General features: G+C 40.4%; 1 pseudogene; it reads left to right on the top strand.

Annotated features, from left to right (window-relative positions):
- Positions 1 to 36254: 36254 nt before the first annotated feature.
- Positions 36255 to 39070, top strand: LOC149750192 (leucine-rich repeat-containing protein 37A3 pseudogene; annotated as a pseudogene).
- Positions 39071 to 72089: the final 33019 nt, after the last annotated feature.

Below are 72089 nucleotides of genomic sequence, written 5' to 3'. Positions count from 1 at the left end.
TGATTAATGATATCCTTTCCCATATTAGGGAAGTTTTCAACTATTATCACTTCAAATATTTTCTCAGTCTCTTTCTTTTTCTCTTCTACTTCTGGGACCCCTATATTCTAATGTTGGTGTGTTTAATGTCCCAGAGGTGTCTCAGATTGTCCTCAATTCTTTTCATTCTTTTTTCTTTATTCTGCTCTGCAGTAGTTTTTTCTACTATTTTGTCTTCCAGGTCATTTATCCATTCTTCTGCCTCAGTTATTCTGCTATTGTTTCCTTCTAGAGCATTTTAAGTTCCATTTATTGTGTTGTTCATCATTGTTTCTTTGCTCTTTAGTTCTTCTAGGTCCTTGTTAAACGTTTCTTGTATATTTTCCATTCCAGTTCTAAGATTTGGGATCATCTTTACTATCATTACTCTGAACTCTTTTTCTGGTAGACTGCCTGTGTCCTCTACATTTATTTGTTCTGGTGGGATCTTACCTTGCTCCTTCATCTGCTGTGTGTTTCTCTGTCTTAATTGGCTTTGGGGACTGTATTTGGGGTCCCCTTTTCGCAGGCTGCAGATTCGTAGTTCCCGTTGTTTTTGGTGTCTGCCCCTAGTGGCTAAGGTTGGTTCAGTGGGTTGTGTAGGCTTTCTGGTGGAGGAGACTGGTGCCTGTGTTCTGGTGGGTGTGTCTGGATCTTGTCTTTCTGGTTGACAGGTCTGCATATGGTGGTGTGTTTGGGGGTGTCTGTGGCCTTATTATGATTTTAGGCATCCTCTCTGCTAATGGGTAGGCCTGCATTCCTGTCTTGCTAGTTGTTTGGCATGGGATATCCAGCACTGGACCTTGCTGGTCTCTGAGTGGAGCTGGGTCTTAGCATTGAGACTGATATCTCTGGGAGGCATTCGCCATATGATATTGCAAGGTGCCGGATGTCTCTGGTAGATCAATGTCCTGAACTCGGCTCTCCCAACTCAGAGGCACAGGCCTGAAACCCGGCCGGAGAACCAAGACCCTGTCAGCCACACAGCTGGGGGTGAGAGCAAGAGGTAGCTTTGGTACATCTCAAAGACCACCAATGAGATTCACCGACCATTTTCTCTCCAGAAGTGAAGAAAACAAAATTCAGTCTTTGGCTAGTCAGCCACTTTGGTAGCCGGCCTCCAAGATGGCCCTAATTATCACCTGATTATCTCCCAGTCTTCATGTACCTGTGTGGCTCCTCGCACTTGAAAAGGGCTGACTGTTTAACTAATAAGAAATTGCAGAAATGACAAAGTGCAGCTTCCAAAGTTATGAAAGACATTGCAGCTTCTGCTTTGGTTCCTGCTAGATCACTCATCCTGGGGTAAGCCTGCTGCCATGTCATTAGGACACTCAAGCAGCCCTAAGGAGAGATCCATGTGGCAAGGAACCGAGGCCTCTTATCTACAGCCACGTGAGTGAGTCATCTCAGAAGTCAAAAGATTTAATTTTATTTATTTTTGGTTGTGTTGGGTCTTTGTTGCTGCACAAGGTTTCTCTAGTTGTGTCAAGCAGGGGTTACTCATTGTTGTGGCACACGGGCTTCTCCTTGAGGTCATTTCTCTTGTGGTGGAGTATGGGCTCTAGGTGCATGGGCTTCAGTAGTTGTGTCATGCAGGCTCAATAGTTGTTGCTTGCTGGCTCTAGAGTGCAGGCTCAGTAGTTGTGGCGCACGGGCTTAGTTGCTGTGCAGCATGTGGGATCTTCCCAGACCAGGGATTGAACCTCTGTCCCCTGCATTGGCAGGCAAATACTTACCCACTGTGCCACCAGGGAAGTCCAGTGTGCTCTTTTTTAAACCTAGTCTGTTTTCATTATTTTCTGTCTTAACAATTCTGTATTAATTAAAAAATTAATACTCCTTTCTACCCCTCCTGTTTGAGGATTATATATGAAGAAGTATGTCTTATTTATTAATCTCAAATTTTCACCTTTTAAGAAGTAATCACAATGTCAAGTATTTAATACCTTTCAGTTCCACCTTGAAAAGCATGGATATTAAAGTGCTAGTATAATTACCTTCCCTAGTCTATCATTTTTTTCTTTTTGTTATGTATAAAAAACAACTAAAAACATGCATGGTTTGTAAGGAAATGACAAATTTCAGAAAATTCAGAATCTGAATACACTCTATACATAGCTTCTAGATAAAGACACAGAAAATTGCCAGATACTCAGAGGCCCCCTGGTCCCATTCTAGTGACTCCCCTTAAGGTTTAATATTGTTCTTGTATCTAACAAAAAGATCATGTTACCTGTATTTTGTAGTTTATATAAATGTTATGGCACAGTAAAATCACTTTTGGATTGGGCTTTTTTATTTTATGTTGCTAGTGAATATGCCTGTATGGTTTCCTGTTATTGTGATCATGCGTTGCCACTGTTGCATAGGATTCCATAGTGTAAATGTTTAACTATTAATTAATTTATTCCAATGTGTATTACAATATGAATGATTTTCAGTTTGTGTCTTTTGAGAATAGCACTGGTATATAAATTCTAGAACTTGAGCTTTGGTGGTGTGTGTATAAATTATTGTTCAGTATACATGTAGTAGTAAAATTTTTGAGTCATAGCTTTCATGTGTTTATCTTTTTAGATATTTCTAAATATTTTCAAAACATGTGCATGATTTTTCTTTTTGTTTTTTTTTACATCTTTATTGGAGTATAATTGCTTCACAATGGTGTGTTAGTTTCTGATTTATAAGAAAGCAAATCAGTTATACATATACATATGTTCTCATATCTCTTCCCTCTTGCATCTCCCTCCCTCTCACCCTCCCCATCCCACCCCTCTAGGTGGTCACAAAGCACCGAGCTGATCTCCCTGTGCTATGCGGCTGCTTCCCACTAGCTATCTATTTTACGTTTGGTAGTGTATATATGTCCATGCCACTCTGTCGCTTTGTCACAGCTTACCCTTCCTCCTCCCCATATCCTCAAGTCCATTTTCTAGTAGGTCTGTGTCTTTATTCCTGTCTTACCCCAGGTTCTTCATGACAGTTTTTTTTCTTAAATTCCATATATATGTGTTATCATACGGTATTTGTCTTTCTCTTTCTGACTTACTTCACTCATTTGTATGATTTTTCATCTTTAGCAGCAGTGAATGAGATTCAAGGATTATACACATTCTTGTCAAACTTGGTAATACCTGTCACTTTCATTTGAACTTTCTGGTTGGTGAATGATAATTAAAAGTATCACTTTTTTGCATTTAACTGACTACTAAGAAGCCAAGCATCTTTTGGCATGTTTACTTAACATTCTGTACTATCTTTTCTGAAATATCTTTTGGTATATTTTTCCCATTTTCGCTATTACATTATCTTCTTATTGAAGACTTCTTTTTTTTTTAACATCTGAAGACTTCTTATTTAGGAGTTTTTAATATATGCTTGATATGAGTTCTCTCTTTCTGTCTCTCCTTCTCTTTCTTTAGATGAGTGTCAGTTGTTTTTTTTTTTTTTGAGTGTCAGTTTTTAATAACATCTGATTTGTTATTTTCCTATTTATTTATTTATTTAGTCTTATTTCTATTTATGCAGTCTTCTTATCTGTAGCGGAACACATTATTTATTCTAAAGCACAAATATATTTTTGTTTCTTCAATAAATCTAATTATTAATATTTAAGTTAACTTTCTAAACTACGTATGTTGTATCATAGTGAGTATTAATTTTTCTATGACAGCTGAAAGGTTACATTTATTCAGAAAATGTTGTATTCAGCTTTCTTTTCACTTGCTCCTACTTCTCATTGATTCACAGAGGTAAACATCACTTCATCCATGGGTCTGACTTTTCTCTGATTTCTCATGGTCATTCTTACGAATTCGTCTGGCCTCCTGAAATCTTTAGCAATCCCATTATTCTACAGAAGCAAAAACCTTCCTTGGGCCTTTTTCCTCAGAAGATTGATTATTCCCACATTTTAAATGGGAGATTGCAATAAGTTAGGAGAAAATGCCACAAGGACCTCTCATTTTTTTTCACATCTTGTATCAGCCTCTGCTTGCACTCTGTGTTCAAAGATTTTTGTACAACACATTGATGGAAGATGCCAGTTGTTTCTCACCTTGGGGCAAAAGACAGATTAATTACCTGATAAATAAAATAAAGACAGTGTCTTGCTCTGCCCAAATGTTGGACAGGATTGCTTGCATCCTAATTAAAAAGTTTCAGGTGACTGAAGCTTAAGATTCCTAAGCTTTAATCCATACTTGCACCATGCACAGCACCCAACAGGACTGCTTTACATAACCCCATGAGACATTGGTGTGCAAGTGGAACAGATAAAAATATAAAACTATTGCTGTCATTTTGTATCATAAAAATGATTTTTTGTCTCATTTAAAATATTTTTTTCTAAAATCCAGAAACCTGTCAGGCTAAAATATAGGAATTTCAAATATGGTAAATCTAAGACCCTTCAAATTTCTTTCCAGTTTTGTTGATGATGGGATGCCATCAGAGCTATGACTTCATTAAACACAATAGGTAAGATTCCTTCATAGGCCTGATTTGGGAATATGAAAATAATCCCTGGAAAAATCTGGACATTTTCTAGTTCTCAAGTATTGGTTAAGATGGTAGAAAGGGCCCTTCATTGTCCTCTATGTGAATGCAGATCAATTGAGAGAGGTGGGGATAAAACAAGCAGCCTAATTATCCTTTATGTTTGTTGTACTACTAGTAGAAAGAGGAAGGCTCAACATGTCACCATGGTTGATATAGCACATAAGCTGCTTGAAACTACACAGAAATATACCTGCTTGTATTTTCTGTGCAGTTACCCTCTCTTTTGGTGTGCCCTGATACCTCCCTCAACTTATGTACCAACTCCAGCAGCATTAAGCAGAAATCCAAAGAAATCTATTCTTTGGAATTATGAGGAAGGGAAGAGTCGAAAATTTTATAGCATGCTCTATACAAGTATACACGTCACCATCCTTATCTATGTCATGCCATGCATGGAGGGTCAGTAGGTTCAGGGGATTCTGGAATCACCAAGGTCTGTGGGGTTAATCACAGCTGCATTCATGGGCAATAAAAGAGAAGGGCCTTATCTTGGTTACTTTCCCAATGCTAGTAGCTACAAAAAGAAGAGGACAGCAGACATCTTAGGGAGAAGGGCCAACATTAAATGAAATGTCCTAATTACTCTAGGCAACCTCTCATGATAGCCTCCCATAACTCCTCGAATCCCTACATACTTGCACAAGGGATAGTGTAATATTAATGGAGCGTGTGACTGCATATTAACATTATTTTTGTTGGAAAAAATGAAAGTAGGTTCAAGTGATAGGGTTTGAAAAGGGTTCACAGTGCGAGGGAAACTACTGTAACAATGTGGACAGGACCCTTTGGATGGATTCATCATGTTTTTGTTTTTGTTTTTTTGCTGCTTCAGAATCTGTAGTAGAGATTGGTGTGTTCCATGATGCATTCCCGCTTCTTATAAGTTTTAGATGGAATACCCCATTAGGAAGAAGTGCACATAAGGAAGATTAGTGAGTCAAACTCCTCTGCTCTCTGTCAGCAGTGGGTGTAAAGGGATTTAGACCAAGTGCTTTCATCCTTTGACATGCAAAGTTTTCACTATATAAATGATGTTTTGTTTGTTTGCAGGTCAGGAGCCTTGGTCTCAATATCCCTGTTTAAAAAGTGTTATCACATGTCTGACGGAAAGAATTGCTGATGATACTGGAAAAAATTGAGAGTTATCCTTAACAATTACGGGTTTTGTGGCAACATGGATGGACCTAGAGATTGTTATACTGAGTGAAGCAAGTCAGACACAGAAAGACAGATATCATTTGATATTGCTTATATCAGGAATCTAAAAAAGAAAGGTACAAATGAACTAATTTACACAACAGAAATAGAGTCATGGATATAGAAAAGAAACTTATGGTTACCAGGGGATAAGTGGGGAAGGGATAAATTGGGAGATTGGGACTGACCTATATACACTAGTATATATAAAATAGATAAGTATTGATAAGGACCTGCTTTATAGCACAGGGAACTCTACTCAATGTTGTGTACTGGCATATATGGGAAAAGAATCTTAAAAACAACAACAAGGGTTTTGGGATAATATAATAAATATAAATGTGCAAACATTTAACATGAAAGGAAAAATCAGTTAACTCTGTGGTCCCTGTTATGGTGTAAACATTTTGTACCTCTAATTTTAAAATTTTGAAACCCAGCTCCCATGTTGATGGTATTAGGAGGTGGGGCTTTTGGGAGGTGATTAGGTCATGAGGCCAGAGACCTCAAACATGGGATTAGTGACCTAATAAATGTAGCACACAGATCTCATGCCCATCACATGATTTCATTGCCGAGCGAGAAGACCCACATTATGAACCAGATATTGGTCCCTCACCAGACACTAAGTCAGCTGGCAACTTGTTCTTTTTTTAAAAATTAATTAATTAATTAATTTTTTGGCTGTGTTGGGTCTTTGTTGCAGTGTGCCAGCTTCTCATTGGGTGGCTTCTCTTGTGGAGCACAGGCTCTAGGCATGCGGGTTTCAGTAGTTGTGACACACGGGCTCAGTAGTTGTGGCCTGTGGGCTCTAGAGTACCGGCTCAGTATTTGTAGTGCACAGGCTTAGTTCTTCCATGGCATGTGGGATCTTCCCGGACCAGGGCTCGAACCCGTGTCTGCTTTATTGGTAGGCAGATTCTTTACCATTGCACCACCAGGGAAGCCCCTGGTAACTTGTTCTTGAACTTTTCAGCCTGAACAATTATGAGAAAACACAAATATTCTGTTGTTTATAAAATACCAAGTCAATCGTATTTTGTTTTAGCAGTCAAAGAGCTGGCTGAGGAGAAATATCTGTGAGCTTGAAGACGTATCAAGAGAAACCTTTAACTCTCAAAAGAAAAGAGAAAATGGGCAGGAAAGAAATCAACAGAACAGAGTAATCAATAATTGTGGAACAATGAAAATGCTGTGACCTATACATAATGGGTATAGCAGGAGGAGAATAAAGATAACAAAGAACAGAAAATAGTTTTTAAAAATGACTGAGAATCTCCCCAAATGAATGTCTGGCACTAAATCCACAACATCCAAACTTAGAGGAACATATGAATAGTAAAGAAAACTGACCAATATCTCTCAGGAACATCAGTGCAAAAATCCTCAACAAAATATTAACAAATCGAATCCAACAATATTTTGAGAGAATTTTATATCATGAATGAGAGGGAATAATCCCAGGTATGCAAGGCTGGTTCAACATTCTAAGATCAAATAATTATATGCATCATATCAACACCCTAAAGACAATCATTAGCATATCAATAGATTCAGAAGACCTTTGAAAATAATCTAACACCCATTCTTCATAAAAACTCTCAGTTAAAGAAATAGACTGGAGCTTTCTCAAGTTGATAACAAAGATCTACAGGAAACTTTTATCTTACATCATGCTTAATGGTCAAAAACATGAAGCTTTTCTACTAAGTTCAGGTAAAAGCAAGGATGTTCCCTTTCATGACTCCTTTTCCATATTTTACTCCAAGTCCTTGCTAATGCAATAAGGCATGAAAATAAATAAAACAAATACAGGTTGGGTAGAAAAAAATGAAAGCAGCCTAAATAAAATGTAGACCAATATACTTTACGGACACCTCACCAAAGAAAATAGACACTATGCATATAAGTATACAGAAGAATAATTCAGATTACATGCTGCCATCAAAAAGCAAATTAACAATACAATTACATACGATTTTAGCCATTAGAATGGCGAAAATGTGAACAATGACAAGAACAAATTCTGTAGGGGATGTGGAACAATAGGAAATGTCATTTGTTATTGGTGGAAATGAAAAATAATACAGCTACTTTGGTAGTCTGATTGACACTTGCTATAATATTGAACATTCCCTTACTGTACAATCTGGCAAGTGTTCTCATGGATATTTACTGAAAGTAGTTTAAAACATACTTCCAGACGAAAACCTGCATATGGATATTTATAGCACCTAATTCAATATTGCCAAAATGTGAATGAAACTAAGGTGTCCTCCAATAGGTGAGTGAAATTATATAGTATTAATATATTCTGGGAATGGGATAATATTGAGCACTACAAAAGTAAGCTATCAAGCCATAAAAATTTGTGGGAATTCTTTCTTTCTTTTGAAATATAGGTGATTTTCTTTATTTTGTAATTTAAAGTTTCTTGGAGTATAGTTGATTTACAATGTTGTGTTCATTTCAGCTGCACAGCAAGTGATTCAGTTACACATATGCATATATTCATTCTTTTTCAGATTCTTTTTTGATAAAGGTATTCCCAGAATATTGAGTAGAGTTCCCTGTGCTATACAGTAGGTCCCTGTTGCTTATCTATGTTATATATAGTAGTATTCGTATGTTTCCCCCAAGTTCCTGATTTATCCCTACCCCCCACATTTCCCCTTTGGTAACCATAAGTTTGTTTTCCAAGTCTGTGAGTCTGCCTCTGTTTTGTAAGTTAGTTCATTTGTATCAATTTTTAGGTTCCACCTAGAAGTGACATTATACAATATTTGTCTCACTGTGTCTGACTTACTTCACTTAGTACAATCATCTCTAGGTCCATCCATGTTACTGCAATTGGCATTTTCTTCTATTTTATGGCTGAGTCATGTTCCATTATATATATGTATCACATATTCTTTACCTCTATTCATATGTTGATGGACATTTTGGTTGCTTCCATGTCTTCGCTATTGTAAAGAGTGTTGCAGTGGACATTGGGGAAGATGTGTCTTTTCGATCTATGCTTTCCTCCAGATATGTGCACAGGAGTGAACTTGCTGGATCATCTGGCAGCTCTATTTTATTTTATTTTATTTCATTTCATTTCAATTTTTTTGGAGTGTAGTTGATTTACGATGTTGTTTTACTTTCTGCTGCACAGCAGAGTGAAGCAGTTATACATATATCCAATCCTTTTTGGAATCCTTTCCCATACAGGTCATTACAGAGTATTGAGTAGAGTTCCCTGTGCTATACCGTAGGCCCTTATTTGTTATCTCTTTTATATATAGTGGTGTGTATATGTCAATCCCAATTTCCAGTTTATCCCTCCCGCCTCCCCTTACTCTGGTAACCTCCATTCTGTGCCCCATAGTGGCTGTTACCAATTGGCATTGCCACCAGTAATGTAGTATTGGTGGCACAGTGGTTAAGAATCCGCCTGCCAGTGCAGGGGACACAGGTTCGAGCCCTGGCCCAGGAAGATCCCACACGCCACAGAGCAACTAAGCCCGTGTGCCACAACTACTGAGTCTGCGCTCTAGAGCCCACAAGCCACAACTACTGAGCTCACGTGCCACAACAACAGAAGCCTGTGTGCCTAGAGCCTGTGCTCCACAACAAGAGAAACCACCGTAAACAGAAGGCTGCGTACCACAACGATGAGTAACCCCCGCTTGCTGCAACTATAGAAAAGCCGCATGCAGCAACGAACACCCAATGCAGATTAAAAAAACAATAATAATAAGTAGTAGGTTTCTCTTTTTTCCACACCCTCTGAAGCATTTCTTGTTTCTAGACATTGTGAGGATGGCTATTCTGAGTGGTTCCAGGTGATACTTCTTTGTACATCTGATTTGCATTTGTCTAACATAAAGCAATGTTGAGCATCTTCATATGTGCTTTTTTTTTGAACAGTGTGAGTAAAGTTTACCCCTTGAAAAAGAGTTATTGAAATGTTGCCTTGTTTTGAAGTCTATTTCGATTACCTACCCCAAGGTATTTCTTGAGGGCTGTTGTCATTTACAGCTCCCCAGGCATTGTGAATATGAAGTGCCTATAAGGTCCAGTTTTAGAATTGTTGTTATGGGAAACAGAAGGCGGCAGGATTTCTACTGTCCCCCTCTGGTTACTGACACAACCTTAGATGTAGGGAAAGTCCTGTTCCTGGGTTTTAAATTAGAGTGGAATGTGCCTGACCAAACATATAAGGGCTTCTGTCCCATTCCTTCTTCCCCTTACCCTTCATCCCCCGAACAAGTATAAACCCCTGCAAAATCACCTGTTGAGGGTGCTGTCTTGTAGAGTGGGATGACCCTAAAGAAGGAGTCGGGAGGTGGGAACCCAAACACCAGGATATGTTGAGACCAGGTGATTTTCCAAATGTCAAACAGCCCAGAGAGTCCACCATCTTTTGGGTGTCAGAGGGTTGGTTTAGTAGTATGAGGGCACACTTAGGTCTGGAGATTGTGATCCCATGCAGAGAGGACCAGGTACTACATGTTCAAGGGGTCGAATTAGCTTGCATATCCTCCCGAGGTCCTCAGGCCCACAACAGTCCAGCTTTGGGACAAAACTGTGTCTGTGTCCAGGGATGTGACACTAGCACGTTAACTGAGACTAAATGAATTTAGTGATCATTTTTCTTTTCTATAATTCAATTTTAAATTTATAATGGAATATAGTTGATTTACCATGTTGTGTTCGTTTTTGATATACACCAACATGATTCACTTATACAGAGATGACTATATATTCTTTCTGGAATTATTTTCCCATTGAGGTTACTAAAGGGTGTTGAGAAGAGTTCCAAGTGCTCTACAGCAGGTCCATGTTGATTACAAGTTTTCTCTCTGTAAATATGTATATACTAACTCCAACCTCATGATTTATGCCTCCAACACACCTTTCCAGTTTGGTAACCATAAGTTTGTGTTCTAAGTCTGGGACTCTGTTTCTGTGTTGTAAGATAGTATCTTTGTATCAATTGTTAGATTCCACCGATAAGTAATATCATATGATATTTATCATTGTCTGATTTATGGCACTTAGTATGAATGTATCTGTGTCCTTCCGAGTGGCTGCAAATGGCCTTATTCCATTCACTTCATGGCTGAGTAATATTCCATTGTACATATCTACCATAATTTCTTCATCCAGTCTTCCTTCCAAGGACGTTTAGGTAGCTTCCAAGTAGAGGCTCTTTTAAACAGGGCTGCATAAATTTTGGAATGCCTGGGTCCTGTCAATTTACGTTTTTTCCAAGATACAGGCCCAGGAGTGGAAGCGCCATATGCTCTGAAGCTCTGTTTTTGAGAATTTTAAGGAATCACCACCCACTTCTCCACAGTGGCTGTTAGCAATTTGCATTCCCACCATCAGCTTGTCAGGGTTCCCTTTTCTCCACGCCCTGTCCTGCATTTCAGGTTTTACATTTTGTGAGCTTGGCCATTCTGACTGGTGTGAAGTGATACCTCTTTGTAGTATTAATTTACATTGCCCGCCTGTTTTGTTGGCCAAAAATGGAGTAAGGGTTTTTCCTGAATATATTAAGGAATAACGCATATGGCCTTTTTGGCAAACTGCATCATTGGCGATGTTCAGCAGCTTTGCATGTGCTTTAATGGCGAGTGCAAAGTACCTCTTGAAATCCCTTTCCTGCAATTCTGCCTTGCTTACAAGGCCTTTACTAATACTTGGCTCAAGAAATGACTCCATTAGAGGTGTCAATTACAACCCTGCATGTTTGTGAATTGCAGTGCCCCTGAGCACCAGTTTTCAACTTGTTGTTTAGGGAAGCAGCCACAAAGGGGCAGGATTTCTACAGACCCATTCCGGTTACTGGGGCACCTGAAGGATAGGGAAATTCTTCTTCCAGATTAGGAAACTAGAGTGGCATATGCCTGTCCAAACATCTAGGGTTTGTGTCTCATTCCATCCCCCCATTCCCCTTCTTCACACGGAAAATTCCAAGCTGTGCAAAACCGGCTGCTGAGTGTGCTGCCTTCCCAAAGTGGGGAGACTCTAAACAAAGGAACTGGGGAACCCGAATACCAGGAGAAGTGGAGATGAGGTGACTTTCCCAAACTTTCCCGAACAGACGGTGTACCATCCTCTGGATGTCCCATTCATGTTTTAGCTGTAGGAAGGGTCCCCTGCACCTGGAGATATGGGACCCATGGAATGGGGGCCAGGCAGTATTACTCTAAAAGTGCTGCATTTGCTGTCCCATCCTCACCAAGCCTCTCAGACCCACAAGTGTAGAGCCTTACGTCCCATCCAGCTGTGTGTCTAGATGTGTTCCGTCCAGGTTGCATCACAGCCCTTGAACAAATTTTGTAAGAATTTCTTTCTCTCTCACTGTCTTTTTTTTTGTTCTTGTTATTGAATTTTAAAATGGGGTATAGCTGATTTTCAATAATGTCTTTCTTCCTGCTCTACATCTATCCACTTGATTCATTTAAAGAGAGACATCAATAAATTCTTTTACAGATTCTTACCAGTCTTCTATGTCCTTTTCCTGTACAACAGTGTGCTGAGTCCAACTCTTTGAGATATACAATAGGTCCTGTCGATTACCTGTTTTGTTTATGGAACTGTATCTATGCTAATTCCAACCTCCTCGTTTATGCATCACCCCACCCCACCATTCTACTTTAGCAGCCATAAGTGTGTTTTCTAAATGTGTGACTCTGTTTCTGTTTTGTAATTGAGTTCATGTGTAGCCATTTTTAGATACCATCTATAAGTGATACCTTATGATAAGTCTCTTTTTATGTCTGACTTGTGTCACATAGAATGATCGTACCTCAGACTCCACGAGTTGCTGCAACTGGCCTTATTTCACTGATTTAATTGCTCAGTAATATTCCATTGTACATAAGTACCACATCTTCTTTATCCATTTTTTACTTCCAAGGACATGTAAGTTGTACCCAAGTCGAGGCATTTGTAAACAGAGCAACATTAAACATAGCAGTGCCTGTGTCCTGTCAATTTTTGGTTTTCCCAAGATATACGCCAAAGAGGGTAAGTGCCGTATGCTCTCTAGCTCTGCGTTTTAGATGTTTCAGGAAACACCATACACTTCTCCAGAGAGGCCTTGGCTATTTACATCTCCCCCATCAGCTTAACAAGGCTCCCTTTTGCCCATGGCCTGTGCTGCATTTCTGGTTTTACAATGTTCCAGGATGGCCCTTTTGACGAATGCGAAGTGAGTTATCTTTGTAGTGCTGATTTGCATTTGGAGCTTCTTTGGATGGCCAAAAAGGGCGGATGTGTTTTTCCTGAATATATTACCTTTTATGATGGGGTTTAGCTGACTTCCACTGTTGTGTTTATGCCGTGTTACACCTACTTGATTCACTTACAGAGAGATATCAATACATAGGTTATAAGATTCTTCCTAGTCAGAAATATTCCTCTGCGGTGAATAGGGAATGCTGAGTCCAGTTCATTGAGCAAAGGGTAGGTCTTGTCTATTACATATTTGGTTTATGGAACGGTAACTGTGCTAATTTCAAACTCTGGTTTTATGCATCACCCCTCCTCACCTTTCCCCTTAAGCAGGCATTAAGTGCATTTTCTAAATGTGTGACTCTGTTCTGTTTTGTAATTCAACTCATGTGTAGCCATGTTTAAATTCCCTCTATAAGTGATATCTTATGATAAGTTTCTTTTTCTGTGTGACTTCTTTAACGTAGAATCATCGTACCTAAATCCACTCATTATGCTGCTGCTGGCCTTATGACATTGATTTCATGGCTGAGTGACATTCCATTGTACATATGTACCACAACTTCTTTAAGCATTTTTCTCTTTCCTGGGATATTTAAGTTGTACCGTAGTCGAGGTTTTTGTAAACATAGCAGCCCTAAACTTGGGGTGGCTGTTTCTTGTTGATTTTTAGTTTTCCCCAGCTATAGGGCTATGAGTGGATGTGTCCTAGGCTCTGTAGCTCTGTTTATTAGATGTTTCAGGAAACACCTTACAGTTCTCCAGAGTGGCTGTTGGCAATTTACATCCCGCCCATCAGCATAACAAGGCTCCCTGTTCTCCATGTCCTGTGCTGCCTTTCTGGTTTTTACACTTTTTTCGGATGGCCCTTTTGACCGGTGGGAAGTGAGACTTCTTTGTAGTGCTGATTTGCATCGCCCACTTGCTTAGTTGGCCAAAAAGGGCGTCTGCGTTTTTTCCTGAATATATTCAGGAAAAAACGCAGACGCCCTTTTTGGTCAAGCGCATCATTGTCGAAGTTCTGCCGCTTTTCATATGCTTTAAAGGCAACTCCAATCTACCTCTTGAAATCTGTTTCCTGGCATTCTGCCTTGCTTTCAAGTCCTCTTCGTAGCCTTACCCCAATATATTTTTGGAAGATAGTTGTCCTTTATAACTCTGAAGTTTTGTGCATCGCAGTGGCCCTGAGTTCCTTTGTTCAACTCGTTTTTTGTGAGCTGGCCGCCAAACCGCAGGATTGCTTCAGGCCCTATTCTGGTTCCAGGGCGGCAGTCTGAGCCTTTGGTCAATTCTTCTTCCTGATGGGAAATTAGAGTGACATGTGCGCATCCAAACACCTACATCTCGTCTGTCATTGGTTATCCCTATTCCCGTCCACCCTCCGCACAATTTGTAAACTGTGCCAAACAGGAGGTTAAAGGCGTTGACTCCCCAAGTGGGGAGATTGGTAGTAAAGCGTCTAGAATGCTGAACCCGAGCACCAGGAGAGGAAAAATGAGGTGCGTTTTAGAAACGTTTCCCAATCCCACGGTGTAACATCCTCTGGGTTTCCCATGAATGTTTTAACTGTAGGAACATTTCCTTAAACCTGGTGAGTTGGGACCCATGGAATGGGCAGCACACAGTATTGCTCTAAAGGGTCTGCATTTGCTCACCCAACCTCAGCAATCCACACAGCCCCAGTGTCCAGCCTTATATCTCACCCATCTGTGAGTGTAGATGTGATCAATGCAGGTTGAATCACAGCCCCTGAATGAATTTTGTAAGAATTTCTCTCTCTTTCGCTGTCTTTGTGGTTTGTTTTTGAAATTCAAATTTATAATGGGTTTTAGCTGATTTTCACTGCTGTGTTTTTGCTGCTCTACAGACATTTGATTCCCTTACGGAGACATATCAATACATAGATTTTAAGATTCTTACTAGTCAGATATATTCCTCTGTGGTGAATAGGGGGTGTTGAGTCCAGTTCGTTGTGCAAGGAGTAGGGTTTGTCTATGACATATTTAGCTTATGGAATAGTATCTGTGCTAATTTCAAACTCTGGTTTTATGCATCACCGCTCCTCACCTTTCCCCTAAAACAGGCCTAAGTTTCTTTTCTAAATGTGAGTCTCTGTTCTGTTTTCTAATTCAGTTCATGTGTAGCCATGTTTACATTCCCTCTATAAGTGATATCTTATGACAACTTTCTTTTTCTGTGTGACCTATTTCACTTAGAATCATCGTACCTAAATCCACTCATTATGCTGCTACTGGCCTGATGACATTGATTTAATGGCTGAGTGATATTCCATTGTATGTAAGTTCCACAACTTGTTTAAGCATTTTTCTCTTTCCTGGGATATTTAAGTTGTACCGTAGTCGAGGTTTTTGTAAACATAGCAGCCCTAAACTTGGGGTTGCTGGTTTTTGTTGACTTTTAGTTTTCCCCAGCAATAGGGCTATGAGTGGATGTGTCCTAGGCTCTGTAGCTCTGTTTATTAGATGTTTCAGGAAACACCTTACAGTTCTCCAGAGTGGCTGTTGGCAATTTACATCCCGCCCATTAGCATAACAAGGCTCTCTGTTCTCCATGGCCTGTGCTGCCTTTCTGATTTTTACACTTTTTTCGGATGGCCCTTTTGACCGGTGGGAAGTGAGACTTTTTTGTAGTGCTGATTTGCATCGCCTGCTTGCTTGGTTCGTCAAGCAGTTCGTAAAAACGCATACCCCCTTTTTGGTCAAGTGCATCATTGTCGAAGTTCTGCCGCTTTTCATATGCTTTAAAGGCAACTCCAATCTACCTCTTGAAATCTGTTTCCTGGCATTCTGCCTTGCTTTCAAGTCCTCTTCGTAGCCTTACCTCAAAATATTTTTGGAAGATAGTTGTCCTTTATAACTCTGGAGCTTTGTGCATCGCAGTGGACCTGAGTTCCTTTTTTCAACTCGTTTTTTGTGAGCTGGCCGCCAAACCGCGGGATTGCTTCAGGCTCTATTCTGGTTCCGGGGCGGCAGGCTGAGCCTTTGGTCAATTCTTCTTCCTGATGGGAAATTAGAGTGACATGTGCCCATCCAAACACCTACATCTCATCTGTCATTGGTTATCCCTATTCCTGTTCATCCTCCGCCCAGATTGTAAACTGAGAAACAGGAGGTTAAAGGTGTTGACTCCCCAAGTGGGGAGATTGTTAGTAAAGCGTCTGGAATGCTGAACCCGAGCACCAGGAGAGGAAAAATGAGGTGCGTTTTAGAATCATTTCCCGGTCACACAGTGTACCATGCTCTTGGTTTTCCATGCATGTTTTACCTGTAGGAAGATTCCCTTAAACCTGGTGAGTTGGGACCCATGGAATGGGTAGCACGCGGTATTGCTTTAAAGGGTCTGCATTTGCTCAGCCAACCTCACCAATCCTCTCAGCCCCAAGTGTCCAGCCTTATGTCTCATCCAGCTTTGGGTGTAGATGTGGTCAATCCAGGTTGAATCAGAGCCCCTGAACGAATTTTGTAAGAATTTCTCTCTGTTTTGCTGTGTTTGTGTTTTGTTTTTGAAATTTTTTTAATGGGCTTTAGCTGATTTTCACTGCTGTGTTTATGCCACTCTACACACACTTGATTCCGTTATGGAGAGATGTCAATATATAGGTATTAAGATTCTTACGAGTCACATATATACCTCTGCAGTGAATAGGGAGTGTTGAGTCCGGTTCGTTGAGCAAGGTGTAGGTCTTGTCTATTACGTATTTGTTTATGGATCTGTATCTGTGCTAATTTCAAACTCTGGTTTTATGCATCACCCCAACTCACCTTTCCCCTAAAGCAAGCGTAAGTTTGTTTTGTATATGTGATACTCTGTCCTCTTTTGTAATTCTGTTCATGTGTTGCTATGTTTACATTCCCTCTATAAGTGATATCTTATGACAATTTTCGTTTTCTGTGTGACTTATTTCACTTAGAATCATCGTACCTAAATCCACTCATTATGCTGTGACTGCCCTGATGACATTGATTTCATGGCTGAGTGATATTCCATTGTACGTAAGGACCACATCTTCTTTATCCATTTTTCTCTTTTCTGGGATATTTGAGTTGTACCGTGGCCGACATTCTAGTAAACACAGCAGCCCTAAACTTTGCGATGGATGTGTCTTGTTGATTTTTAGTTTTGCCATCCTATAGTGCCATGAGTGGAAGTGCCCTAGGCTCTGTAGCTCTGTTTATTAGATGTTTCAGGAAACACCATATAGTTCTTCAGAGTAGCTGCTGGGATGGCGAACTTGTGCCAGGTGAGTTAAGTTTACCTGGCAGGTAGACCGCAGAGCTCCTGAGAAACAAGGGTTGGAATTTTTCTCCTGTTTGCCCCTTAGGTTCTGTGACTTAACTGATTGTGAGTCATGTTTCGGGAAAGACCTGCTCACAGGAAAAGTGTGGGAATAGAGTGATTTGGGGAGCAGCTAACAGCATTCATCTCGGCTCAGGGCCTGTATGAATTTTAAAGAAACAGGAAAACAAATGCTTCTCATGGAATCAGAGAATGTGAGGGATGGACAATCCCACAAAATGAGGAGCACCCGTCCGATTTTCCAGATGAGAAAACAGAGGCCCAGCAAGGTGAAATCCCTCACCCAAGTTGCACCCGTCTCTCCTCCCCACTACGTGGTCCATGAAAGCAGGACTCTTCCTGTCGTGAGCACTGCTGAACCCCAAAATGGGCCAGGTATCTAGCAGCTGCTCCAAAAATTTTGGTTGACTGTAGGAACAATGCTATTCCTTTCTTTCTCACTCTTATTCAGGATTGTGCCAAGAACTCCCCAGTTTTCAATGTAATTCGATAAATGTAAATATTAATTAAGTTTTGTTGTGATGAGAACTTAGGTTTTGAAGGTAACAGACTTGGTTCAGATCCTGATTCTGCCACTCAATAGCTGTTTGGTTTTGGGAAAATTAGGAAACCTCTCTGAGCTTTTTTCCTCCTTTGTAAATTGGGGATAAATGTATCTGAGCCAGCAGAGCACTTGCATGAGAGAAGTGCACTAAATATTGGTCTTTCTCACTCTCCCACGCCATCTCTCTTTTCTTCCCAGAGAAGGTGTACAGAAGGATAAAGCACTTTTAAAAACTACTTAATTAATTAATTAAGTAATTAAATTTTGGCTGCGTTGGGTCTTCGTTGCTATATGCAGGCTTTCTCTAGTTGCGGCAAGTGGGGGTACTCCTTGTTGCGGTGCGCGGGCTTCTCATTGCCGTGGCTTCTCTTGATGCACTTGTTGTGGAGCCCCGACTCTAGGTGCGCCGGCTACAGTAGTTGTGGCCTGCAGGCACAGTAGTTGTGGCGCATGGGTATAGCTGTTCTGCGGCATGTGGAATCTTCCCTGAACAGGGCTCGAACCCATGTCCCCTGCGTTGGCAGGCGAATTCTTAAGCACTGCATCACCAGGGAAGTCCCAGAATCGCAGTCTCCCTTTTAATATACCTTAAGGCCACAGAATCCATGGAAAATTGTTACAGAAAATAAATCAATAAAATATTGTAAGGACTATAACAGAAGCCTATAGTACAAAGTTCATATAGACACATCCCAAGCAATTACAAAGTATATGAAAAGGGAGGCTGCAATTTTATTTTATTTTTTATTATTTTTTTAACATCTTTATTGGAGTATATAATTGCTTTACAATGATGCGTTATTTTCTGGTTTATAACAAAATGAATCAGCTATACATATGCATATGTTCCCATATATCTTCCCTCTTGCATCTCCCTCCCTCCCACCCTCCCTATCCCACCCCTCTAGGTGGTCACAAAGCACCAAGCTGCTCTCCCTGTGCTATGCGGCTGAGGGAGGCTGCACTTCTAAAAGAATAAGATAAATTATACCCACAAACTCCCAGTATTTCCTGAAACATTGCAATCTGAAACCCTATTGTAGGAAGCAGAAGATTCCAGGAGACATTCTACAAGTGAAGGACTCTAAACGCTGTGGTTGGGTAAGGAATTCTGGAAGGAAGGTATCCTCACCCAAGGAGAGCAGGTTCCTATACTTCTCTTACATCACATCCCTGTACAATTCCCACTGATCTTGGTCCAGGCATTCTCACTCCTCTTGAGAGAAATCTATGGCCATATCCTAGAATGTCAGCAGTCCCTGAAATTAAAAGTACATGTGACATGTGGCCACGGGAAGAGTTCATAATGTGACCCAAGAAGAAAACAGCAAGTTAAGAGAACTGGTTTTCATTTAGAAGGGTGTCTTGAATTATCCATTTATATATATATATATATATATATATATATATATATATTTATATTTATATATTTATATATATATTTACAAAGTAACTTTCTCTACCTTATTTCTAACTACAAGAAAAGTGTGTGGCATGTGATCCACAAAATCAGTATAGAGACTATATACTTATCTGGAAAAATATGATAAAATAATGGTTTCAACACAGGCATATGCATTTTTGAATGTTTTTTTTATATCAAACTGGATAAAATGTGTGTATTTTTCAGACAGAAAAGATACATCGAGGTAGGAATGTATCTTTCAGCTATTCATGGGTACACAAGTACACTGGGGAGATTGGAAATGTTCTGATTATGATTCAGTAGGTCCGGTGGGCCTGAGTTCTGTTCTTTTAACAAGCTCATTTTCAAATAGTGATGCCACAGTCTATGATTCATTAACCACAATTGGGAATAGCAGAGACATAAGAAGGAAAGGTAAAAATTCATAGTTAACTTTGAACTTAAAGTGTTTTTTGGATTTTACACATTTAATAGGATAGTAAGCACAGCAGCAACAATCATTTGTCAATATTTACTATAAACCGTGTATCTTTCTAAGTTTTTTGTGTAGGATTCCAGGATAAAGGCCTGGGCTGCGGTCACAGTGGGCGGGGATCCCAGGCCGGGCCGCCCCTGCAGGACACCGTTTGGGGCCCTACGCTCCTGACGGCTCCGTCCCCCGGCGCCCGCCTCTCTCCTGGGAGGCCTCGGGGAAGAGCGGTCTCACCCGCTAAGCCCAGAACGGAGCCCGCGTTTCCGCAGAGCTGGAAGTCCCGCAGCTCGGGGTCTCTTCCCTCCGCCGTCACGCAACTGGCCCGGAGCCCGAGGGGAGGGCGGCCGCACTGAGGCTTCCGGCTATGGAGGGGCCCCGGCGACCTAAGCCACGACAGTCGTGCAGATGGCGGGCCGGGTAAGTGGGCGCCGGCGCTCCGCCTGGTCCGGTGCCCAGGCAGCAGCGCAAGACCAGCTTCTGAGGGGCAGGAGTTCGCTGTCACCCGCCGCTGCTGTGCAGAAAGAGCGGCCCCCAGCGTCTGGTCCCGGGGAACTTCGGTCCCTTCTCTGGCCCCTGTCGTTGGCCTGGCTCGCGGGGCCTGGTTGGTGTGGGGAGGGGGGTCGGCCTCAGCGTCCTGAGGGAAAACGGGGCAAGGGAGGCGCAGGGTCCGTAAATATCCCCTCCTCCCTTCTGCGGGGAAAGGGGCTGAAAACTCCTCCCGAGGCTCGCAGGCCCCTTATTCAGCAGAGTCCCTCTGCGCTCCTTCCTCCCTGACCTAGAGTACGGGGGGAGGTGGGGGGGGTGGGGAGGGGACAGGGCAGGGGACTGACGCAGGTATTGGGGAACATGAAAAGGTGGTGGTTGACTAAGGAAAACCTGCTCTCCCAACGTGAGGAATGTAGCGCTTTTCTTTGTATGCGAAGATGCCAGAGTCTGGGCTCACTGAAATCCTTCCTTTGATGTGCACCCTCAGCTCTCTGGGGCCTGCATTCTGTATTTGCATATCCTGAGTTCCTCAGGGCCGGTGGCTCACACTGGAGAGCTACAAGTCCTGTTGACTGTGACATCCTTTGTTTACTGCGATGGCAAGAAATATTTCATTTCTCACAGGCTTCAGGGGCAGATGGTGAAAAAGTGTCAGAGAATCTCACTCAGCATGTTCTTTGGTTTACATACAGATAATATTTATACGTAGCTGTGCTAATAGAGGTTCTCAAGTCCAATCAACTTGTACTACTGCCCTCTAGGTATTCATTTCATCAATATTCACAGGATAAATGCCTACAGATTTGACTTAATCCATTTAAATAGGATAATGATTCTTAAAAGAAACATAATAGAAATATAACAAGAAAACCTTTACCACTAAAGGCTGGGTCTGCAACAACCTAAATAAATGTTCCATTGTTAAAATATTGAAAGGTGTATTCAATAGAAATATCAACAAAAATGACAAATAAGAAGGGCAGCAGAATGTTGAAATGTTCTATCTTTATCATTAAAGTGGCAGAAAATCATTTATTAATAGGCACTGGGGGCAGAAGATGCCTGATTTTATATCCTTGTCATATTTGTACAGTTGTTTCAACAAGTTACTTAAAGACAAAATGGAAAAACAAGGAGGTTTGTGCCTGAGATCACGTTGATGTGAAACCGAGGATGGCCACCTTGTGCCAGATGAGTTAAGTTGACCTGGCAGGTAGACCGCAGAGCTCCTGAGAAACAAGGGTTGGAATTTTTCTCCTGGGTGCCCCTTAAGTTCTGTGACTTGACTGATTGTGAGTCATGTTTTGGGAAAGACCTGGTCACAGGAAAAGGGTGGGAATAGAGTGATTTGGGGAGCAGCTAACAGCATTCATCATGGCTCATGGCCTGAATGAATTTTAAAGAAACAGGAAAACAAATGCTTCTCATGGAATCAGAGAATGTGAGGGCTGGACAATCCCACAAAATGAGGAGCACCCGTCCCATTTTCCAGATGAGGAAACAGAGGCCCAGCAAGGTGAAATCCCTCACCCAAGTTGCACCCGTCTCTCCTCCCCACTACGTGGTCCATGAAAGCAGAACTCTTCCTATCGTGTTCACTTCTGAACCCCAAAAAGGGCCAGGTATCTAGCAGCTTCTCCAAAATTTTTGGTTGACTGTAGGGACAATGCTATTCCTTTCTTTCTCACTCTTATTCAGTATTGTGCCAAGAACTCCCCAGTTTTCAATGTAATTCGATAAATGTAAATATTAATAGAGTTTTGTTGTGATGAGGACTTAGGCTTTGAAGGTAACAGACTTGGTTCAGATCCTGGTTCTGCCACTCAATAGCTGTTTACCTTTGGGAAAATTACGAAACCTCTCTGAGCTTATTTCCTCCTTTGTAAAGTGGGGATAAATGTATCTGAGCCAGCAGAGTACTTGCATGAGAGATGTGCACTAAATATTGGTCTTTCTCACTCTCCCATGCCATCTCTCTTTTCTTCCCAGATAAGTTGCACAGAAGGATAAAACACTTATAAAAAATACTTAATTAAGTAATTACATTTTGGCTGCGTTGGGTCTTCGTTGCTATACGCGGGCTTTCTCTAGTTGCGGCGAGCGGGGGCCTACTCCTTGTTGCGGTGCGCGGGCTTCTCATTGCGGTGGGTTCTCTTGATGCACTTGTTGTGGAGCTCCGACTCTAGGTGCGTCGGCTACAGTAGTTGTGGCCTGCAGGCTCAGTAGTTGTGGCACATGGGCATAGCTGCTCCTCGGCATGTGGGAACTTCCCTGACCTGGGCTTGAACCGATTTACCCTGCGTTGGCAGGCAGTTTCTTAACCACTGCACCACCAGGCAAATCTGATATAGTACTTTATAAAGAGGGGTTTTAATTTATTTCCGGTAGTGTACATTTTTCTTGTAGAGAAGATTTTTCCACTACAGAAACTTTAACACGCATACCACTACAAATGCAGTATTTTATGGGTTAGATATTATCAGTAATTGTATAAGTAATTGGGCAAAGGCCAAAGCACTAGGTACTGGGGAGTAAGAAGACTCAAATCTTGGGTGCCTCCCCATGCCAATTTCAAGAGCAGGGTGTGTTTTCAGATCCATATTTCATGTGGTCTTTGTTTCTCAACCATCATCTGTGTCTGCCTTTCTCAAGAAGGCTGAGATCCTCCGCTTTCACACCATCCCGGCTGGCTGTGCCCGAGGTCCCACCCTGGACCTTCTGTATGCCTGGGTGTGCCCACTCTCCCTGTGCATCACCAGCTTTGCCAGGGAGCTGCTGTATCGTGCACTGCTTGCTGTACCCCAGAGTACCTTGACCCTTCTGGTACATGAAGTACACTCTCATCACCATGAGTGCATGCCCATCCCCTTACCTTATATCCTGCCTCTAAGCCAGGCTTTGGGGGTGACTACAGTGTGGGTTCAGCTATGTGAGCTGCTGGGATCAAAGTGAAGTTCCCAACTTTTGAAGTTGCAGGCTTGAGGGGCACAGAGTGATTTAAAGTCGGGTCACCTGACTTAAAGGGGGGGCTGATTGATTTAAAGCCATGGCAGCTGACTTAAACCCCGCTTCTGTCAGCTGCAGACGGGACCAACTTTGCCGGTGCTCGGGTTCGCTCCAAGCCAGCACTGCTGTTCAGGAAGAGCTTCCAGTAGCGCCTTAGTGCAGGGGGACTTGGTGTCTTGTCTTGCCCCTGCCCTCAGAGGGTAGCCACCTGCTCTTCTGGAGGAGAATCAGGGAGGGGGAAATGCAGAGTCCTGGCTGGAGTTGTGGCACCCCTTGTCTGATGGCAGGGAAGGGGGGGCGGGGCTGTGTGGTGTCCTGGGGCTGGACTCATCAGGTCCACTCAGCTTCTCGGCTTCCTAACTTCCCCACACACACCCCACAAGAGTCTCCAATAATATGTAATTGTGCCTTAGGTTCTCGGTCTTCAAACTCATACCCAGACTCCCATGTCCTTTGATTCATCCAATTCCTCTGTGCTCTTTCTTCTACTAGATACAGTCCGAGAGGGAGGGGCTGGGGGATGGGACTGGAGGGACCCAGGCAACACTGGCCTCAGCTGACTAAAGAGAGCCAGGGCCTGCGCTCTCACATAGGTGCGAGGACCCTTAAGGTGGAATCGAGTGGGTCAGTTAGAGGCAGCCCTTGCTGCCTCAAGTGAGTATGGATCACCCTCAGGTGGGGAGCACGGTGACCCCTGAGAAGTACTGTTAAGAGGATGTGTTCCTCCCTCGGCTTCAAGGACGTGGGTGGACTTCAGGGCTCCAGTTCCCCTCCAGTCCTCCAGGTCCGACTGCACCCCAGTGGCCTTGCAGACCTGGATTCCTGTCCCAGAACTTCTCAGGCTCCAAGAAGAATCCAGACTGCAGAGATGGTGCCTGAGCGCTCCAGCTTAAGAAGTGCTGTCCCTGGGGACCCAACAGTGGAGGGAGGAAGGGTGAAGGGAGTATGGGGGTGGGGTAGGGAGCGGTGACTGCCCTGGGAAATGTTGAGAGAAAAATATCACACCCCATACCCCCTGCCCCCTGCAACTGACCCATTGATGCCATAGGATCTCAGGGCCGTTTAGTCAGAGATGCCTATGTTTCTTTACTCCTGTGTTCAAAACTATGCAAAACAAACTCTTCATCCACTTGCTGCCTTGCCAGGACTTTTAAAATACTGTTCTTTTGAAGCACTCGTTCTCTAAACTGCAGTTTGGAGCTGTCCCGGCTATTTAAAAGTGTTCTTCTTAAACTGAGACTAAATCCTACTCTTTTGGAAAAACGACCTTCACTTCAGAGGAGATCGTCTTTTCTGCCCATTCCTTCTTTCTACTTCCCTCTTAAGCACCCCTGTGCTCAAAGAAGTTGGTGATTTATTTTTTGCTTGATGTCAAAAAGAAACCTTCCCCATGCACCCCAAAAAGCTTTCCTGGAACATAGGTGTTTCAAAACCATGACAGTGTTTTGCAGTTAGTATACACTGGGTAGACGGCCTAGCAATCCCAACAAGAGCCAGAGGTGAGCGACACCTTTACTTATTTGATTGACTGGCCTTCAAGTTTAGGAAGGTCCCATTCTTATGCCCCAGCAGATAAGACAGAGTCCTGGGTGGCTGTGGCTGTGATTAGATAGCTTCTGATGATTTTATTTCCCTTACTGAGCTGCTGCTTCTAGGTTAAATCCTTTTTCTTACCTGTCCTTTTTTTTTTTTTTTGTGGTAAGCGGGCCTCTCACTGTTGTGGTCTCTCCCGTTGTGGAGCACAGGCTCCGGACGCGCAGGCTCAGCGACCATGGTTCACGGCCCTAGCTGCTCCACGGCATGTGGGATCCTCCCCAACCGGGGCACGAACCCGTGTTCCCCGCATTGCAGTGGACTCTCAACCACTGCGCCACCAGGGAAGCCCTACCTGTCCATTTTAAAAGAAGGACTGACAAAGTCGCTGTAATAGGTCAGGAGTCTGAGCTCAGCGTTGGTCAAAGGTACTCACAGGGAGGAAGTTGGGTAAAAATAGGTGGGTAAAATAGGAGGGTTGGAAAGTACAGCCAGGACAACCGTGTTCACCATGCGTACTAATAAAGGCCAGAATCTCCTCATTTATCTCTGGTGGGAAGTTCTGATGGTTTTACAGGATCAAACTCAAATCATATTCAAACTAGGGGGCTTCCCAGAGGGCGCTGAAGCACCGGCAGAGCCCACCTGCACTCCCACTTTGGCACTCCAGGATCAGAGTTGGGTTTGGAGATGAGGTTGCTGTAACCCCAAGGAGGTGAGCAGAGAGGAGGAGTTGATTACCGGTCTCCTCTGACTCTCTGGCCCAAATTGCCTGGCTTCACAGGGGGGACAGAGTTTTGCTTTCAGCAACTGAGGGGCCACTTCCAGGCTGCTGGGGTTGCCCAGTGGCCCGACAGCCTGACAGGCTGACTGCGGTGTGACCGCCTTTTGTTTCTCCAGAATCTGTACATCAGGAGGTGCATGGCTGCGGGAGCCCATTCACCGCCCACCCCCAAGGGGGATGGCACCTTCCCTGGCTGTACCCTATGATCACCAGGTACTTGAAATGAATGCAAGTTGTTTGACTTCAAGGAAGAGCTCACATAACCCCTTCTGCCTCATAATGTGTGGGATTTAGTATAATGGAGGGACATTATAAAGAACAGGTAGAAAACTCACCTGTTGGTCTCCATGTAGGATTTTATTTTGCACGAATCCCTCCTACATGAGTGGATAGCAGAGGTTTATTTTTGTTCCTGTGTGTGTAGTTGTGGCAGAGGATGTAGGTATGGTGATTTGAAGCCCTCAAAGAAATATTCTCAGAACTCTAAAGACTTTTCCTGATTGGAACGGAAAGAGACCTGGAAAAGGAGGAAAAGAAAAGGAGGAGGGAGAACGAACGACTGTTTCTCAGTAAATTCACCTTCCTGGATGATTGCTCTGTCTTCTCATTTCTTTTAACTTCTATGTATGTCTAATGGAAAAATGTAGAAAGGGTGATTTTTATGCTTTAAAAGATTTTACATCACAGAGAAACTACAAGTGGCTAACAGAACTTACTCAAGTCAATGTTACATAGAGACTTTGATATTAAATTTGTATACTAAAGTGGGTTAATCCACATTTTCTCTTTCTTTTTGAGTGAATATTTGTAACATTTTTGTAGATAATAATTTATCCTAGATATACAAAATTGTGAAAATGGGTACCATTTTTCACCACTTAAATGAATAGATCGTACACTTTAAATGCCAATGTTGTGACTTACATGTTGTTTTTTAATTCCTTGATTTCCAAAACTTGTGTTTATTTAATTGATTTCTATCTATTAACCAGTGTCTCCCCTTTATTGTTTCTTACTTTATATTTTATTGATCTATAGTTAATTTTCATTATTATATTAGTTTCAGAGGTACAACATAGTGCTTCATAAATGTTTAGCTTTTTCTCCATTTATACTTATTATAAAAGTGGCTCTGTTCCTCATGCTATACTGTACGTCACTGTAGATTATTGATTTTATACGTAGTGGATTCTTCCTCAGAATCTCCTACCAATATTTTGCTCCTCCACCTTGTCTCTCCCTGCTGGTAACCACTAGTCTGTTGTTTAATCTCTGAGTCTGTTTTGTTGTTGTTGTTGTATTCAGTTTTTTAGATGCCATGTGTAAGTGATAACCTACCAGGCTTGATTTCTCTGCGGCTTATTTTACTAAGCATAATACTTTCCAGGTCCATCCATGTTCTTGCAAATGGCAAAATTTCATTTTTTGCTGAAGTCATCATAAAAAATCTTTTTTATCCCCTAACTTATTGATGAACACTTAGTTTGACTCTATATCTTGGCTATGGCAAATAACACTGTTATGAACATTGGTGTGCAGTTATGTTTTTGAAATAGTGTTTTTGTCTTCTTGTTATATACGCAAGAGTGAAATTGCAGGATATTATGGTAGTTCTGTTTTTAGTTTTTTGTGGAACCTCCATTCTGCTTTCCACAGTAGCTGCACTACTTCACGTTCACATCAAGAGTGTACAAGAGCTTCCCTTTCTCCACATCCTCACTAACCTTTGTTATTTGTGACCTTTTTGATGACAGCCATTCTGACAAGCCTGAGGTGATATATCTCATTGTTTGGGTTTGCATTTTATTGGCAATTAGCTATGTTTAGCATCTTTGTGAGTTCTGGCTGTCTCTCTGTATTTTTTCCTTGAAAAAATGTCTATTTAGGTCTTCACATTTTTTATAAAAGTATTTGTGTGTTGTTCTGATATTGATTGTATGTGCTGTTTCTGTAGTTTAGATATGAACCCTTGCTTGGTCATCTTTTTGGTGTTTATATCTTATGTGCAAATATTGTCTCTACTTCAGCAGGTGGTCTTTTCATTTTGTCTTTGATTTCCTTTGCTGTGCAAAATTATTTAAGTGTAGTGAAGTCCCATTTGTTTATTTTTGCTTTTGTTTCATTTGCCTTTGTAGGCTGAACCTAAAACTGTTGCTATCATTTATGTTGAAGAATGTTCTGTATTTTCCTCTAAGGGTTTTAGGGTCTTACATTTAGGTCTTTATTCAGTTTTGCGTTTATTTTATATATGGTGTGCTGAAATACTCTAATTTTATTCTTTTCCATGTAGCTGACCAGTTTTCCCAGTACCACTTATTGAAGAGACAGTTTTTTCTCCATATTGCCTGCTGTGTCATAAATCAATTAAATATATGTGTGTGGGCTTCTTTCTGGGATCTCTGTTCTATTCCAGTGATCTTTGAGTCTGTTTTTGCTCCGGTCCGATTCGCTTTGATTACTGTCGCTTTGCAGTATAATCTGAAGTCAAGGTGCGTGATGCCTCCAGCTCTGTTCTTTCTCAAGATTGTTTGGCTCTTTGGGGTCTTTGTGTTTCTATACAAATTTTAAAATTACTTTTTCAAGTTCTGTGAAAATGCTTTGGTATTCTGATAGGGATTACATTATATATGTAGATTGTCTTTGGTAGTATGGTTATTTTAACAGTTTTAATTCTTCCAGTCCATGCACCTGCTATATTTTCCCATCTTTTTCTGTTGCCTTCAACTTCTTTCACCAATGGCTGATAGATTTCGGAGTACATGTCTGTTACCTCCTTAGGTGTGTTTTTTCCTAAGTATCTTATTCTTTTTGGTGTGATTACATATGGTATTTTCTTCTTTCTGACAGCTTTGAGTTTGGGTTTTTCTTCTTTTTCTAATTCCTTCAGGTGTAATGTTAGGTTGTTTATTTGATATTTTTCTTGTTTCCTAAGAATAAGCTTATATCACTATAACTTCCCCCTGTGAACTGCATTAGCTGTGTCCCATAGATTTTGGAACATTGTGTGTTCATTTTCATTTGTCTTGGGTATTTTTAGAATCCCTCTTTAATTTCTTCAGTGTTCCTCTCTTTCCCTTTTATTCCCTTCATCTGTGATGTGAGGACTATCTTTAATATTATGTTTGGATTTCTTTCAGTTGTGTGTGTGTGTGTGTGTGTGTATGTGTGTGAGTGTGTGTGTGTGTGTGATTAAGTTGCTGAGCTCTAAATTCCACATGGACACTAACAACACTGCATTGTTACTCTGCTCCCCCACAGTTACTGTATTTGACCTTGTATTTTACATCTATTTGTTTCGTGTGTCCCTGAACTTCTTATTGTGAATATAGATGATTTTATTACTGTTTTCTTTCATCCTTCCTATTAGCTGTGTACATGGTTGATTTACTGCCTTTGTTGAATATTGGCCTTATCCAATGAGGTTTTTGCTTTAGTAAGTTTCCTTTCCTAATTTTTCTGTTTCAGTTGCTCTTCAGAAAGCGATGACAGATGCATTCCAGAATTTGCTGATTGTGGTTTTATGAAAGACCTTTTTTTTTTTTTTTTTTTTTTTTTTTTTGCGGTACGCGGGCCTCTCACTGCTGTGGCCTCTCCCGTCGCGGAGCACAGGCTCCGGACGCGCAGGCTCAGCGGCCATGGCTCATGGGCCCAGCCGCTCCGCGGCATGTGGGATCCTCCCGGACCGGGGCACGAACCCGTGTCCCCTGCATTGGCAGGCGGACGCTCAACCACTGCGCCACCAGGGAAGCCCTGAAAGACCTTTTTGATTGTCGTTGAAGTGCTTCAGTTTCAGTGAGCTAATAAACTTATTTGAAAAGTTAATTGTATGAAAATAATGGTTATCTAAAACATTACATATTCTTTCATTCACCATATGCTTTCACAGCAACAGTCTTAAATTTGTTCTTTGTGGCATTTATGAGAAGAACAACAGCAAATATTATTGTCCCCAGTATTTAGATGTAGAATGACTGGCCTCAGTTCATACAGAAAGTGTTTGATCCAGTTCTTCCTCAATTGCTTGCTTCTCATACAGAATAGGGTCGTGATTATAAGTCTTGGACACCTGTGTTTGAGTCCTAACTTTGTCTCTTAGATTTTGTTGCTGTTGTTGTTGCAATTTTAGGTTCTTCTAGCCAGAGAAATTTGAAGGCATTTAATATCTGTAAGCTGCAACTTCTTTATCTGCATATAGGGTTAGTAATTCAGCTTACCACCAAATGGGGGATATTGTAAGAGTAAATGAGATGATGAATGTAAAAAGCTTAGAACTATGCCTGAAATGTAGTAAGCAGAGAAAATATATTGACTATTATTATTACCGTTGTTTTCTTGTTGAAGTGTTTATTTCTGATATATTGGGTGAATATGATTCTTATATAATAATGGGCTACGTTTTTGTGAGCCTTGAAACTGGTCATGCTATTGAATAGCGTTGATTGTGTTCCCTATCCAGTTATACAGCGGTGAGAATGTCACAGGCTGTGCCCAAAGGAAACTTTATGATTAGTAGATTCTGGGAACAGAATTGCTCCCCTGCTTCACAGCCCTGCAGGCTTAGAGACTGAGAAATCCTAGGTAAGTTGTCAGTGACCTTATTGGCTTGTAAGAGTTGACCCTGGATTGGACTTGGCCTTCCAGCCTGGGCAGTCCTTCCAGTGAAGTTTGACTTCCCTGGTCATCAGGCAGAATCTCCATCAGCTGTCAACTCTGGGTAACAACCTTTAAGAACCAAACTAAATGCCTGAGTTGTTTGTGCCTAACATGCCAAGGTACTCCTTATATGTACACAAAACCCCTTAGACCAAAAAGCCTGGTGGCTCTAGCTTGCCTTGAGGAAAGCTGTATTGTCCAAAGGCTACATGGGCCAGCTTCTGCCAGTAGGGTGTTCAAATGCTCTGTCTGTCTCTGTCGCCAAAGCTTTGTTCATTGTATCTGGTAGAATTTTTGTCCCAAAGAGTAGGCACTTGCCTTGCTTCTAATAGGAAGTATCTGTTATAGTCCAGTAGTGTCTCTTCCAGGTTTGAACTCACTTTGACCCCCACCTGATGCCTTCCTATCTAATTGTATTGTGATTGAACATTTTTGTTTCCACGGCTTTTAATTTCTATGTCCTTATTCCTTAGTTCTTATTTCTAAGATCAAAAAGTTTTTGAACCAAAGTTGATACTTCTTATGTATGTTTTCACAAATAATTATAATAAAAACTGAAGTGCCAGATGAGGGAACTTCTAGGAAAATGCTCTTATTTTCTGCTTTTAGAAGTCAAAAGAATGTCTGATTATTCGGTGCTACCATTGTATATAGGAAGTTTTAGAACAAGAAAACTTCTGAATTGATCCTTGTAAACTTTATTACAGTAAGTGGTAAAACAGCTGTGGCATATAGACGCTGTGAAGAGGTCACAGATGCTAGAACCAAAGAGGAACTACAGGATTTAATTCAAGTATGTGGAGATAAAAGCTCAAGTGGTACACAGCCAGTGTAGCCATAATTCAAAACAACCAGCAGGATTTGGAAGACTTCAGCATATCTACTCAGTTCTGTCTTCCTTAGGAAAAGGTGAAACTCTGAAATTGCTTTTGAGGCAGGAAATTTCTAGCACTTCTCCAAGTCCCGGACCTTGTCTCTGGCCCCTTATTTGAAGTTTCGAGAGCAGGATTGAGGGCCACCAGTGTACGTCTATGGTTGTGGACACAGGAGAAGACACAAGCCTTTTAGAACTCCCCTCAAATAGAATTGCAGGGACTTGGGAACAAAGTAACTATGGTCTTAAGTGTGATTATGCTACACTGTCTAAAAACTATTCATGCCTTTCAAGTAAGGTATATTACCCAGATCTCAGCATCTCATATGTATCTTGTGTTAAATATTTTGCTAAAGAACCTTTTTGTAAAACAGTTATATGGATGCCTCGAATTATGGATTAAGTTGTCAACGTAATTTCTGAAAGAAAACATTAATGTACTGCATATAGGATTTTTATTCAAAAGGAGCAAAAAATGTGTTTCGTGTCATTGAGAGCTTAATTTTTGGCTAGATTTCTGATTATTTAACTCACCCCAATGTTGCAAAGTTTGTTTTGAAGGGAAGAAAGTAGAGAAAGAAAAGGTGGTTATGTTCTGAAAAATTTTGAAAGTTTTTTCCTGTACAAACTAATTATTTTAAATCAATTTAAATCAGTCAAGGGAACTTGAAACGTATCCATGTTTGGGCTTTAAGAAGTGTAGCTTTCTATGAAATGTGAGAGGAAAGGGTTCCGTATTGATACTAAAGATTCTGGAAACCTAATTATAACAACAGATCCACTCCTAAATGAGGCCAATCTTGGAATCAGTTCCATTTAGAAACCATCATGTGCTAGGCACTGGAAATTAGGTGAAGCTCCTTCTCTCTTGGAGTTTAGGTGTTAAAGGTGTACCAGACAATTTAAAAGGAGTAAAATTAAATAGATTATGAAAAGGACTGTGAAGAAAGTAAACTTCGTGCTAGTTACAGTATTTCAAGAAAATTACTTATCATGCTGACTTTAACATTCTAACTGTCTTCTCCATATGTGCACACAGGGTAGACCTCTGAAAAGTGACACTGTAGTTTTTTCTAGATTAATGGCTCTGTTGGGACAAGTTGGGATGGGGGAAGTCTTCCCATGCTAATGTAAAGGGCCATTCACTTGGTTTTAGGCTCTCTTTCCCAGAATGAATTGCTCACCTGCCCCAAACCCCTCCTGCAGAAGTTCTGGAGTCATCACTGATTCAGTGGTGACCCCTAATTACAGAGTGGTGTATGAATAATGAGACGTGAATACTGAGAGTTTGGAGGAAATGGCAACATTTTCGCGTAATTGTAAGGTGTGTCCCCCTTCCGCCACCCTAACTGATGCTCATTTTGCAGGTCAGCTACTTTTTTTGTCAGCCGTGTGGCCAAAGCGAGCAAGAATGTCTCTCAGACTGTAGCTTTGAGGAGGAAGAGTTCAGATTGCCAGGACTGGACTAGCACTTTTGAATTTCCCAGAATGCCAGGTCCTTTGGTTTCCTCGGGAAGCTCTGTATCCTTCCCTCCCCCCTCCACCCCTGGGCTGCTGGAGTTTGGGGCCACTCGGGTCTGCAGCCCAAATCCCGCCTCATTGTTTGGGGCCAGGGAGGGCAGGGCGGGGTTGGGAAGAGGGCCCAGCAGGAGGTAATTGTTGCCTTTGCAAGGGGAAGGATGGCTTGCGCCCTGGGGACTCTGGGAAAAAGGCCCACTCTGGTGGCGCGGATTGGATCTCCGCACGAGCCTAATAACTGTGGCGCAACTAAAGACGTCATAAATAACGGGAGGGACGTTAGGCGGGGGCGGGGCGCGCGATTGCTAACGTGAGCCGTTGCGTAGGCGCTGGCATAGCGGTTCAGCTCGGATGCAGGATGTGGCTCCTGCTCCTCACTGGCCTGGGTCTCTGACCCTGGAGCCGCCACATGTTATGTCCCGGCTGCGCCATTGGTTGCCTCGGCTCTTCCTCACATGGCAAGGACGGTGGCTTCTAGTCCAGGCAGTTCAGCCTCCGGAGTGGGCCCTGGGCCCCGTCCAGGTGACCTCCAACGCCCCACGGCTGACAGAGGCTTGGTCTTCACAGGCCTCAGAACCTCTTCCCAAATTGCCCCATGCCCTTACACCCCTGGCAGAAGCCGTGGGCTTTAATTACTTAAAGCCCTTGTCTCCAGTCCAGATGTTGGCCCCCCCTCATCAGGAGTTGTCTGAGACTGAGGTTCCATTCCCGGACACGGATTCGGTTGGAGAGCTGCCTACAGGGCCAGATCAGTTTGCTGTTCCACATCAGGATCTGAATAACAAGCAAACGCAACATCAAAAGCTCCCAGAGGCCATTCCAGTGCTAGACTGGGATCAGAATCAGCCCTTCGTTCTCCCTTCTTGACACAAAAGTAAGACTAAACACATAGGTCTAGAGGAGGCTGAAGTTCACCAATCATTTGAAATACTTGTTCCACCTCTAGGTAGTAATAGCTCAAAACCAATGAAGTTTATTGTTTCACCCCCAAATCTGAAGAAAGATCTAGTTCAGCATCAACGGCTTGACAAAACTATTGTTGGAAGTATAGGCCAATTTCAAAAAAACACTCAGGGTCTAGAACAACAGTTGCAGGGTGATTATTTAGATCCCAGTATGGATGCCATTTATCCTGAGGAGTGCCTACCTACGGATTTTTTGGAGGAGCCCAGATGAACCTATAGAACCCCCCTGAGGAAGCTGAAATTTCTCCATCCCAGCAGGATGGCCCAGTGCTAAGTTTGATCACTTGATTAAGATGGTTTCTTCCATATCTCTCCATGGTAAAGTTATTTTTCCCCTTGGTAATTGATAAATAATCTGTGGGGTGATACTTTGGGATCAGTGAAGATCCTACTTTCAAACAACTCTTCACCCAACTGTGCATCAATGATAATCTTTGTCTGAATCAACTATTACATTGATAGTTGCAAAATGACACTTTCCTATTCTATCATCCATTTTGTATTAATTAGCTGACATTATTCTATACAGAAGAGCTCCCCCACTTTTCCTTCTGAGTATCACTATGAACTCATGTGCTTTTTTAAAAATTAACTATGTTATACCTTATTATAATGATAGTGTTATTCTTTGGAATGTTCCTTTTGTCTAGATTTGGCCAATGTGATCTCTGTTACTGTTTAACCACACGATGCTTTTTTATGACTAGAATAATTTCTAATATATTACTACTCACAAATGGGAACTGACAGAGTGATTCCAGAAGGTGCAGTCTTATTCAGACTCTTCTTATAAGTGTGCCTTCTTCCTGTGTACTCAACCCAAAGTGAGGCTTTTGGGTTGGAAGGAGATACTTCTGAATTAAAGTACAGATCAATGTCACCCAATTCTAATCCCTATTCCCTTTTTTGTAGGCATACCATACCTACTGCCATCCTAATCCTTCTGTTGGGCACATCTCTCCTCCTCTATATTTATTTCCAACAGTCAAGAGCAGCAATTGGCCAACCGGCCCCTATTCAGTTCTGCAGTCCATACGCCCCAAGAACTCCTTTTTGCACTGGTCTGTGGTGGCCTTGATCTACCTCTTCTACCTACTCAAGTAACTCTTTTACCACGAATTTAATTATCTGTGTTTCCATTTATAGGGACTTACCTAGCCATATGGCCTGTTGCCTCTGCCAATTTAAAAATACCATTGAGGTTGTCTGTAAGAGAGTCAAGCTGTGTTGTGACAGTGGATGCCTGACAGACTTCACACGTTGTGGTGAGTCTCAACTGCGGGATAATAAGTTTTTAATTTTATTTTATTTTTAATCAATAATGATAATTTTAAAAATTATTTGAAAATAAAAATTAATGATGTAATTTCATTATTTTAATTAATTCATTCAGAGTTCCAGCTCCCTAAGTTTCTAAGACCTCCCCCCTTGGTAAGAATCAGAGTCTTGGTTACATTATTAAGCTAATAGTTGCTCAGTTACATTGTTAGCTTAATAATGTTACTGATACACATACATAAAGGGACAAGAGAAGGGAATGGAAGCGGGAAGGGAATTAACATTAATGGCCCCATATCCTATGCTGTGCTCTCTGCAAATGAGAACTTATTGATATAGTGCATCACAGTTTGTTAACTGATTTTATATACATTAGGTCTCAGTTACCCTTTACCTTATAGGACAGGTGTAAATATATTTTTGTTTACTTTGTTTGTTTCTGCAATTTTATAAAGAGTACAAGTGATGCTGTTTTATGTCCTATTTGGAGCCTGAGATTTCTGGTTCCATAACCGGAAGCTGCTACCTAGCCCTTCTAATGGATGGGAGAGCTAGTTTATTCTTAGACTGTCCAGCTCTGAACTTGCTCTGAATCTCAAACTTTTCTATCCACAAAACACTCAGGGGCTTTCAACTATTTTGCTATATATTAGATTTATTGGCCCTAACTTGGTGACTTCCAAAATGTGCTTTCATGCCCACGTAGCTTGAATCCAGGTCTCTATCACTGATCTAGAGCACATCATAAATAATAACACTTTGCTACTTATATAAAGACAATATTGCTGATTTTTCAACACAATGTTTTTTTTTTGTCTGTGACACACAGCTTGTGGGATCTTAGCTCCACAACCAGGGATTGAACCCGGGCCACAGCAGGGATAGTGCCGGGTCCTAACCACTAGACCACCAGGGAACTCCCCCAAACAATTTTTTTACTAGTTGTATTACTCCCTCCTCCCCCAGAAGTGGGCAGAAAAGGCATTTTTAATTTCCTTTTAAGGTGAGGAGAAACAAGTTCAGAGCTGTTAAGTGCTATGACCCTAGTGCCCCGGTCTCCTCTCCCCAGTTTGGGGCTCTCTGCAAGCCCATGCTCCTCCTTTCTCATGACACTTCCCTCCTCCTTTGACCCTCAGGAAAAATACTTTTCATCCTTTTGGAAGAGAAGCCCAGCTACACAATGGTATACATTACCTTCACACAGTCAGAAGCTTTGGATGGTTCCCCAAGTAAAGCTGGAAATATTAGAAGTAAAATGAAATGAAAGCAAAGTAGCCATCTGACAGAAGTTGCTTTTTCCCTTTAGCATTTTGGACCTCAAGTATTATTCCATTGATTTGTTGAACATTCCACGTTGGCCTACAATTGGGCAAATCTCTTATACCCCAGATCCCTGCCCAACTTTTAGCAAAGAGCTCGGGTGGACATAGTGTTTTTTTTTCTGTATAGAGCCTTCTGTTATGAGGGCTGGGATACATGGAAGCAGGGACTGAGCAAAGGACTCGGTGGGTGGGTAGAGAAGGAAATGTCCAGATGATGACCTGTTAATGGCGGTTGTTGTCGTGGTCATCTGTGATAGTAGCAAGGACACAAGCACACTAAAGAGGTGGATAGAGGAAGGCTCACAGTCCCGTGCCTCTGAGGAAGGATAGGGTGGGGTATATAAATTTGAGGAGTCACAGTAGATCTGCAGAGAGCCCAGCTGAGTAGGGGAATATTTGTCTTCCAGCCTTGGATTTTCTTCATTTCTGGCCCCTGGGAACCAGTGGAGTAATCCTGAATATAGTTAGTATATTTCACGCTACAGAATTTTCTGAGTAGATATCCACTTCTTCAAGAGATATCTTTTTCGCATTTTGTTGTTGCCAGTCACAGGCTTAAGTGTGTGTTTCTTTTTCTCCTAAGTGGCACTCAAACGTTGAGTGATTCCTAATTTATTTGGCTGTGGACTGACTAAAAGCTGTCCCATCAGTCTTCAATGATCAAAAACAGTTATTTTTGACAGATGAAGAATGCAGAAGGATCGTTGATGAAGGTGTTACAAGCCTGGAAGAAGAACAGCAGCGAGCTGACTATTGAGTCAGAGAGGGCATCCTCAGATAAAGTGCTGTCAGCTTGTCAGGCTTCATGAATGAGCAGCTGGACTTTAATAATAGAAGTGATATTATCAGTGCACTGAATTACATACTACCTTTTATCTCAGAGGGGAATCTAGGAGATGTGGAACCAACATTATTACCATTCATTCAACTTCTTTTTTCAAATACACAAGATGGAGATATGCCACTGGGCATTTTGAAAATCAATACAAGGAGCCCTTCTCTTAAACCTGTACCCAACAATTCAACTAATAAAAATAAGTTGAAGAAACTTCACTTTCTGGAAAATTTTTAGATGCAGAAACTGAGGAAAAATTTGATGAGGTTAAAAAGGAAGAAAAACCTGCCATGCATACGTGTTCCAACCATTTAAGTACCATGTTTAAACTCTGCATCTTTCAAAAGAAATTGGAAGCTGCCCAACCACAGAAAGACAGCCTAGCAAAGATTGAGATTACAGAGAAACACCTGCTGAGAGTGAACAGGGGCCTCAGGGGCCCAAGGGGCATACAGAAAATGCACCTCAAAGCAGTGGGAGATGAGAGCGTCAGGAGGAAACAGAATGCCCAGCAATCTGTGGCGAACACTGCCGAAGAAAGAAGGCTCAGGAGGCCATCCCCAAGAAAGCTGAAACAGCTTCTCATGGTGCAGAGGCCCAGGCAGCTGGTGGGAAAGTCGTCCAATGCAGAGTCTTCATTCATAAAGGAACACAAGGCAGCAGGCTCCTCTTCCCTGAAGCAGTACTTCAAGGGCAGGCCTTGTGCCTCCATCCCTCCAAAATCCCCATCTGAGGTTAAAAGCAAATCAAAAGACTTATCCCACACTATTTTTGTTTTAGAAGCTGTAAAGGCTAGAGTTAGAAATATTGAGGCTCCTGAACTAATCTCATCTTCTGGTGAAAAATACATCTTCCATAAAACTCAGTCTCATCGGGTCCACAGAAAACCCAAAGTCAAAAGGAGTCGAAAGTTCAGAAAGAAAAGTTCACTCAGTAGAATGATGCTTGCAAGCTCTCCGTTCTCTGTAGCGAGGAGTCTCATAAATTCCTCTCCACGAGAGGCTGTTTCACCTTCAAGAGAAGTGACTTCTCAGGAAAATCCTTTTCTAGCATTATTTTCTCTTTCAGACCATTCTACAGAACACACTACTTCAGAAAACAATACTGCATAAAATGTTTCTGATGAAATTATTTCTAGAGGAAACTCTACTCTGCCAGGAGGAAACGGCCCTGGAAACACTACCCATAGGAACGTCTTCACTGCACATTCTACTGTTGCTGCAGACAACAGTATGCCAACTGTTTAACACACCAACAAAACACAATGGGAGTACCACAACACGGGCACTGAATTATCCTCCAAGCCCACAGGCTTCCCTTTCCCAGGGCTCACATCCCCAGGTGATCAAGTTGAAACTCAGCTAAACCAGCAGCTACGGTCCCTCATCCCCAACAATGACATGCGAAGGCTCATTTCTCATGTTATCCAGACTTTGAAAATGGACTGCTCAGAGACACACGGGCAGCTGGCCTGTGCCAACCTCATGTCTCAAACAGGCCTCCTGATGAAACTTCTCAGCAAGCAGCAAGAAGTAAATGTTTCCAAAGCGGAATGGCATACGGACCAGTGGAAAACTGACAACTATATCAGTGAAAGCACAGAAACCCAGAGTGAGCAGAAAGAGCAGGAGTCAAGTGAGGTGAGGATAACCCCTGACACATGGGAGCTGGACTTTTACTCAGTTTGCCATTAACGTGACCAAGCAGGAATACCATGGGCTCCTAGTCTGTATCTTATCTTCAGCCATGAAACTGGCTAAGACAGTGATCTCCCACTTTGCTCGTTTAGAGAGTGTGCCACTATTCCTTGGGTAGACGAGAAAAGGCATAACACAAGATAAATAATGTGTAGATAAATAAACTGTAGAAGAAATTGCTAATGATAAGATTAATAACATTCAATTTGGCTTGTTCTTATAGAAGCTACTCGCCTGAAAGGATTGGGTTTTATAGTATTTTAAGAATAGTTAACTATCATTTAGAATAGAATTAAAAATAGTTAGCTTTCATCCCTTCCATCTCCTTGTTTTAAAAAAACTGTTATTTATTATTTTTAGCTCACAAAAGAAGTTCCAGGATATGGCTATAACAACAAACTCATCTTGGCAATATCTGTAACTGTAGTAGTGACGATTTTGGTTACAATTCTCTGTCTCATTGAGGTAAGGATGATAATTAATTCAGATTCAGAACCCACAAACTGAGAATCAAAGCCACCTTTCCTCCTACTACTACTTGATCCTTGTCTTTAATCATGAGGACTGAATACACTTCGTTCTTTTACTGAAAAGTATATTCCCGGGATTTTTTGTTTGTTTGTTGGTGCTTTTGTTTGTTTTTTTTATGTGCGTTGGGTCTTCGTTGCAGTGTGCAGGCTTCTCATTGTGGTGGCTAGTCTTGTTGTGGAGTACGGGCTCTAGGCACGCGGGCTCAGGAATTGTGGCGCACGGACTTAGTTGCTACGCAGCATGTGGGACCTTCCCAGACCAGGAATCAAACCCGCGTCCCCTTCACTTGCAGGCGAATTCTTAACCACTGTGCCACCAGGGAAGTCCCCACAGGATTTTTAAAGGAACTCCACTCCCAGGAGATCTGTATGGAATTGGATGCATGGTAACAAGCCATTGGACTATTTTGACAAGTGAAGTTTATAAGAAGGCCAGAGTTGACATGATAGTAAAATTTCTTCAACACAAAAAACTATGCTGATTTGTTGTACTCACCAGTCACTCTCATTGTACTGTTGATTTCTTTACTTGTTGGCTGAAATGATAGATATAGGATCTCCATACTCATGGAGCTATCAGTCACCCTGGGAGGGCTAAAAGGACATGCTTAAAAGATAAAAGTGTGATCTCGTCAATTCCTTAGGTTTACTTAGCAGCTTTCTTTTCCGGTGTATTAGGAATTGTGTAGATATGTTCCATTAAAACACTGCAAGTAAAATCCTGCAGCAGGCTACCCTAAAGTATGTCATAGTTATAGTAGCCTATTCCTGGAGCTAGCCTGTTTACCTTTTGTTCAGTTACATAATGGTTTATTACTTTTCCCAACAGGCAGTTGCTAACATTAAAAGAGTGACTTTAGTAAGCTGACAATCTTGATTCTACCCTACCAATCCAACCTACTTTATTGACCTTTTCTCTTGTAATGGCACGCCCCCATTCCAGCCAAAGCAGCTCCTCACTATACGCTAGTTACACCATACCCACTCCTACTTTTGTCTGTGCCTTTACCCATCGAAAATTCCTTTATTTTGCTTTGCCTGTGGAAGTCCTATGCACCTCTTAAAGACCAACTCAAGTTCAGATATCTTTCTTCATAAAGCCTTCGCTGAATACTCCAGCCCTCCTGATCCTTGTCCTGTGAGGTTTGTCACCAGTTCTTAGGGGCCATAGCAAAGCAGTCCCCTCCCCTCAGAACTCACAAAAGTGGTAAGCAGTTTTTTAAAAGGCAGCCCCCCAGGAGAGAAACAGCAAGGTTAGCACATCGTGGAGCTGAGCAGAGATGTGTAAGGACCAATGGCTTCCTGGCCTATCAGACTTGAACAAAACCTGACATGATGTACTAACTTGTCAAGACAAATGTGTCTATCTGCAGGAGGGTTGGTCAGTAGTGAAAGCATAGAAAAGGTGAGGAGAGAACAACATGGGCAGTGCCCATCCTCACATTGCCCGAGAGTAGAGATGGCACCTTAGGCAGCATAACTGAAGAGTCAGGCCCACCAGCCAGGCTGTGCCTGTTGAGGAGATGGATGGATCCAGCTACCTCAGGCATTCCCATTAAATTCTCGATTCAGCTGATTCCTTTTCTAATTCTGTCCTCACCAAGTAGCCTTCGATTGTGATTGTGCTTGAGTGTGCCACGGAGGCCTGTCTCCACAGAAGGTAATAATTAACTGATTGTGCAGACATGGATGCCCTGTGTGTAGAACAGATGTATTTCTCATTGTCAAGTAATAATTTGGCATTCTGCGTTTTGATCAATCCTGTGATATTGATAAAGTGAGACTGCCACAACAGGAAGACATGAGTTCTCTCTTGGTGAGGAAGAGGATGATTTCTGAGCCTCGGAGGCTGGGGACTAGCATGGGGTCAGCTTGCTAGTCATTGGCCATTGCCCACACTGTACTCTCTACATCTCCAGCTGGCATATGTCCTTTTGCTTTTTTACAATTTCTGTAAAGTCCCCTTTTTATTGTTTTTACCTTCTATGTAGTTTAACCTTGCATTTGTTTCCTTTTGTTTTGATTTCGCCTGCGAGACCTTAGTTCCCCAAGTAGGGATTAAACCTGTGTCCTCGGCAGTGAAATCGAGGAGTCCTAACCATTTTTTTGTCTCCCCACTTATATGATAAGCTTTTTGAGGACAGGGGCCATGCAGTGCTCTTCCTATGGCAGACAATAATGGTGTTCAACGGAAGAGAGATGAGGCGTTATGTCAATTCCACAGTGAGGAATAGTGCAGCCGAATATTTATTTGAAGTAGCATAGAGTCCAGCAATAGACCCATGTTTTCTTAAGACTTTTGAAATGTCATGTTTTAATATTTGAATCAGTGAAAAAAATGAATTAATGGTGATAGAATAGCTACCTAACTATTTGGGGGGTAAATAATAGCAGATCCCCATTTTTCATCTTAAATAAACATATTTCCATAAATGTGAAGAAAGACCACGTAAAGGTATTAGAAGAAAATAAAAGCAATATTTTTATAATCTTATGGTGTGGGAAAGAGCCTTCAGAGCCTGATGCCACAAGCAGAGCCTTTGATATATTCCACCGTATTGTCTGTGACACCAGCTTAGCACTGATTCATGCCAAGCGTAAGAGGAAGAGTTTTCCATGTATTGTCTGATTTAATGCCCACAGTCCTGTAAGGATGATATTACTATCCCTCCTTCATAGATGAAGGAGATCAATGTAAGGCCCCAGTGGCCAAACCAAAAGCAGAAGCCAGCTTCAGCCGACTGCGAAGCTTGTGCTCCCTACTCCACTCTTTTTTCTTGTCTCCTTAGAGACAAAAAAAACTGGAAAGATTCGAAACACTGAAATTCAATGAAAGCCAGTATTTCTTTACTATAATGAGTTTTTTGTTTGTTTGTTTGTTTGTTTGGGCGTGGCGGGGTTTGGCCATGCTGTGCAGCTTGCGGGATCTTAATTCCCTGACCAGGGATTGAACCTTGGGCTGGCCACAGCAGTGAAAGAGACAAGGCCTAACCACTGGACCACCAGGGAACTCCCAAGAGTTTTATAAGTCAACAAGAAGAAGACAAACAATCCAGGGAAAAAGGGGACAAGGGCTGTGAAGAGTAGGATGTGTGTTGACAGTCAGCCACCATATCTGCCCGACCTCTCCTCATGGCTCCTGTGCTGTGGGTTTTGTTAGCCAGGACTTTGTCACCTCATGACGTAAAAATAATCCATAATCTTTTCTTCAAGTACTTTAATAATCTGTCTAGAATTTGTTGTATTTGTTTTTTTGTGTGGTTGAGGTAGGGGATCTAACATTTTCCCCCTATATGAAGATCTAATTATTTTCAAACCTTTCACTGAATGGTTTAGTCTTTCTTCCCTGGTCTAATATACTATCTTTATCTGGACTCTATTCTGTGATCCAGTTATCTTGTCCTGTACGAGTACCAATATCACACTGCTTAATTCCAGTTGCTCTATAACATATGTTATATCTGGTAGGGCAAGATCCTACTCTTTGACCACCTTTTTCATACATTTCATAACTATTCTTACATATATTCTCTACCAAATGTCTGCTGGCCAGGTTTTATTTAAAAATTATTTTGGCTATAAATGGATTGCATTGAATTTGGAGGTTACTGTGAAGAGAATTGATCTCTTTACAACCTTCTAGGAGGATGGTATCTCATGCCATGTAAGTACATCTTCTTAATGTCCTTCAGAAAAGTTTTAATATTTTCATCACATAGGTCTTACAAATTTTTGGTTAAGTTTATTCCTAGGTACTTTATGCATTTCTATTGATATAGTAAATGGGATGTTTCTTCTGTTTCGTAGTTATTTGTGTTATATGGGAAAGCTATTGAGGCTTATATGTGGATCTCTTGATTTTGTATGGAGCCATCTTACTCATGTTGCTTCCAATAAAATTTCGGTTGATTCTTTTGGTCTTTTTAGGTCTCTCATTTCACGTGCAAATATTTTTGTCTCTTCCTTTCCAATACTTCGTTTTTCTTATCATACTGATTAAGACCTCCTCCACAGTGATCAATAGTAGCAGTAATCATGGGCATCCTACTCTTGGTCTTGACTTTAAAACAATGCTTAGGTTTCTGCTAGATACTTTTATTTTCTTTTCCTACTTCTAAGAGTTTTTATTAGGAATTATGTGTTGAACGTCATCTAAAACAGTCAATAAAATATATCGCCTGCTGCATGCAAGTCCCTATGTTAGGTACTGTGGAAGAGTCAAAGGATTATTAAACAGGGTAGAATTCCTTTCCTTAAAAAAGTTATCATCTCACTGGGTAGATAAGATTTAAAGTAAAAAGGAATGAATAAGGATTTGGAAATAGTTGTAATGGCTAATCATGATCACGTTTTCTTTCAAAACAGATTTATTCTCATAGAATTGCAAAAGAGGAAGATAAAAAAAAGAAGCAGAAGGTAAATATTGGTTTTGAAAGCAGAATTTGACAACTAGAGGAGAACTTAGAACTCATCTATTTCAATTTCCTGACCAAAGGCAGGAAGAATGTTTAATTACCCTAATGGTTTACCCTAATTTATTTATTAGCAGAATTAGCTCCCCAGCCCAAGCTGATTTAGAACAGGACTGGCACCGATTCATCTGCTTTCACTAGTCCTTTAAGGAAAGAGGGTGGGCGGGGGGAGGTTTTGGTTGTACCTGTTCCTGCTGGCCTGATACCGGGTTCCTAGGCATCAGGCCAGGCCAGAGGCCTTCTAGGAGGCTCCAGGGTAGGGAAGGCCACATGATTGGGGATGTAGGGCCTGGCCTCACTCAAAGCTGACAAAAGGTAGAACATATGAGTCCCTTCTGTAATTTGGCAAGGAAACTTCGCTTCTCATCCTACAGCTTTTTATGCCCCTACTCTGCATTCCCTTTATCCAAACCTCATAGAATTTTAACCGGGAGAAACTTTAGACAGTAGTTTGTCTCTTCCTTTAATAATAAGGCAATGGAGAAGGAGAAAGGGAAAATACTTTGCCCCATGGTCATACTGCTAGTGATTATGAAAAGGAAGAGGGTTCCTTTCCACTGAGGACTTCTCTGCTGATCGCACTGTGCTTGGGCTGTGAGCTACGTTTTATGTCACAATTCAGTATACACATACTATATGGACATAAGTATTTTCTGAAACAAACTTATTGTGCACTCTGATGTTTTTCTCTTCTATTTGTATTTAAAAAGAGTATTTTGTGTTTGCCTGCTGGTCATGGCCTTTAAACTGATCCCACAATTCACTGACACCTCAGTGACAGCCTGCAGTATGAAAGTCAGGGAGGTATAGATAACTTTGCTCGTTGGTTTCAGGTGTTTACTTGGTGTGATTCAACTTATAGGATAGAGCAGCCAGGACAATAAAAGCACCTTCTCCCCACACCCACACCCCCAGCAAATGCTGCATGTGCGACTATGTCCGAAGCGGACTGGTGTGAAACACATCTAGAGAGTAACGTTTTTCTGCCCAGCGCCGTTGTGCAGTGTTTTCTCTGCACAACGTCACTTGGCCAAGGACTGAGAAAGATGAGTGGGGCTGAAAATCCTGCCTATACTCCATGCTAAGCTACATGTAAAAGTCTCCCCAGAGACACTAGGGGGCCATTTTGGACAGACAGAGAACTTCTGGAAGGACAGCATGCATGCAGTGATTTTCAAGATCCCGGGTCTCTTGTGATTTTGCTCATTGTGATTATGGACTGAGGTACCCATTTAGTCCTAATACGACCAGAGATAACACATTGTGAGAGAGATGAAAAATGACATGTAACACTAACTGTGTGTGTTTTCCTCCAAGGGGCTTTTTTCGATTTCTGCTGCGTAAGAGAAGCTCAGGGGAAAGTGAGAGGTAAGTTTGAGGAGGAGAAAATACTGTGGCCAGAGAAAGCAGGGGAGATGCAGAATTAATTTTTCCCTTTCTGTTTCTAGGAGGGCTCTTTGAGGAGAAGGCGGCCAGTTTGGCATAGGGATACGTATAGGCCTCTCAATGCCACACACAAGGAAATTATGGCACAAAAGCTGCACGACAGGGAGTCTTCTGAGGAGGATAAGATATTTCTCCATCCCAGCAGAAGGCCCAAACTTGTCATCCAGAGCTCACTGAGGAGGCTGAATCTTTACCCCAGGAGACCACTGCTCAGCATCCACAGACCCCTGAAGAGATTGAATCTTTTTCACCCCAGGAAGAGGCCCAGACTCAGCATCCAGAGCCCACTGAAGAGGTAGAACCACCTCCACCTCAGCAGGAGGTTCCATCTCAGCCTTCAGAGGCCCCTGAGGAGCTAGAAACTCCAAGTCCTCCAGAGGCCCTCACCCGGACTTTGGAGACACTTAAGGAGCTTGTAGTTCGACCAGTAGCACATCATGGGGTAAATGAAGCTCAGCAGTCAAACTTGTACAATTTCACTATTAAACCTATGGATATGGCACTTACCATAACTCCACAGGTCACTAAATAGGTTGATCCTTCTCCAGTCCATCAGGGACCCTATCTCAGCCTCCAGAGAGCCCTGAGGAGGTGAACCTTCTCTACTCCATCAAGACGCCCCAACTCAGGCTCCAGGTCTCCCTACTGAGTATGTACATGAAATTCCAGTGAGTGAAGAGGTAGCATCTCTACCTGGCGTTCAGCGTCACGCTCATTCCAACTCGCCCAGTGTTACACTTCAACCTCTGGATTTGGAACCTACCATCACTCCAGAGCCCACTATGGAAGCTGAATTTCCTACAGCTCAGCAGGAGGCCCTGACTCCAAGTCTTGAGCATCCTGCGGGGACAGAATCTTCTCCAACCCAACAAGAGACCTCAGCTAAGCCTCCAGAGTCTCCTGGAGAGGTGGAGCCTTCAAGGGAACAGGAGCAACCAGCTCAGCCTTCTGAGCCTCTTGGGGAAGTTGAACCTTCTCCAACCCAGCAGGAGCCCACAGGTCAGCCCCCAGGGCCTCTTGTGGAAGCTGAGCCTTCTCCAAGTGAACAGGATCTTCTCCAAGTGAACAGGACTCAGCCTTCTGAGCCTACAGAGCCTCCTGAGGAGGTGAAAACAGCAACCCAGCAGGACATTCCAGCTCAGCTTTCAGAGTCTTTTGGAGAACCTGAAACCTCTGCCACCAAGGAGGAAGCCTCAGCTCAGTATCCAGAGACCCCTAATGAGGCAGAATCTTCTGCAACCCAGCAGGAGATCCCAGCTCTGTCTCCAGCGGAGATAGAAACTTCTGCAACCCTGCAGGAGCAACCAGCTCAGCCTCCAGAACCTTCTTCAGGGGAGGTGGAACTTTCTCTGACTCAACAGGAACAGCCAGCTCAACCTCCAGAGCATCATGAAATGACAGCTTCACCTCCAAGTCACCCTCATGCTCAGCATTCAGACTTATCCAGTGTCATTGTCAAACATGCAGATGTGGAGCTTACCATAATGAAAGAACCCACTCCAGAGGTGGGACCTTCTCCATATCAGCGCAAGCCTTCAGCTCAGCCCTCAGTGCCCCTTAATAATGCAGAATTTTCTATAATGCAACATGAGGCCCCCACACTGCCTTCACAGCCACCTGAGGAGGTTGAACATTTGTCAGTTCAACAGGAGGCTCCAGCCGGACTCTAGAAGACAGTACACATAATAAACCTTCAGTACAAGCGGAGACCCCAGCTCAGTATCCGGAGCATCGTGGAGAAGAAGTTATACCTGCCACAAGCCAGCTGTAGACTCCAGATCAGTTCTCACAGGCTCCTGACGTTGTACCTTCTCCACCTCAGCAGGAAGCCACAGCTCAGCATCCAGAGTCTCATGGTGAGGTGGAATCCTCTCCAACTCAGTCTCCAGAGCTCTCTAATGTGACTGTAGTTTTCTCTCCAGAGCATCCTGTGACAACAGTTTCTCCTCTAGGTCAGGATCAAGCTCAGCTTCTGCAGTGGCCCGATGTCACTGTTAAACCTGTGGATCTTGCACTTATCATAACTCCAGCGTTCACTAGTGAGATTGAAACTTCTGCACCCCAACAAGAAACCTCGGCTCAGTCTACAGTCTCCCCTCAGCAGTTGGAACCTTTGTCCGTCCAGCAAGAGTATTCAGATCAGCATCCAACCCCCTCTGAAAATGACGAACCTTCTCCAATTCAGCAGGAAGCCCCAACTCAACCTGAAGAGCTTCCTGAGGAAACTGACCCTTCTCCAAGCCAGCAGGAGAGCTCAGCTCAGCATCCAAAGCCCACTGAGTGTGTTGGACCATCTCCAGTCCAGCATCAGCACCCAACTCAGCCTCCAGGGGCCTGTACAGATGGTGCAGCTCAACCTTCAGTACATAATGAAGTGACATTCTCACCTCTAGGTCCAGGTGAAGTTGAACATCCAGTGTTGCCTAATATCACAGTTAAACCCATGGATCTGGCGGTTGTCTTAACTCTAGAGCCCACTAATGAGGTTGAACATCCTACAGTGCAGCAGGAGAACCCTACTCAGACTCCAGATCCCCCTGGAGGGATAGAGCTTTCTTTAATCCAGGAAGAGGCTCCAGCTCAGCTTACAGTTCCATAGGGGGGCTCAGATATATCTCCTGAGGCCCCTAAGGATGGGTGGTACCTTCTCCCACACAGCAGCAACTTCAGGCTCATTCATCAGAGCTCCCTGCAAAGGTGGAACCATTTCCAGTCCCTCAAGGGACTCTTCCTCAGCTTCTACAGCTCCCTGAGAATATGGAATCTTCTCCAGTCCAGCAGGAGTTCCCAGACCTACCTCTGGAACCCCTTAAATAGACAGAACCTTCTCCAGCCGAGCAGGAGGCCCCATCTCAGCCTCCAGCGCCACCTAAGGAGGTTGTAGCACAAATTCCAGTGCATTATGAGATAAAAGTTCCAACACTAGGACAGGACCAAGCTCAGCATTTAAACTTGCCCAGGGTCAGGGTTAAACCTTTGGACCAGGGGCTTCCCAGAGCTCCAGAACCTACAACGGAGCCTGAACATTCTGCAGCCCTGCAGCAGACTGCAGTTCCTCCAACATAGCCCGAGGTGACATTTCCAAATCCAGAGCAAGTTCAGGCTCATCATCCAACCTTGACTGAGGTCACTATTCAACCTTTGGACCTTAAACTGATGATAAGGCCGGAACCCACTAAGGAGGATGAAACTTCTCCATCCATGTAGGATAACTTAACACAGCCTCCAGAACCACCTAAGGAATTTTTTGTAGCTCAGCCTCCAGTATATCAGAACCCAATAGTTCCAACACCAGATCAGGATCACACTGAGCTTCCAACATCACCCAGTGTCACAGTTCAACCTTTAGACCAGGGGCTTACCACAACTCCAGAACCTACTATGGAGGTGAACATTCCACACCCCTGCAGGAGACTATAGATTCTCCAACATACCCTTAGGTGGCACTTCCAAATCCAGAGCAAGTTCAAGCTCAGCATCCAACCTTGACTGAGGTCACAGTTCAACCTTTGGACCTGGAACTTACATTAATTCTGGAATCCAGTATGGAGGTTGAACCTTCTTCAGCAATGCAGCAGACCCAAGCTCAGCCTCAAGAGCTCATTAAGGAAGTTGTAGCTCAGTGTCCATTGTATCCCGAGGTGCCAGTTCCAGCCCCAGATCAGGATCATGCTGAGCATCGAACATCACCTAGTATCACAGTTAAACCTTTGGACCTGGAGCTTACCAAAACTCAAGCACCTACTACGGAGTCTGAACATTCTACAGCCCGGCAGCAGACTACAGCTCCCCCTCCAAAACACCCTGAGATGACACTTGCACAGCCAAACCTGACTCAAGTCACAATTCAAACTATGGATATGGAACTTACCGTCACTGCAGGCTGCAATATGGAGACTGTACCTTCTCCAATCATGCAGGAGACCACAACTCAGCCTCCGGAGGCACCTCAGGATGTAGTAATTCAAGCTCCATTCCAGCAGGAGGTGACAGTTCCAACTTGAAGTAAGGATCAAGGTCAGTATTCAACATCGTCGAGTGTCACAGTTCATCATGTGGACCTAGAGCAAACCACAATTCCAGAACCCGCTATGGAGGCTGGACATTGTACATCCCTACAGCAGACTACAGCTCCCCCTCCAAAACACCCTGAGGTGACACTTGCACAACCAAACCTGACTCAAGTCACAGTTCCACCTGTGGGCCTGGGAGTTAACATATCTCAGCAACCAAGGGCATCTGAGACAGTTCTTTCAGTATCCACAGGTCTTCCTGGTGTAAAATATACCCCAGAAAAGAAGCAGCCAGAACAGAATGCCACCACAAACATCAGCATATGTGAGCTGTGTACCTGCAAAAATGAGACGCTGTCGTGTGTTGGTCTCAGCCCAAAGCAGAAGCTCTACAGAGTGCCTGAGCCAGAGCCTAACGCCTACAATGGCACCTTCAGCATCATGTAAGAATCGCCTCTCCTCATTTGTTCTCTGCATCCTGCCTGACATGGCAGCCTTTCTTCAGGTCTTCCTGGGTCCTCCTTTTCTCCCCAATCCACATTGACTGACTTTCTGTTTACACCTTTTGTTTGTCAATGATTCCTCATCTTCATTCTCCTTCTTACTATTTTTCCCTCTCCTCCAGTCTTTTACTTTTAATTGCCCTTATTTTTTCTTTCTCCATTTTTTACCCCATTATTTAATGCCTTAACATCTACTCTTCTCCCATCTTTATTCCATCCTCTTTACAGCGACATGTCCCTCTCCCCATCTCATTTGTGGTAATAGAGCAAAGTGGTTAAGAGTAGAGATTCTGGAGCCAGACTACCTGGGTTTGAACCCAGGTCTGTCATTTATTAGCTTTATGACTCAGTTTCCTCATCTGTAAAATGGGGATTATGGTAGTCATCATGTCATAGGATGACATGACTCCTCAATCTCCAAATGGCTCCAATCTCATTGGGAGATTTAGATGAGTTAATATAGGTAAAGCTCTTCTGTCAGTGCCTAGCATATATCTTAGTGTTAGCTATTATTATTATTCCATCCCTCAGTTATATCTAGAGCTCATCTTTTTCCCCTTGGTTTCTATATGTAGCACCCATTTTGTGCCCAACCCAGGGCTAAATACTCTGGGAGCCACAGAAGTATATGGCATTGTCTCCAGAACATGACAATGACAAGTGGGAAGAAAGGGGATATGCCTTAAAAGGGAGGTAATATATAATTAAGTTTTAAGAGAAATAGAGATAGGTGCTGTAATTCACCAGAACCTGTAATCACAGGGGTGAGGAGGTCACAGAAGGCTGCATGGATAACCTAAATCTTTAGCTGGGACTTAAAGATTGGCTGTGATTTGTCAGAAAAATAAGAGGCAGTACAGTCTAGGCAAAAGTGTGACTGCAGGGATGATCAGAATTTTATCGATTAGTCTGGCTGAAAATAATTGGGTTAGGCAACAATGAAAGGTAGGATTATAAAATTCCTTGGCTATCGGCAATGGGTGTTTGAAAGTTACGCTCTAAGTTATGGGGAGCCACTGCAAGTTTTCAAGCAAGAGAGACAAATGATTAATATAAGAGGCTTATTTTAGATTTCATATGTAGAGGGATCTAGAGAGGAAAGCTTGATTCAGGGAAACCAAATAGAGTGCTTTAGCAAAATCTAGGAGTAAAGTGAGAAGGGGCCGAATTAGAGTGGTTGTGGTGGAAGTAGAAAGAAAAACCTGAGAGTACTACAGAGGAAAAACTGGTAAGATATAGTAATTGACTAGAGTTGTGGGACTGTGGTACAGGAAAGAGAAAACTCACATGTGTTGATGGGCAGAATGATGGTGGTATAGCAGGTGGAAATACAGCAGTTGGGAAGCAGAGGCAGTTTGAGGGAGATGAGTTCAGTCTTAGGCATCTTTTATTGGTGAGGATTAAGCAAGCAGAAGGCTCTGTTTGAGTGAAAATGTCCCTCAGGCAGATGGGCAGACAGGTATCCGTTTTGACTTATTTCTGACTCCCGTGAAAAATGTGCATATAAACTGAATAGTTACATTGTTGCTGAGGGAAGAGGACAAAGCTAAAGCAAAAGATTCAAAGTCATCCACTGAGTTAGTGGTTGAAACTGAACCTCAGGCATTTAACAGCCTGTCTTAAACATGTCTAATTCATGGATACATTCTCACTGTTTAAAAAAAGAAATGTCACAGAAGTGTATAAGATAAAATGTGAAAATTGCACCCCACCTTCCCTACCACCAATAAGGTAACTCCTGTTACTGTTTTGATGTGTGTCCTTCCTTCCGATCTCTTTCCTTTGCATTTTGTTCTCCTAATGAGGTAATAACTTTATTCCTTGCTCAGTGACCTGTGCTTTTCCCTATGCAATATGTTGAAGAGATATTTTCGTATTACTCCCTATAATTTCTAATTGCCTGTATCCTTCTAACTCATGCAGAGATTCTGAGGGGACTGAGCCAAAGCCTTGATGTTTCCTGGCATAGGATTTCTTTATATTTATTTGCTGATATTGATAAATGTTTGCCATTTTTCTCATTGATTTGTAGGAGTCATTTTAGACACAAAAGTGATTTTGGAAAAAAAGTAATTGGCATGTATCCAAGAAATTGGACAGATAGGAATTTCAGGTTCTGAGGAGATGCCTCATTGTTTGTGCCAGTGGCCTCACAGTATGTTTTTATTACTTGTGCACACTGAGAAGCCGATAAGCTGTGGGAACTGGAAAGCTGGTCTTTTCTGCATTTGAATATTTCCCACTCGGTGGCCACTATTCTTTTCCTTATTCTCTACATTCTCTTCCTACCTATAAAAGGATATGAACTGTGTTTCTTCACAGAAATTTCCAAGGAAACTCTATTTCTTACATTGATGAAAGTATATGGAAGTCATACTGCTGGCCTTAGAAGCTGTGAGTATACTCTCCCCAAATATGAATACAAAAAGCTAACTGCATTGTAAGATCCTTCTTTGTCCAGAATTTTGAGGTCAATACCTGTGAGAAAAGGTATTTCCCCTTCCATATCCCAAAAGCAACCTAATGATTGACATTCTGTGTTTATTTTAAAAATTAAATTTGGCAGGACCTCTTTAAAATCAGTAAGAGACAATTTAAACTTATTTTCCGTTATACAAGTAATACATGATTATATTCTCAATATATAACAATGAAATAACAGATATAGTGAAAACCCTCCTTGTGCCCTAATCCCCCACCCACTACTTTGAGTTTTGTATTAATCCTTCCAGACTTTTTTCTGTACGTTTGAGTACATGCATATTTACAGATAGCAAAATAGGTTTGTGTGTTTTTCTTATCTTTTTTATACATAAGTAACATCCTGCAACTTGATTCCTTCATTTCATGATATGTCTTAGATTTCTTTGCTTCCCAGTACATAGAGCTTTACCCCGTTCATTTAAACTCTTGCATAATATTCCATAGTATGAATGTATCACAGTTTAATAATGTCCCTATTGAAGGATGTTTAGATTTTGTCCAGTTTTCTTGTTACTTGCATTGCTGCAATGAATATCCTTGTACATGCATTTTTGTGAGCCTGATCATTAATTTCTATAGAATAGTTATCTAGAAATGGGATTGTTGGGGTGAAGACTATTTAGATATAAAATTTTAATTGCCCTCAAAAATGTTGTGCCAACTTATTTATACTCCAGTCATCATGCTGTGATGACATTCATTTCCCCACACCCTTCCACCACCACTGGATATTCTCCTTTTTTTTTTTTTTTTTTCTGCTAATCTGATGGGTGAATAAAAGGAGGCCCATCTGAATTTGAATTTTTCTTATTACGTGTGAACTTAAATATCTTTATATGTTTACTGAACATTTGTATTTTATCTCTGAATTGTCTGTCCTTTGCCCATTTTTCTGTTACTATTTTTTTTTATAGATTTGTAGAAAATGTCAGTTTGGATACATAAATGATTTTGGAAAAAAACATTCAAAGTAATTTTTCATAACAGTCTGTGGTCATATCTGTAGTTCAAGTTGAATAGACAAGTCATAGATGACTTCTGAATTAATAATAAAAGACATAACAGTCAATCTAAAAACAGGTATTATGACCACCCTTAAAGAGATGCCTCCTTAGTCTGTTATCTTACTGGTAAGGAAAAAAATGCTAGAACCAGGCAATTTTTTTAATTTACAGATTTCGTAAATATTATATGTAGTTTATATTTCCCGTGATGGTATCTAACTTGGAGATTTTATTTCCCAAACTTGTAAGAAAAATGAAAATCATTTGGCACAAGAAATAGATAACTTAATTTCCTCTGGGAGTGGAGGGGAGTGGTAGACTGAGGGACAGAGGTAAGAGAAAATGTTTGAATTGTGTGCTACATATTTTTGGAATTTTGAGATGTGAATATATATTAGATATTTTTAAAAAAATAAATTGAAATTAAAAATTAATTTTTAAAAAGCATGTTTGGGAGGCGATACACTATAACATGAGTCTGGTAAGGTTTGAAGATTTCTAAGTCAGCTTGAAGTTTATACCTTATAAGCAGAGGTTCCTAACTTGAGGTCAGTGGTTCCCCAAAGCAGGATTCCTTAACCTCCCTCCTGCTCCCCAGTGTATACCTCTTTGGCAAGCTGCAGAAGCTTATGTTCTTGAGATAATGTTTTAAAATGTATAATAAGCCCAACTATATAGAAAAACAAAGGAAACCAGCTATATTGAAATAGTTTTCAGAATATTTTTAAAATTAATGAAATAGTAATAAATATGCTTCTCTTAACACATTAAAAAACAAGATACAGTGGTAGGTCTAATAAATATTATAACTCCAGGGTAGTGATGAGAATAAATGATATTTCGAGGTATCTGCGATATATATGTGATATGAAATGACCTGTGATTTCTGTTGGGCCCAAAGTAACTATACTGCTGATCTACTGTGGTTTGTTGCCTACATTCATAATGGAAGGAAGTGCTGATTTTAGTTAGAGATTTGTGAAACCTGAGATGTACTTTTATTTCCCATCCAAGTTTGGCACTCTGGATTCAGTCCTCTCTATTCACAGACCTCTGCCCTAAAAGGATAATCCACAAGTCGAAATTGCATGCACACTTTTGCGTGTGTTCAAGAAAGTGCAGTTTTTTAGGGAAAAGAACCATTGCTTTTATGAAATTCTCAAAGGATTCTTGTCTCAAAAGATTGAGTCACAAATGTAGGGGAGAAGAAAGACATTTCTTTTCCTGTACTTATCCTCATGAGTGACGATAAATGGATAATTTGTTTTAAATAAAAGTATCTGATAGTTGATAATTGTCACTTTCTGAATTCATTCAAAAAATATTTTTCGAGTATCTACTATATGCCAGGAACTCTTTTACATGCTAGGGTTACAGGCCCAAGAATGAAACAGACCAAGTATCCCAGTTCTCAGGGGGTTTACAAATATATAGAAATAAGTATAATAAATAGATATAATTTCAAGCATTGTTAAGTACTTTGTGGAGAAAGAAAGCAGGCGAAGGAGAGTAGATCAGTTCCAGAAAGGCCTATTGTTTGCATTGTGTGTGTGTGTATATACATATATAGTTAAATCAATCAAACAAAGAAACCCTGAGACCTCTCAATTTCCTAGAAGTTACAGAGGTGGAAAGAAGGATAATTGTCAGTAATGCAGAATCAAGAATGAATGTGAAATTCAGAAGATTGCCTTAGACTAAACCCTGGTCAAAAGTTAGACATGGATCTTTCTTAAATGTTACTTCATGCCTGGTTTTGATATTTGCATGGTGTGAGAAAGTTTTAGATCTGGCTTTAACTCTGATTCCCCATAGTTTAAAAATTTTTTTCTTCAGTCAAAATGAATATTTGGAATTTTACAGATTAATGTATTTTGTTTCAGTTATTCAGTTATTGCTTATTTGAAGCTCCTTTTTGGGTAAATTTTTGGGGACTAACTCATTCTCAGTCTAAACTTTACTTCTAGGCTGAATTTACCGTTGTTATTTTAAAAATTTCTACTATCCTGTCATCCAAACAACTTCAGAGAAAGAAACCCCATTAATTTGAAATACATACTGTTTGGTTACCCCCTGTCCTACCATGATATTCAAACTGTAACCAGTCTGATATGGGCATCAGCCAGTCAGAGAAGACAGTGCCATAAAGAGTTGAGGATCATCTCTTTGCTGTACTTACTGAATTCTTGTCAGTGTTCAAAGTTATAATTAGTATATATGAGTTCCACTTTTATGTAGCTTTTTTTCATATACCATCATTTCCTGTGATGTTTGTATATCATGTATGGTGTATACATACAGTTTTGTTACGCGATATGGGGAGGTAGAGTTTTTTCCTACCTTTGAAGGTATGGAAAGGGTTACCATAAATGTCGTTGGACATACTGATTTGTTTCTCTTTTCTTTTTGGATAATTTCCATGGAAATATGACACCACTATTTAGAGGTGAGAAAACAATCAATCTTAGCACCATCTGTTGACCATTCCCCCTAACATGTATTCTGACAATCACTGCGATTCCTTCTAAAACGGTGAATTTCAAATTGAGGTCAGGGTCTTTGAAGCATGCTCAGGGCTCCAAGAGTTCATTGTGGGAATTGAAGTCTTTTGTGTATTTGCTTTAGTGATCTTACACAAATGTGTGTGACTATATTCTGTATAATATGAACCACCTTAATAACTGAGTTGCAGAGTTTCCAGGTAGTAATATTTTAATTCTCATAAGCTATGAGTAAAGAATTAATTTATGAGCTGGAATTAAACTATGAGATGGAATTAATATAAATATGTGACCAAGAGACACTGTGAGTGAAAAGCAGAACGTTTTAAATGCAGAACTCAGTGGAAATAGATTCACAAGGCAACATAGCCTGTGCTCAGATCCCCAAGGCTCCTGAAGGATGTACCACTGTTAATATTACCTGCAAGGAAGGGGATTCTTCCAGGCAAGAGAAACCTACCTTTGACATCTTATATACTTTCTTCTGTACTGGCTCTCTCTACCAGTCCCTCACTCCACTCTTGGGATACTGGCTATGTTCCTTCCTGCTTATCAGATATAAGAAACAGGTGCAAAACACCACGCCCTCCTCCCCGCAGCATGTTACTAGACTTTATTGTGAGACCAGCAGAAGCAAAGGGCTTAACATTCTTCATGCAGACCCAGGCGTCAGGCTTGACTGTGAATCGTTCCTGCTCCCTTCATTCTGCATTTTGGAGAAGTCATTGGCTGCATCTCTCAGTTTCCTAAATTATTCTTTAACTGTCATTTCTGCTGCTCATATACTGAGTTTTTTTTTATTATTGCTAACACTTTTCATTCGTATATTCTTGAGTTGATTAATGGAGGCACTATCTGCTTACATCTGTCTGAGGGTAATAATTGTGCTATCCTAAGGTCCTCTTGTGCTTTGTTAACTCTCATTCATTGGCTATAAGCTCTTATGTTTGTTTTTGTTTTCTGTCCTTAATGGAGCTGACTTTCTCACATTGTTTGGTCATTCCTGAGTGTAATTCACCTTTGTAGTTGAGATTCTACTGCATTTCTTTCCTAGCTTTAGGGGAGAAGTGAAATGAGCTGTTGGGGCTTATTACACCCAATGGGTTCCCCTGAGAATAAGGCAGAGGTGGAAGGTGCCTTCTGGTGGCTAGTCAGGGCGTGCATACCTTTCTTCCAGGGTTCTGGGACCTTGCCCACTTTCTAACACCAATTACTCTGCCTAGAAGAAAACACCTTTTGCTGCCTTGATCAAGGAGGGAAGATGTGGGGTTGATGTGTGCTGTAGGCTGCTCCTACCGCACTATTCCAACTGATCACCCTGAAGGCAGCTCGGGGACGTTTCTGGTAGGAGAGCTGCTTCCACACATTGAGCTAAGGTTGTGATTTTTAAGTTATATCTTTTCTATCATTCTTAAGGATTTTGGTGGAAGTTGAAGGGGTGGAGACTTGACATGCTTCAATCTGCCAACTTGAAATAGCACAACTTCTTAGGAAACAATTTTGTATCCCTATTACATCCTAGACAAACTCAGGCAAATATGTATCAGGATACAAATACAAGAAGTTTCAAAGCAGTATTGTCTTTAATAAATAAAAACTAGAAAAATCTCAGTATACACCAACAGTTGAATGAGTAAAGTGTGGTATAGTCATACTTAGAAGTCATACACTTCATCAGAAACATAATGCAAGCCACATAAGTAATCTTAAGTTTTCTGATAGCCACTTAAAAATAAAAGTAAAATGAAACAGATGAAATATATGTTAATATCTTTTACTTAACCCTTATATCCAAAATATTATCATTTTAACATGTAATCATTATATACATTATTAATAAGCTATTCTACGTTTTTTATACTAAGTATTTAAAAATATCCAAGGTATTATCATATCTACACGTAATCAATATAAAAACTAATGAGAGGATCTACATTTTTTTCCCATACTAACTCTTTGAAATCACAATTTGGTTGCTAAATTTTATTACAAATACTTGATTGGTATTTAGATTTCATAAAATTTACAGTCGAAAATGTAGTATCACACATGAAAATTTTGCTAACATAAACATTTTCCAATAATTACATTGAGTATCAGTTTTAGTTTTAATTTTAAAATAATTGAAATGAATTAAATTAAAAATTCAACTCCTTAGTCACATTAGCCACTTTCAAATACTCAGAATCTTCATGTAGTTGGACATGCAACACTACATATTACAGGTAAAAATAAAATAATTTTACAAAATAATGTTGAATAAAAAGAGCCATGTGGAAAATAATACATATAATATGATTCCACTTATATAAAGTTCAAGAAGAAGCAAGACTAAACTGTGTTGTTTATGGCTGATAGCGAAAAGGCAAAACCACATTTCAAAAGCAAGGAAATTATTACTAAAGTGAGCATAGTTGTTCCCTCTAGGAAGTCAGAGAGAGCGTTGTGATTGGAAAAGGGCACACGGGGGGCTTCTGGGATGCTGGCAGGATTCTTTCTTGATGTGAATGGTGCTACTTGGGCATATGTTTTGTAATTATTAAATAGTTGAACAGTTGTTCAATTGAATTATTGAACAGTTATGTATATTTTATGCACATTTTAGTTTTCTAAAAGTTTGTAATGGGGGAAAAATCAGATGGCTTCATTTGCCCTGATACAGTTCTGTGTGGGACTTCCCAATAAGGTTTGGGGAAAGAGAGTAGGGAAGGGAAGCGCTGCAACGTTGGTGCAACCAAGAGCAGGGTTCTAACCAAGACTTCCTGATCTAGAGAGTAGGCATTAACTGTATGATTTGGTGGGAAGAGTGGGTGGTGTGTGTGTGTGTGTACGCACACGCGCGCGTAAGCACATGCATGATGGAGAGAGATGGACACAAAGGAGGACGTGAAAAGAAGGTTTAAATGGAAACAGAGCAGAAATCACCATCCCTAAATTAAATAAGAATTATGTTGTTCAGGTGACACCATTACCCAGCTTTCCTCCACATATAGGAGTTAGTCCAATGTAGTATATAGTTGTAGTTATTTTGCATTTTGATCCAGAAACAATCTTTTCATTTTTCAGAATTCTCAGTGAAAATGATTTGACTGAATTACATAAGAACTCATTTGAAGGCTTGCTATCCCTCTAATATTTGTAAGTTAATCATATTTATTTATGAGTTCTTATCTATAAAGTAGATTATCTATACAGTAATTAAGGGGTTCAAGTGAGATAATGTCTTCAATTTCTTCTAGCAATTAAATTCTACAATTCTGTAAGTCTGTGTAGGGCCCCAGCCCATCGCTAGCACTAAATATCTCCTATTCATTTAAAATTTTTTAACTATATAGACAAGGTATAGATAGAAAAATACCCTTTAGTTGTAGAGGAAAAGTGGTAATGAGGTCTCAGCAATTATAGACTCCCGTATGAACCTTGTTATATACGTGTTCATATAGTCTCCATCTGTATTTACATTTTGTTTATGACCTATGGATCAAATCTGGCCCACAGTCCATTTTTATACAGCCCATAAGTTAAAAGTGATTTTTAAAGGGCTATAAATGAGAAAAAAGAAAACTATGTGACGGAGACTGTATGTAGCCTGCAAAGCCTAAAATATTTATTTATCTGGCCTATACAGAAAAGGATTGAGAAAGTTGGTTTAGTGAAATGAGAGGAATTAAAGTTAACCTCAAATTGTCACCTACAGGACAAGAAAATATAGAACACTTACATTAATATGAATGCCATTAACTCATAGCTTTGATAATTTAATGTAAATTAAATTAACGTTTAAGTATTAAATATTTAAGCAGATGAATTATGTAAACAGTATTGTAAAGGGACTTCCCTGGTGGCTTACTGGTTAAGACTTTGCCTTCCAGTGCAGGGGGAGTGGGTTCGATCCCTGGTCAGGGAGCTAAGATCTCACATGCCTCATGGCCAAAAAACCAAAACATGAAAAAAAAGAAGCAGTATTATAACAAATTCAATAGACACTTTAAACATGGTGCACATCAAAAAAAAAAATCTTAAAAAAAAAATCAGTACGGTCAGGAACACATTAAGTTACCACAAGAAAATACTGTTGTTAAGGATTTCAGTGCACGAACTGTGATACTGATATTAAGAATGTTTAAGATGATGGTTAAGTGGTATATTTAGAAATGTTCACGCTAAATAAGCATATCAGAAATGCCCCTAACAAAAATCTCTGCAGCCTTTTGTTTTCTGTTTTTTGTTTGTTTGTTTGTTTTGTTTTTAGGGCCACGCCACACGACTTGCGGGATCTTAGTTCCCTGACCAGGGATTGAACCCAGGTCCCCAGCAGTGGAAGCACCGAGTCCTAACCCCTGGATCGCCAGGGAATTCCCTCTCCAGCTTCTTTATCAAAGAGGAAATGCTTGCCTAGTATTTCTTTTTATTTAGGGATAAGGAGATAACTGTGTTTTTTGCTATAAAAGCTCAGTTCTTGTCCTTTGTCCATGGCATCCAAAGCTGTGTATGTCATTATTCCTTATGAGGCCAATTAATGATCCTCTTTAGCAAATAGATTCTTCTTGCAAATATAAAAGGCTTAAGGGAAGTGGGTGTAAAGAGCCTCACATGACCCGAAAAATAGTTATTTTAATTATCAAACCTTCCAAGCATTAAGGGGCAATCACCTTTATATTAGTCTCTTCTCTGCCATCTGGGCTCCAAACCTTACAAACACAGTTTGCAGAAAAACAAATAAGATAACTGCTCAGTGGACTAGGCCCTTCATTACTTCTACTATGAAATACTTTATAATCTGATTATTTTATGTTAGCATAAGTATTCTCATTCTTTAAAAAAAATGCCAATTAATAAAAAGCGAAAAAAGAATATGCTAATACACACTATGCCTATTGTTGTAAACATGAAGATGGGTAAGACAGGATTCCTTTTAGCAACTCATGATCTCATAGGTAAAATAAACATATAATAAGCTCAAACCAGAATGACAAAGTGCTATGGAGGCACCATGAAGTAATAAACCTACATTTCTTTTAAAACAGTCATTTCCTCCTTCTATTCACTCCCCAGCTATTTGTTGATTTTATAAATATTTGAGTTTGCTTCATGTCCACGCGTTGGCTTTCAACATGATAGACTATGCACAGAAGCAGGATCTAGTCCATACTTTGAAGGAGTTTATGCTCAGAGGAAATGGGTTGCAAAAATAGCTATATTTAAAGAAAGAAATGAATATGGGGAAGGAGAGCTACAAGTTGGTATTGGATCACAAAAGAGGTAAAAAAAAGACTTCAAATTGGATCAGGGAAGATGTTATTAGAGCAATGCTGTTTAAATGGGAGCACGAAGGGCCATTGGGTATCAGTGACCGACATCTTGGGAAGAGTAAGGTTGCAAAAGGAAAGTGGGAGAAAGGCAACACACAGGAAAAATACTTTGAGTACCTGTAGAGTACAAGTGGGAAGAGTAGGAGATTAGAGCCAGATCATCTAGGGCTTTGGAGGCCAAGCCAAGGATAACATGCCAAGCTACCATGTTACCACAGCAGTGCTTTAGGACAAGCTTTAGCCTGCAACAGAACCAACCACTTGGAGGGATTGTGAAAACACAAGTTCCAGCCCCATAGTTACTGATTCAAGAGGTCCAGAGTAGGCTGAGTATTTGTATATTCAATAAGCTCACAAGAGATGCTGGCATTTGAGAACCGCTTCCAAAGAGTTAATCTGGTGATCGCGTGGAGGATGGCTTAGAAAGGGAGAGGGTAGAGATGGAAACACCAGTCAGAAGACAGTTATACCCATCCAGGTGAAATGAGAGACTAAGCTGGAATCAATGGAAATATGATAGTCAGCTATTGTCAAGAGTAGGTATTTTCGAATAAAAGTCAATATGATAGAAAGTGTAATCCTAAATTAACATGACATATTAATGATAGGAGTAACTCCCTTTAAAGTTGTGTGAAAGGTTATCTTTTATTTCTACTAGTAATGAATTGGCCGAGAAAAACAGAACTATACTGGGGAGTGTGTAAATATAAGAATATCCCTTTTAATATTAGAAATTATAATGATATATAGAGATAAAAACTTTGAGCTCATAATCTAGAATTTGATGAGACCACAAAAGGTGGAATCTAATCAATGCCTCTGCCCTCAGAAAAGGTTACCTCCAAAATCTATTGATCTATAGCTGTATATTTAATTTACGAAGATCCTGAAGGTGAGACTCTTAAGAGAGGTGAGGCAGGGTTAGGGGCTCTGGAAGGTTCAAATAGTAATTCCTAAAGTTTGGAGATTAGACCAAAGCTTCTTATTTATTATTATCATTCTAACTTCTACTAGTTATCCCTACTAATTAGATATCTAATAGCTAATTGAGGCAATATTTTCCTTTTACTTTTCCTAGAGATTTATCGTGCAATAAAATACCGTCTATCGAAAGATGTACATTTGAACCACTACCTTTTTTGCAGTTTATGTAAGTTACAAATATAATTGATTATGTTTGCAAATTTTATAAAGCTTAATTTTTTATAAAATTAATTTGTTACTCATTTTGAAAGATGATTAAAATTACCAGTAAAATTTTGTAGCAAATCCTTTTTGTCTCTAGCAAAGATTAGTGTGAGAATTATTACACAGATCAGAGTGAATCATTATAGAGCAGTGGTTCTCACCCAGGGTGATTTTGCACGTAGGTGACATTTAGTAGTGTCTGGAGACATTTTTGCTTGTCAGATCTGTATATGCTACTGACATCTAGTGGACAGAGGCCAGAGATGCTAGTAAACATCCAAGAGTGTACAGGAGAGCCTCCCACAGCAAAGAATTACCCAGCCAAAAATGTCTATAGTGCTGCCTTTCTAGAGAAATAAAGATCACTTAACACAAGTATTTAATGAGCATTTACTATTTTGTATCTAATGCACCACATATATAATCATGAAAGTATAAATCATAACATCTTCCACAGTGAGATTTCTTTAGTGTATGGAGGGAGTAGTGATGTTATGTTTCATCATAGATAAATTAGAATGATTGCCAAAGGATAAATGTTCTGAAAGAATATATATTTTTCTTCTTCTTTTGCTTGTGTCTTTTTTTGTAGAAATCTTGGTTGCAATTTACTTACAGAACTGAACTTTGGAACGTTTCAGGCCCAGCATGGAATGCAGTTTTTCCACAAGTAGTAAGTGAAACAGAAGATGAATAAATGTAAAAAACTGTGTGTAAAAACATCATGCAGTTATTGGTTAGCTGGGTGTAAGCCCGGTATGAACTCAGGAAATTATGTCTTGAGAGCCATTTTTTTTTTTCAAATGAGGAAACTAAGGAACAAAGAGGCCATGAGACTTGTTTAACTCATATATATATGAAACACTCTGCTTTCCATAGTACTTATCTTTGGCATGGGCAATAAAAGGCACCAAGCAAAAACACTCAAAGTCGCATTGTCAAGGAATCCCACTGATGCCTCTCCAATATGCGAATGGCCCATGAAGTTCCACTTTTGAATTTAACTTTGATTCCTGCTTATGTGCAAAGTTCCTAACTGCATAAAATGTATGCAACACAGAGCTGCAAAGAACTAAGTTTAGCACCCACTTCTTCAGGGAGCAAAATGTGTGGGTGCTTCCCCAACATTATTAGCTCTTTTAAATGGTAAAGCAGAAAGAATTCCTGAACACACACCACAGGGCTCTCCCCAGCCACCCAGAACATTGTTTTTCAAAAAGCATATATCTCTGAAGTGAATTATCTGTGACCAATAGGAAACTTTGAGGTATGGAGAAAGACGTTGTTTGTGTTCAGCTGTAGTGTGAAAAATATAAAGAAAATATATTGCTGTAGCCTAATTCAATATACTTTCTTTGCTGACTACTCTTCAATAAGAAATGTGGGTTTCACACCCCTTCAGCTCAAAAATTCTGTGATTTCTCTTGACACAATGAAATGATAGTGGGTACGTTCAATGGCCCGAAGGTGATTTCAGACTCAAGGTAAAGAGAGCTCTTCTACACCTGGCTTTGGAAAAGACTCTCTTACCTGTCTTTTGGGTCAGAAATCCAGTTTTACACAGTTCACACATTTTGGGTTAATGAAGGTGCTGAGGCTGTGTCTGGAACTGGATTAGCAATTCCTACAGATGCCTAGTTTTAGCGGCCTCCTTCCTTTCCCTTGTTAGTTTGCTGATGCCTACCTTGGGGAGAGAGCACCAAGGGTCAGTTGTTCTTTTGCCTGCACACCAGGCTCATGAGGTCCCTTCACAAGGAGGTTTTTGTAGCGTCAGTACAACGTCTTAAGCTCACCACCTTTCCTAAACATCCAGTAACAGCAAGAGTTCCTTATAAGAATCAGAGTTTCACTATAGTTATGTAGGCAACACAGGACAATATATTGTGGAAATAAAGAAAGAAAGAAATCGCAGTTTAAAAATTAATGAATTCATTCAAAAACATTCACTGAGTGCCATGCCCACTGTGTGTCAGCACTGTACAAAATACTGGGGATACAAAGACGCATAGGGCAGGGACTTTGTCCCCAAGAAGCTTTCATACTGGAAGGAGAAAGATGGATGTTGATGGGAAAACATAGATGAGAGCCATTCTAGCATCTATGCAGCAGGGTAACAAGGTGAGGGAGGTGGGTGATGAAGTAGAAAATGGGTGGTAGTTTAGAAAAGATTTGTAATGGAAGAGGCACCAACTTGTTCCTTTTGTATTTGTGTTCCTCTTAAATGACAGAAAAAGGTAGTGAAAGAATCAGAACTATCTGGTGTTGGAAATCAATTAGTACTGTACTCCTAAAACTCGTTCACAGTTACTTTCAAAAGATTGTCACAGTATAGTAAGTCTTTGTTTTGGGCTAAGTCTTTCTAATAGACAAAGCTAATTTGATTCAGGAAACATTTGCCATGGTGAGACATAAGCTTTATTGCATCTCTTTCCAAAGGCAAGCCACCAAGGGAAGACACCACCCTTGAGTTAAGTCATTTTACTACCTATAATGACATATTACTGGGGTGTTTATAATTTTCCTGCATTAAATAAGTTTGGAAAAGGGCCCCAGCTTAGGTGGATTTATCATGAATTAAATGAAGCTTAGGGTTCAGGGCTCCTCACTTGCATAGGTCGCTTCCAAGGTCTTGAGAAGGGTCATAGCGATTTTTGTTTTCATAACTTTACATGTTTTTATTAGATAGGATTTCTCAACGTAGATGAGCTTCAGGCCCCACAAAACCTTGAGTCATCACCGGGTTTCAGGTAATTATAAGTCAGCAGGTTTCTTGAATGAAGCCTCTATGTTATTGACAAATATCAGGTGAAGTAGTTAGCAGTGTGGTAGTCTATTTTAAATCCGAAATCTACTTCAAAAATGAGCCAAGAGCTTACTAATTCATAAAGTACCACTTTTTGAATGTTGGTAGTAATCATATCTCTTTCAGATAAAATCAGGAGTGAAATATATTATGGAAAACCAGCAGTGGTTGATAACCCTAAATGTTAAGTATACTTTTTTTTTCTGACTTTAAAGTGTTTCTCCTTCATTCACCTATGCAGGTGCAGACTGATGGCTTATTTTTAAAATTCTTTTAGTCACTTCTTTGGTTCTAACAATACAAGCTCCTAGATTTTAGAAACTGAAGGGCTCTACAATGTACAAAGGCTATATAACTTAACGAGACAGAGAACATTCACATGCTGCCTTGTCTGTGGTACATCAATATTGTACCAAGAACATAAGGACTAAGAGAGAATAAGAGGAAAATCAAAGCCTTATCCCTATTAAATTATTTACCCCATTGTTGAGAATATCAATGAGGGAGGTGTGGCCACACTATGAAGGCAAATTGAGCTGTCATCACAGAGCAACCCTAATGCTCCCCCAGTCAACTATCATTGGTTTCCTTTAGATAGCTATGTACACACAAAAGCTGACACACTTCAGGGTGCTGTCATCACTTTTTGCTATGTACTAGAATCCTGGCAGCTTCTCAGATTTAGAAAGGTATAAACACTCAAAACAAAAAGACTTGGGTCTGCCCTTTGGGGTGATTCAGGGTGGCTGTTTTATTTGTAATAGTTCAAAATTTTGAGATTGTCACACCTAGCAACTACTATGCTTTTCTTCTCCCAGCTGCCTCTTATTCTTCCCACCTGTAGTATTTTCTCCCATTCTATATGTTTTTTCACTTGCTTGATAGTGTCCTTTGGAGCACAAACTTTATAAATTTTATAAAATCCCATTCATGTATTTTTCCTTTGGTTCTTTGTGCTTCTGGTATAATATCTAAGAAACTGTTGTCTAAAGCAAGGTCATAAAGATTTACTCCTGTGTTTTCTTCTAAGAGTTTTATAGCTTTAGCTCTTACGTTTGGATATTTGATCCATTTGGAGTTAATTTTCATATATGGTGTGAAGTGTAGGAGTCCAGCTTCATTATTTTGTGTGTGGATGTGCAGTTGTCCCAGGATCATTTGAAAAGACTGTTCTCTCCACATGGAATTGTTTTGGCATGCTTGTTGAAAATCAATAGACCATATATATGAGGGTTTATTTCTATAATGTCTGTTCTGTTCCATTAATTTACATGTCTGTTCTTATTCCAGTACCACACTGTGATTGCAGTAGCTTTGAACGGAGTTTTGAAACCAGGATGTGTGAGTCCTCCCGCTTTGTTCTTTACCAACATTGTTTTGGTGATTCTGTTTCCTTGAATTGCCATATGAATTTTAGAATTAGCTTGGCAATTTCTGGAAAGAAATCAGCTGGGATTTTGATAGGAATTGCAGTGGAACCATAGGTCGATTTGGGAAGTAGTGACATTTTAATAAGATTATCTTCCAGTCCATGAATCCAGCATGTCTTTATATTTATTTAGATCCTTTTCAATTTCTTTCAACAGTTTTGTACTTTTCAGTGTGAATCTTGCACTTAACTTGGTTAAAGTTTTCTCTAAGTATTTTAGTCTTTTGATGCTGTTACACATGGAATTGCTTTCTTAATTTCATTTTTGGATTACTCATTGCTGGTGTGTAGATATAATATTGATCTTATATCCTACAACCTTCTTGAATTCATTTATTAATGCTAACAGTTATTTTCCTACATTCTCAGGAATATATCTTGTGGTCTTCCAGTTTCCCAGGAATACATTGGAACATTTAAGAGTCTCTGTGGACATCTCATGTCTCAGCTTTTCTTTTTAAGCTTTTTCGTTGGGCTGTTTTTTGCCCCAAACTGTTATCCATTGCCTCATGCAACTGCCATGTTAAAATATTTGCTTGAAAATGTTTTCCAGTAATGCCACCTGAGAAGTGGCTTTTCTCACTAGACAGCTTTCAGTCAGGTCACAGGCAAGCCTTTCAAGTGAGGTCTTCCAGGGTCCACAAGACATGTAAAACAATGATAGTTCTTTGGGATTGAGGCTTTGAAGGCCATCCCAGTCCATGCTTCTCCTTCTGGTACCAGGGATGTGGGCTGTTTTTCAAGGCTACTACTGGCATGGAGATCAAAGGTCAAGGAGAAGTTCAAGCAACACAGATCTTATTGTTCTTACAGAAATTAATTTGTTTTCCTTGAATAAATTGCTCCCCAATGTGCAGCAACCTGTTGGTTAAATTTCCAGAGTTCAGAAGAAGTTGATTCTGACCATTTTTGCCAGTTTTATTGTTCTTGTTGTTGTTGTTATTGGTATTGTTGCTTCTATGGAGGGATGAATTATCAGATGTCCTTCCTCCATCATTTTTACTGATTTTCCTGCAATGTTTTTTAAAATCTCTGAAGTCTCAATGACCATAGGCTAATTAAATATTTGTCATGGGAGATGATTAAGGAAAAAATAAAAAGAGAAATAAATAAAAAAACAAAATGAGAAAATATAATTCTCTTAGAGGCTTTCCCAGATGGGTAGATGAAGTTTGAAAAGGTATTTCTATATTTAGTGCTCTCAAAATTAAGGTTCAAGTAACAGATGTTTAAAACACGCCCACTTTTTTTTTCATTCAGGTTAAACACAGGCTTTAGAGTCAGAACTGAGTTCAAATTCCATCTCTGCTTCTTACTAGCTTGATGACTTAGGACAAGTTATGAAACTTCTCTGTGCCTCAGTTTCCTCATTTGTACAATGGGGTAATATATCTATCACATAAGGTTACTGTGAGGATTAACTGTTAAATGCTGATCACAGATGCCTGGCAACCCAAAAGATATTAGTTTTGATAGTTATCTTTCTAATATTCTGGAAAAATACGTTAATAATTCTTGAGTAGAGTTAACCTAAAGTCAGATATTCTTTTCTTTCTTCCTGTTTCTTTTGGGTTTTTTTTTCCCCCTTATTTGTTTTAAAGAATTAAGAAAAAAAAAAAAGAAAGAAAGTACTAAGAAGGAAATCCATCCCAGCATTTTGGAATAAAATTTTGCTCCCCAAAATTAATTTGTTTATTTTATTGATATATAAACAAAATGTTATTTATTTATTCAGCAAACATTTAGTAAATACCTAGTAAATATTAGGCACTGTGTCAGGCAGAGGAATAATAATGAGAGTAAAGTGTGATCCCTGCTCTCATGTTGCTGACAGTCTAAGAAACTGACAAGTAAACAGGTGATTACATACACAGTAACAAAGGCTGTGATACACGTATACGCATGGGAGTATGTGATGGGAGTATGGCTTTCACCAGTTCCTCTTGGATTTATCTCTTCTTCTTAGGCTCCAGAACCAAGGAATTAGCCCTATTTTTGTCTTTAACTGGGTAGTTTAAATCATTAAATTAAAAAAAAATTGTAGAGATGAAAGAAGAACACCTTGAATTATGGAGGACACTAGAAATAGTACTTTTTTACAGAGCGAGGGCTTCCTACCAGCATAGGCACTTTGATGGTTTTGAACCTGAAAAGTTCTTTGGCATGTTTTTTCTTTGCTAGCCACTTTTTTTCTATTTTTTTCTTTGTTTCTTTGTTTCTCTTCTCCACTTTATCATTTAGAGACCTGGGTGGTTCCCAATGAAAGAGTGTTTTAAAGATTCTAATGGTGATTTATAGGTAAAGTGAGAAAATGGGTTTTTTTTGACCTTCAAGTTCCATACCAAAAAAAATGAATATAAGCTTTCATGGCAGTAATTGAAAATGCAGATAATTTTAATTCCATTCCATTTTTCAGAATTCTCAATCGTAATCCTTTGACAACAGTTGAAGATTCTTATCTTTTTAAATTGCCAGCATTAAAATATTTGTAAGTATTGCAACACTTCCATGGCTCAAAATATAATTTCTGCTCTTTTTTACTTTCGTCAGAGATTGAGTATTTTGCCTAAAAAGTCATAATTTAGATTTTAACTGGGTTATTGAAAATAAGAGTTATTGGCAAACAAAAGGATTAAGAAAGAACATATACGGGTAAGACAGCCAGCAGATAATGAGGACAGTGTTGAAGAACACATATAGTTATGAAGATGTAGATGCGTGTAGGAATATTATTTATCCCAGAAAGCAAAAAGGAATAAGGGGTACATTATTTTATTAAAAAGAGTGATCAAAGAGGTAGATGCAATTGAAAATGAGAAGGTAGGATAATAAAAAATGATTTTGCTGTTCAGCACCATGGTCATTCATTTGATGATGCAAATTTAAATTTCTTCAGTAAGAGTTCTTTAGAATTATCATCTATGGCAAGTCAGAAGCCAGAATTGAAGTAATCACATGTTAAGTATCTTCTTAAGTTTAGAATTTTTGTCTTTGGGTTTTATATCATGCATGTTTGGGCTTCTCCTTCAGAGACATGGGAACAACACAAGTGTCTCTTACAACAATTGAGGGCATCCTCATGATGACCCTTGAATTGGAAAAACTGTAAGTTGATTTTTCTGACATTTATTTTCACTCAATTGTTTTTTTAGGTTTGTTTTATTATTTTCTTAAGTCAGGTTTATTTATGTATAATTTTCATTTCACAAAATTCACTATTTTTAAATATACAGTGTGATGTGTTTTGACAAAAGTACACTTCTGTAGCCACCACCACATTTGAGGTAAAGAAAACTTCTGCACTCCCAAAAGACCCCTCATGTCCCTTTGTAGTCAATCCATCCTCCTCCCACTACCAGCCCCTGGCAACCAACAATCGGATTTTTGTCCATATAATGTTGTCTTTTCCAGAATATCTTATAACTGAAAGCATGTGTTATATAGCCTTTTGTTTTTGGCTTCTTTCACTTACCAGTCTGTTTGGAGATTCATCTGTTTTGCTGCACCTGTCAGTAGTTCATTCCTTTTTATTGCTGAGTAGTATTCTAGTTGTGTGGATACACAGTTTGTTTACATATTCATCGTTTGATGAACATTTGAGTTTTTTCTAGTTTTCTGGCTATTATGAACAAAGCCTCTGAAAACACTCACATGTGTGTGTGAACATATGTTCTGTGCGATCATATATTTTCATTTCTTTGGGGTAAAATACCTAAGGGTGGGATTGCTTCACCATATGCTAAGTGCATATTTAACTTTTTCAGAAACTGCTGAACAGTCTTCTAAAGTGCCTGTGCCATTTTGCTTTCCCACTAGAAGTCTATGAGAGTTGCAGTTTCTCCACATTGTCAACTGATCCTTATATATGTTTTTTTAAAAAAAATTAGCATTTCTAGAATGTGTGTAGTTGCATCTCGTGTTTTTTGCCACATTTTGCATTTCTGTAATAGCTGATGATGTTGAGTGTCTATTCATGTGCAAACATCTTTTTAAATGAACTGTCTGTTCAAATCCATTTTTTAATTGGATATTTATATTGAGTTTTAAGAGTGCTTTATATAAAAAGCAATGGAAAAAGTCCTTTCTCTCAGATATTTGTTTAGTAAATATCTTCTCCCAGATTGTGGCTTATCTTCATTGTATTACAGTGTCTCTGAAGACTGGAAGTTTTAAATTTTTGATGAACTCTAATTTAGCAATTTTTCTTTTTTTCATATTTATTTATTTCTTTACTTGTGCTGTGTCTTAGTTGCGGCAGATGGACTCCTTAGTTGCAGCTCATGGGCTTCTTAGTTGTGGCATGTGAACTGTTAGTTGCAGCATGCATGTGAGATCTAGATCCCTGATCAGGGATTGAACCTGGGCCCCCTGCATTGGGAATGCGGAGTCTTAACCACCAGGGAAGTCCCTTAGCAATTTTTCTTAGATGGTTTGTGCTTTTTTGTGTCTTATCTAAGAAATCGTTGTCTGAGACCCCATTGTCTAACCCCAAATCACAACGATTTTCTCCTATGTTTTCTTCCGGAAGTTGTATAGTTCCATTTAGGTCTATGATTCATTTTGAGTTAACTTTCATATATGTTTTGAGGGAAGGGTCAACTTTCATTTTTTTGCAGTTTAAAAATCTATTTCTGTAGGACCCTATTGTGACAGCTTATTACACAACTTACTGCACCTTAAATTGTGCCATCATCCCTCCAATATGGCAAGCTAATAGAAACTTTCTGTTATGCCAAGGCTAGTTAAGGGGATTGCATGAGATTAGTATGTGGAAAGGGTTCTGCATTTAGCACTCTATTCCAACCATCTTAGGTCAGCTGACAAGAGAGTGTCTTCACCACGCCATCACACATTGGTCACTGCTCTAGCCTCATCTTCCTCAGCCTCCCACAACATCTGCCACAATTGCGATCCCTCTCTTGTCAGGTAGATGCCCTCCTCTCTGGATATTAAAACTTATTTCCCTATGTAACTACAATACTGTTAACACACAGTATTGAAGAAATTAAATTCCTACACAATAATATTACCTAATAAAGACTTGCTATTCAAATTTCCCCAATTGTCTCTCTCATATAATATCATTTCTTTTAACAGCCTTTTGAGGTATAACTGACATACAGTAATCTGTACACACACACATACATACACACCATGAAGACATCACCAAAATCAAAATGTCCATCACCTCAGAAAGTTTCTTAATGTCTCTTTATACTTCTTCCTTCCTATCGTTCCTTGTCCTTCCCAATCGCCATGCAACCATTGATCTGCATTCTGTTTGCATTTTCTAGAATTTTATGTAAATAGAATCATACACTGTATACTTTTTTCTAACTGGCTTCTAACTCAGCATGATTATTTTAATCTTCATCCATATTGATGTATATATCAGTGATTCATTTCTGTTTATTGCTGAATAGTATTCCATTATATGGATGTACTCCAATTTATCTATTCACCATTGATGTACATGTGAGTTGTTTCAGTCTTTGTCTATAACAGATAATATTGCTATGAATATTTGTTTACAAATCTTTGTATGGATTTATACTTCCAATTCTCTTGGGTAAATACCTGCAAGTAGAATGGCTGGATCATTGGTAAGTGTATGTTTTATTTTTTAAAAAATACCTGTTTTCCATACCGTTCTGATCATTTTACATCTCTACCACCAGTGTATGAG

This window comes from Delphinapterus leucas, chromosome 2 (assembly GCF_059928025.1).
Source record: "Delphinapterus leucas isolate spDelLeu-1000000601 "Yukka" chromosome 2, BTC_Dleu_Yukka2, whole genome shotgun sequence".
NCBI lineage: Eukaryota > Metazoa > Chordata > Mammalia > Artiodactyla > Monodontidae > Delphinapterus > Delphinapterus leucas.
Note: the sequence above shows the minus strand (reverse complement) of the source record. Positions and strands in the feature narration are given on the sequence as shown.